At 53.1% G+C, this 71089-nt stretch overlaps 1 protein-coding gene across 1 annotated transcript; it reads left to right on the forward strand.

Moving 5' to 3' along the window:
* The first annotated feature begins 20751 nt into the window (after positions 1–20751).
* LOC132401636 (homeobox protein six1-like) lies at positions 20752–56462 on the forward strand. The gene is made up of 3 exons (XM_059983652.1): positions 20752–21238; positions 25657–25820; positions 56183–56462. Exons 1-3 carry the CDS (start codon positions 20843–20845, stop codon positions 56460–56462), a joined length of 840 nt encoding a protein of 279 aa, XP_059839635.1. The 5' UTR covers positions 20752–20842.
* The last annotated feature ends 14627 nt before the right edge of the window (positions 56463–71089 follow it).

Consider the following 71089-nt stretch of genomic DNA (forward strand, 5'->3'; position numbering starts at 1 on the left):
TGAACAGGACGCCTGGATGGTATGTTGCCTCCCAGGTGCCAGGGTCAGGGATGTCTCGGATTGTGTCCACAGCATTTTGGACAGTGAGGGGGAGCAGCCAGATGTCTTGGTACATATTGGTACCAGTGACATAGGGAGGAAAAGCAAAGAGGTCCTGAAAAGAGAACTTAGGAAGCTAGGCAGAAAGCTGAGAAACAGGGTAGTAATTTCTGGATTACTGCCTGTGCTGCGTGCCGGTGAGGGTAGAAACAGGATGATATGGCAGATAAATGCGTGGCTGAGAAGCTGGTGTAGGGGGCAGTGTTTCAGGTTCTTGGATCACTGGGATCTCTTCTGGGGGAGGTATAACTTGTTCGAAAGTGATGGGTGGCACCTGAACTTGAGGGGGACCAATATTCTCATGGACAGGTTTGTAAGAGCTGTTGGGGAGGGTTTAAACTAATTTGGCAGGGGGGTGGAAACCAGAGTGAAGGGACTCAGGATAGGACAGATGGTAAAAAAGCAAAGAAAGCGTGCAGTCAGACTGTCAGGAAGGGCAGGCAGATGATAGGACAAAATTACAGCCAGTAGGGTGAGCATCAGTGCATTAGGGATGTAGAATCAAAAAGGGTAGCAAATCCAGCACTCATAGCGTTATATCTCAATGCACGGAGTGTAAGAAATAAGGTGGATGATCTTCTTGCACTAATACAGATTGTCAGGTACGATGTTGTGGCCATCACTGAATCATGGCTGAAGGATGGTTGTAGTGGGGAGCTGAACGTCCAAGGCTACACACTGTATCGGAGGGATGGGAAGGTAGGCAGAGGGGGTGGTGTGGCTCTGCTGGTGAAGAATGGCATCAAATCAGTAGAAAGATGTGATGTAGGATCAGAAGAAAGTAAATTCTGACATAGTGGTATTTCAGTGGAGTGGAGGAAATTACAGTGGTATGAGAGAGGAGTTGGCTAAATCAAATTGGAAGGAGATGCTGGCAGGGATGACAGCAGAGCAGCAATGGTGTGAGTTTCTGGGGAAAATGAGGAAGGTGCAGGATAGATGTATTCCCAAAATGAAGAAATACTCAAATGGCAAAATAGTACAACCGTGGCTGACAAGGGACATCAAAGCTGATGTAAGAACAAAAGAGAGGGCATACAACAAAGCAAAAATTAGAACATAGAACATAGAGCAATACAGCACAGTACAGGCCCTTCGGCCCACAATGTTGTGCCGATCCTTAAACCCTGCCTCCCATATAACCCCCCACCTTCAATTCCTCCATATACCTGTCTAGTAGTCTCTTAAACTTCACTAGAGTATCTGCCTCCACCACTGACTCAGGCAGTGCATTCCACGCACCAACCACTCTCTGAGTGAAAAACCTTCCTCTAATATCCCCCTTGAACTTCCCTCCCCTTACCTTAAAGCCATGTCCTCTTGTACTGAGCAGTGGTGCCCTGGGGAAGAGGCGCTGGCTGTCCACTCTATCTATTCCTCTTAATATCTTGTACACCTCTATCCTCTCATCCTCCTGCTCTCCAAAGAGTAAAGCCCAAGCTCCCTTAGTGGGAAGACAAGGGATTGGGAAGCTTTTAAAACCTACAGACAGCAACTGAAAGAATCATTTGGAGGGCAAAGATGAAATATGAAAGGCAGCTAGCAAATAACATCAAACTGGATAGTAAAAACATTTTCAAGTTTGTAAAAAATAAAAGGGAGATGAGAGTGGATATACGAGCGCTAGAAAACGAAGCTGGAAAAAATAATAATGGGGGACAAGGAGATGGCAGATGAACTAAATGAGTATTTTGCATCAGTCTTCACTGTGGAAAACACTAGCAATGTGCCAGATGTTGAAGGTTGTGAAGGAAGAGAAGTGAGTGCAGTTACTATTACAGAGGAGAAGATGCTTAAGAAGCTGAAAGACCTAAGGGTACGTAAGTCATCCAGACCAGAGGAACCACACCCTAGAGCTCTGAGAGAAGTAGTGGTAGAGATTGTGGAGGCATTAGTAATGATCTTTCAAAAATCATTGGACTCTGGCATGGTGACGTTCCACTCTTCAAGAAAGGAGGGCTGCAGAAAGGAAATTATAGACTGACCTCAGTGGTTGGGAAGATACTGGAGTCAGTAGTTCAGGATGAGGTTATGGAGTACTTGGTGGGACAGGACAAGGTAGGACAAAGTCAGCATGGTTTCCTTAGAGGAAAATCTTGCCTGACAAACTTGTTAGAATTCTTTGAAGAGATTACAGGTCGGATAGATAAAGGGGATGCAGTGGATGTTGTATATTTGGACTTCCAGAAGGCCTTTGACAAGGTGCCACACATCAGGCTATTTACCAGGTTAAGAGCCCGTGGTTTTACAGGAAAGTTACAAACATGGTGAGAGTGTTGGCTGATTGGGAGAAGGCAGCGAGTGGAAATAAAAGAATCCTTCTCTGCTTGGCTGCCGGTGATTAGTGGTGTTCCGCAGGGGTCAGTGTTGGAACTGCTTCTTTTTATGCTGCATAGCAATGATTGAGATGATGGAATAGATGGCTTTGTTGCCAAGTTTGCAGTTGATACGGAGGTTGGTGGAGGGGCAGGTAGGGTTGAGGAACAGGTAGGATGCAGAAGGACTTAGATTAGGAGAATTTGCAAGAAAGTGGCAAATGAAATACAATGTTGGAAAATGCGTGGTCATTCACCATGGTAGTAGAAATAAATGTGCAGACTATTTTCTAAATGGGGAGAAAATCCAAAAGTCTGAGATGCAAAAGGACTTGTGCAGAATATCCTGAAGGTTAACTTGCAGGTTGAGACAGTGCTGAGGAAGGCAAATGCAATATTAGCATTCATCTCAAGAGGTCTAGAATACAAGAGCAGAAATGTGATGCTGTGGCTTTATAAGGCACTGGTGAGGCCTCACCTTGAGTATTGTGAACCGTTTGGGGGTTCTCGTCTAAGAAAAGATGTGCTGATATTGGAGAGGATTCAGGGGAGGTTCACAAGGATGATTCTGGGAATTAAAGGATTATCATACGAGGAACGCTTGATGGCTCTGGGTCTGTACTTGCTAGAATTTAGAAGGATGAGGGGGATTGAAACCTTTCGAATGTTGTAAGGCCTCGATAGAGTGGATGTGGAGAAGATGTTTCCTTTGGTTGTGGAGTCTGAGACCAGAGGACACAGCCTCAGAATAAAGAGGCATGGGCGGAGTAGCTTCTTTAGCCAGAGAGAGGTGAATCTGTGGAGGCCGAGTCATTGGGTACATTTAAAGCAGAGGTTGATAGATTCTTGATTAGTCAGGGCATGATGGGAGACGGGGAGAAGGGAGGAGATTTGGGCTGAGAGGGAAATTGGATCAGTCATGATGAAATGGTGGAGCAGACTCAATGGGCCAAATGGCCTAATTCTGCTCCTATAGCTTATGGTCTTAAGAAGTACTCAGCACGAGTACAGACTTTTCATGACAGAATGTGGCAGGCAATAATCGGCAGTCTGAGTTTTAAAGGGACTGTGGCATTGTGTTGAGTGAAGTTATCCACACTGGTTCAGGAGCCCGATGGTTGTGGGGTAATAACTGTTCCTGAACCTGGTTGTGTGGGACCTGAGGCTCATTGTGGAGAGTGAAGTTATCCACTCTGGTTCAGGAGCCTGATGGTTGTGGGGTAATAACTGTTCCCGAACCTGGTGGTGTGGGACCTGAGGCTCATTGTGGTGAGTGAAATTATCTCCTCTGGTTCAGGAGCCTGATGGTTGAGGGGTAGTAACTGTTCCTGAACCTGGTGGTGCGAGTCCTGAGTTACTTGTACCTTCTTTCTGATGGCAGCAGTGAGAAGAGAGCATGTCCTGGGTGATGGGGAGGGCTTTACCATGATGAATTGGGCCTTATCCACTAATTTTTGTAGGCTTTTCCATTCAAGAGCATTGGTGTTTCCATACCAGGTTAGGATGCAGCCAGTCAGTACCTTCTCCACTACACACCTATAAAAGTTCGTCAAAGTTTTAGATGCCATGCTGAACCTTAACAAACTGTGATCTTCAAACACAAGTGATTCTGCAGATGCTGGAAATGCAGAGCACCACTCACAAAATGCTGGAGGAACTCAGCAGTCGGGCAGCATCCATGGAAATGAATCAACAGTCAACGTTTTGGGCTGAGACCCTTCATCCGGATTCTGATTGTGATCTAAAAGCGGGGAGTTTCTCACCAGCTGCAGACTCCTCTCTCTGCCATCAGGTGGAGCTGCTGTGCCAGGGAGCAACAGCAATGGCCACCATTGCATCCTTCAGAGATGGAGCGGAAGATGGATTGAGACCTTGTGAAGATCAAAATCAAATCAAGGAGTCTGTGAGTGAAGATCACCCTTAACGGTCAGTGAGGCATCATGGGCCAAAGGGCCTGTAATATAGAAGCAGAATTCTGTACTCTGAACTGATTCCATAACCTACAGACTCACTTCCAAGGACTCGACAACTCATGTTCTTAATAATATTTATTTATTTGCACAGTTTGTCTTTTTTTGCACATTGGTTGTTTCGCAGTTTTTATTTTTTTCGATGAATTCTATTTCTTTATTTTCTTCTACGCTCGTTTTGAGGTGGAAAATGACGTGGCGGCGAGGAAGTCCACCCCTCCTCCGAATGACCAGGTGCTGTGTCTCACCGTGGCCGACGTGAGGAGAACCCTGTGCAGGGTCAACCCATGGAAGGCTGCTGGACCAGACAACATCCCTGGTAGAGAGCTCAGAGGATGTGCAGACCAGCTAGCAGATGTTCTCACTGACATCTTCAACATCTCCCTGGGCAGCACCACCGTTCCAACGTGCTTCAAGGCCGCCACCATCGTCCCCGTGCTGAAGAAGTCTTCGGTGTCCTGCCTAAATGACTACCGTCCCGTTTCCTGCTCCCCCCCTCACTGGACTCCCTGCGGTTTGCGTACCGTCCCAACCGCTCAACAGACGACACCACTGCCATCACCCTCCGCCCGGCCCTAACCCACCTGAACAAAAAAGACACATACGTTCGGATGCTGTTCATAGACTTTCAGCATTCAACACAATCATCCCTCAGAAACTGATTGGAAAGCTGAGCCTACTGGGCCTGAACACCTCCCTCTGCAACTGGATCCTAGACTTCCTGACTGGGAGACCTCAGTCAGTCCGGATCGGGAGCAGCATCTCCAACACCATCACACTGAGCACAGGGGCTCCCCAGGGCTGTGTGCTCAGTCCACTGCTGTTCACTCTGCTGACCCACGACTGTGCTGCAACACACAGCTCGAACCACATCATCAAGTTCGCCGATGACACGACCGTGGTGGGTCTCATCAGCAAGAATGACAAGTCAGCTTACAGAGAGGAGGTGCAGTGGCTAATGGACTGGTGCAGAGCCAACAACCTGTCTCTGAATGTGAACAAAAGAGATGGTTGTTGACTTCAGGAGGGCACAGAGCGACCACTCCCCAGTGAACATTGACGGCTCCTCGGTAGAGATTGTAAAGAGCACCAAATTTCTTGTTGTTCACCTGGCGGAGAATCTCACCTGGTCCCTCAACACCAGCTCCATAGCAAAGAAAGCCCAGCTGCGTGTCTACTTTCCACGAAGGCTGAGGAAAGTCCATCTCCCACCTCCTATCCTCATCACATTCTACAGGGGTTGTATTCAGAGTATCCTGAGCAGCTGCATCACTGCCTGGTTCGGAAATTTCACCATCTCGGATCGCGAGACCCTGCAGCGGATAGTGAGGTCAGCTGAGAAGATCATCGGGGTCTCTCTTCCCACCATCATGGACGTTTACACTACACACTGCATCCGCAAAGCAAACAGCATTATGAAGGACCCCACGCACCCCTCATACAATCTCTTCTCCCTCCTGCCGTCTGGGAAAAGGCACCAAAGCATTCAGGCTCTCACGAGCAGACTGTTTCTTCCCCCGAGCTATCAGACCCCTCAATATCCAAAGCCTGGACTGACACCTTACTGCCCTATTGTCCTGTTTATTATTTATTGTAATACCTGCACTGTTTTGTGCACTTTATGCAGTCCTGGGTAGGTCTGTAGTCTAGTGTAGTTTTTTTCTGTGTTTTTTTTTTACGTAGTTCAATCTAGTTTTTGTACTGTTTTATGTAACACCATGGTCCTGAAAAATGTGGTCTTGTTTTTACTGTGTACTGTACCAGCAGTTATGGTCGAAATGACAATAAAAAGCGACTTGATGACTTGAGATGCCTGCAAGAAAATTAATCTCAGGGGACTACATGGTAACATTCAAAATCAACCCAGAGATTTGCCTTTCCCACAGACAGCTATGAAATAAAGAAAACTATAAATCCTGTTCAAAGAAAACCATCAAATCCCCTGCCCCCACACAGAAAGAAAACCAAATTGTGCAAATGGCACAAAAAGGACGAGTGAAAATGGTCACCGAATTATAGGAAAGATATCAATAAATTAGAGAGAGTGCAGAGACGATTTACTAGGGTGTTACCTGGGTTTCAGCACTTAAGTTACAGAGAATGGTTGAACAAGTTAGGTCTCTATTCATTGGAGCGTAGTAGGTTGAGGGGGGATTTGATCGAGGTATTTAAAATTTCGAGAGGGATAGATAGAGTTGACGTGAATAGGCTGTTTCCATTGAGAGTAGGGGAGATTCAAACGAGAGGATATGATTTGAGAGTTAGGGGGCAAAAGTTTAAGGGAAACACGAGGGGGTATTTCTTTACTCAGAGAGTGATAGCTGTGTGGAATGAGCTTTCTGTAGAAGTAGTAGAGGCCAGTTCAGTTGTGTCATTTAAGGTAAAATTGGACAGGAAAGGAGTGGAGGGTTATGGGCTGAGTGCGGGTAGGTGGGACTAGGTGAGCTTAAGAGTTTGGCACGGACTAGGAGGGCCGAGATGGCCTGTTTCCGTGCTGTGATTGTTATATGGTTATATGGAAAACCCAGAATATAAAACACAAAATCAAAAGGCATATTTCAGTTCAGCTCAGTGTTCCTTATCTGTGGGCGGCCCTGAGTCAAAAATTGCCCAAACATAGCACCATCAAAAAGGAGCGACCAGAAATCAGAAACACATCGACTCCAACCCACAAACCACATCAACTAATCCTTGCTCCGCACCATTCTCTGATGGCATCAAGAGAGAGAGAGAGATCACCTGAACACAAGGACCTTCTTTTGGAAGCAGTGAACGAGACGGAGGGAGAAAGAGGGGGAGAGGGGGAGAGAGGAAGGGGGGGGGAGGGAGAGGAGGGAGAGAGGGGGAGAGGGGAAGAGAGGGAGAGAGGGCGAGGGGAAGAGAGGGCGAGGGGGAGAGAGGGAGAGGGGGAGAGAGGGAGAGGGGAAGAGTGGGAGAGGGGCAGAGAGAGGGGGAGAGAGAGAGGTGGGGAGAGAGAGATGGGGAGAGAGAGGGGGGGGAGGGGGGGAAGAGAGAGAGACCACTACATACAGATATCCTCATCCAGCAGCAGCGAGCGAGAGGCTGGTAAACACTGCTGAACACTAAGTCGTCCTCTGCATCTGCCCCGGTGCTTCAATCAGCGGGATTGGGGAGAGGTGGAGTCGATTGTGGGCTCATGCTTCACTCGATGCCTCGCGGAACCCTCTTGGACAGAGCCAAGTGCCAGGTCGCCCACGCTTTGCTCGACACCTTGTGAAAGCCTCTGGTGACAGCAAAGCGCCACATTGCCCATGGTTTGCTCAAAGCCTCGTGGAACCCTCTCGGAGGCGGCAGAGCACCCGATTGCTCGATCAGACTGAGAACACTCTGTCAAAATCGAGACAACAGGCTCTGACAGCTGCAGAACTACATCTGAAATGAAAAGATGTAGCGGAAGTGAAAGGAGTTGCTCCATCACCCGTCTTGAGGATGTTTCCCTAGGTAACGTTATTCGCTGCCACCATATTATTTGATAATACTAAACTTAATCTACTTTGAGAACAAACTTGCTTTGATTTTGATTACTGTTCTGCGTTTTTAAAACATGGAGTGCTTTTTACGACCCGACAGATTGGATCTCAACCCTCAATCCCAGGAAGCCGGTGACGCTTTTGAACTCTGGCTAGCATGCTTCGAATCGTACCTGGAGGAGATTCGAGTGACTGATCCTGCCACGATGTGCAGGGTTCTCCTCTCCAGGGTCAGTCCACGGGTCTACTCGCTGATCAGAGACCAGCCGAGCTACCAGGGCACGATGGATGCCCTCAAACGACAATACCTGCGGCCGGTGAACACCGTCTACGCAAGACATCACTTAGCAACACGGCAGCAGCGGGCAGGAGAGTTGAGCGCTGAGTTTGTCCGGGCCCTACAGACACTCGTGTGGGCCTGCGATTGCAGGGGGCTGATGGCGGAACAGCATGCGGAGCTCCTGGTATGAGATGCCTTCATCACGGGGATCTGGTCAGTGTACGTGCACCAGCGGCTGCTGGAACACACCAATCTTACCTTACGTTTGGCGATTGTGCTGGCCGACACGCTGGAGGCCGCTCTGCACAATGCTGACGCTCTCCAGGCACGCGATATCCCGCTGGCTTCGTGGACACTGCAGACCCTGCAACCCCCCGGCGAATCAACCTCGGGTGCTGCCACTCGCGAGTCGGCAAGTGTCACTTCTGTGGACTTGAGAAGCACCGCCGAAAATGCTGCCTGGCCCGAGAAGCTCCCTGCTCCAGCTGTGGAAAGAAGGGCCACTTCGCCAAGGCCTGTAAGTCCAAACAACGAGCGGGGTCGAGCAGCGCCACATGCGAGGCATGGAGGTCGCCGCCATCTTGCCTGCCCGCTGTGTGTGAGGCATAGGGGTGGCCATCTTGGTCGCCGCCATCTTGCCTGCCCGCTGTGTGTGAGGCATGGGGGTGGCCTTCTTGGTCGGTGCCACCTCGCACTGCCTACGACTCACAGGTGCTTTCAGGGCACTCCACCGCGCCGGACCAAGACGGTGATTCAACTCTGGCCTCCGTGATCCTCGACCAAAGTGCCCCACACCAGCTCGCAAGGTCAATGGTGGACATCCTGGTGGAGGGGCACAGGACTAGTTGCCCGTTTGACATGGGCAGCACTGAGAGTTTCATTCACCCGGACACAGTGCAACGCTGCAGACTCGTGACACGGCCGGTAAGCCAGAGGGTCACCATGACTTCTGGGTCACATTCCACAGACATCCGGTGGGGGGTTGTGTAGCGACACTGGTGGTGCAGGGCACAGAATATCGGGACTTTATCTTACAGGTCATGTCTCAACTGTGTGCCCCTGTGCTATTGGGGCTCGACTTCCAGAGCCACCTGAAAAGTGTGACAATGGAGTATGACGGGCCCCTCCCACCAATCACTGTCAGAAATCCTCAGTTCTGTGGGACTTTGTCACATACCCCGCTACTGACCACACACATACACTGACCCGCACATCCCACCCACACCATGCCAACAGCCGCACTACGGCCATCACTTGCGGCCTCTCCACCCTCAAGATCCCTCCCCCACCGCTGTTCACCAACCTGACCCCCGACTGTAAACCTGTGGCAACTAAAAGCAGGAGGTACAGCGCGGGGGACAGGACCTTCATTCAGTCAGAGGTGCAGCGGCTGCTCAGGGAGGGGATCATTGAGCCAAGCTCAAGTCCTTGGAGGGCCAAGGTGGTCGTTGTTCGGACAGGGCAGAAAAATAGGATAGTTGTGGACTGTAGCCAGACCATCAATAGGTTCACGCTGCTTGACGCGTACCCCCTACCCCGCATCGCGGATATCGTCAATCAGATAGCTCAGTACAAGGTGTACTCGACCATAGATCTGAAATCCGCTTATCATCAGCTCCCCATCAGCCCAGAGGACTGCCCCTACACCGCCTTCGAGGCGGGCGGCAGGCTCTATCACTTCCTGCGCGTCCCCTTCGGTGTCACAAATGGTGTCTCTGTCTTCCAGAGGGAAATGGACCGGATGGTGGACCAGTGCCAACTGATCCTACCTGGATAACATCACCATCTGCGGTCACGACTGGCAGGATCATGACACCAACCTCCAACGATTTTTCCAAGTGGCCAAAGCTCTTAACCTCACCTATAACAGGGACAAGTGTGGGTTCAGAACCACCTGACTTGCTATCCTTGGGTATGTCATGGAGAACAGAGTCATTGGCCCTGACCCTGACCGATTGCGCCCCCTGTTGGAACTCCCTCTTCCCACCACTCTCAAAGCCCTCAGACGGTGCCTGGGCTTCTTTCCCTATTACACCCAATGGGTCCCTCACTACGCAGAAAAAGCCCGCCCCCTGGTCAAGTCCAACACAATTCCCCTCTCAGCCGAGGCCCGTGTGGCCTTCAGCCGCATTAAAGGGGACATTGCCAAAGCAACAATGTATGCGGTGGACGAGACCATTCCCTTCCAAGTAGAGAGTGACACCTCCGACTTTGCGCTGGCTGCTACCCTCAATCAGGCAGGAAGGCCGGTAGCATTCTTCTCTCGTACCCTTCAAGGCCCTGAAATTCGACACTCCGCAGTGGAGAAAGAAGTCCAGGCCATAGTGGAAGCTATTAGGCACTGGAGGCACTATCTCGCTGGCAAAAAGTTAATCTTTCTGATTGACCAGCGCTCAGTTGCGTTCATGTTTGGCAACCAACAACGGGGCAAAATCAAAAATGATAAAATTTTGAGGTGGAGAATAGAACTCTCCACCTACAACTATGACATCCTGTACCGGCCTGGAAGGCTCAATGAGCCCCCTGATGCCCTATCCCAGGGAGCGTGTGCCAGTGCACAGCTCGACCCGCTATACGCCCTCCATGCAGATCTTTGCCACCCAGGGGTTACCCGACTTTACCATTTCGTGAAAGCCCGGAACCTGCTGTACTCCCTTGAGGACATCAGGACGATGACCAGGGACTGCCAAGTCTGCACTGAGTGCAAACCGCACTTCTACCGTCCTGAAAAGGCACAACTTATCAAGGCCACCTGCCCCTTTGAGCGACTGAGTGTCGACTTTAAGGGCCCCCTTCCCTCCACCAACTGCAATGTGTACTTTCTTATCATAATTGACAAATACTCGCGGTTCCCCTTTGCCATCCCCTGCCCCGATACCACTGCCACGTCCGTCATAAAAGCCCTGCGCCAGCTCTTCACTCTGTTTGGATATCCCTGCTACGTCCACAGTGACAGAGGGTCCTCGTTTATGAGTGACGAGCTGCGCCAGTACCTGCTGGCTAGGGGCATTGCTACTAGTAGGACCACGAGCTATAATCCCCGGGGGAATGGACAGGTGGAGAGGGAGAATGCCACGGTGTGGAAGGCCACACTCTTAGCCCTTAGGTCAAAGGGATTGCCGGTCTCTCGCTGGTAGGAGGTCCTCCCCAAGGCACTCCACTCCATCCGCTCCCTGTTATGTACGTCCACCAATGCCACCCCTCATGAGCGGCTCTTTTCTTTTCCCAGGAATTCTGCCACTGGGGCCACCCTACCAGTTTGGCTGACGTCCCCAAGGCCGGTGCTGCTCTGGAAACATGCGAGGAGCAGTAAATACTCCCCGATGGTTGAGAGGGTTCACCTACTTCATGCGAACCCACAGTATGCTTACGTGGTCTTACCTGATGGGCGGGAGGACACGGTCTCCATCCGAGACCTGGCGCCCGCAGGAGCAGCAGACCCCTACCCTGAACACTCCACGGTGACTCTGAACCCTGTACCCACCGATGTATATTCCCACGAGACACCGCTCACACCAAGCCCTACACAGACTCCTCACGACACTCCCATACCGGGCGCCATGCACACGCATGAGGGATTACTGACGCCTAATGGGCTGGCACCTCAAGTCAGGCCAGAGCCAGCACAACCACCGGCACCAGTGCAATCACCACTGGTGCTACGTAGATTGCAGCAACAGGCTCGACCACCTGATAGACTTGACCTGTAAATATACTTGTAGGAAACTTCGCCCCGTGGGGACTCTCTTTTAAAACAAAGGGGGGGGGGGGCTGAATGTGGTAAACTATGTGTATACCTGTCTGGACACGCCCCTCTGCTGACTGCTTCTGTGGCTCCTCCTACAGACCCCTGTATAAAGGTGATTGGAGGCACTGCTCCTCCCTCAGTCTCCAGGATGTCGTGGTCACGTTTGCAGCTAATAAAAGCCTATCTTTTGCCTCCCGTCTTGGAAAGTTATTGATGGTGCATCACATGGTAACATTCAAAATACATTCATTATCAACCCCAAGATAATACGGTCCCAAGGGTGCTGTATTATCAGAGTATGAACCACAGAGGCCCTTCAGCCCAACTGTCCCATGCTGAGCAATCCCTGCCACCACCTCCTGAACCAGCCCCATATTCCCATGATTGGACCATATCCATAAGACATTGAAGCAGAATTAGTCTGCTCAGCCCATCGAATCTGCTCTGCCATTCTATCACGGCTGATTTATTATCCCTATCAACCCCATTCGCTTGCCTTCTCCCCATAATCTTTGATAATTAATAACCTATCAACCTGCACTTTGAATTACCCAGTAACTTGGCCTCCACAGATTCTCCACCCTCTGGCTAAAGAAATTCCTCCTCATCTCTATTCTAAACGGATGTCCCTCTATTCTGAGGCTGAGTCCCCTGGTCCTAGACTCCTCCACCATAGGAAACGTTCACCTTCTCTAGGCCTTTCAATATTCAATAAACCCCTATCCATGTGCCTGTCCAAGAGGACCACCAACTTGTTTGGAGGTCTGCGTGCCTCATTGACCCAGAGAGCTATGTTGGCTGGAGTCAGGGCTTTGTGTTTTGGCTCTTGGTAGGGTCACCCATGCCAAACAGCTCAAAGGGCAGAGGCCAGACTGAGAGTGGTCCATCAGTCCTCCAGGGTCGAGGGTTCAGCTCAGGGCTGACAACCCCGAATGGTCAAAAAACCAGCAATGAAGAATCCTTCTTTATCGGAGTGTGACGGTATTCCTGAGTCTCCACCTGGGACCTGTATGACTGACAGTGGTGAAAACCGAGAGGAAGCTACTTCATGATGAAGGAAGACCTGAACACCGTCAGAGATGGCGAACCGTCATTGCTGCTCTGAACACCAGTGATATAGCAGGTGGTAGGTAAGTAAGTAAGTAACTTTTAAATGTTCTTAATGTACCTGCCTCAACTACTTCCTCTAGCAGCTCATTCCATACACTGACCACCCTCTGCCCGTCATGTTCCTATTAATATTTCCCCTCTGTATCCTCTGGATTCCCGAACCCTGGATAAACGCTCTGCACATTAACCGTATCTATGCTCAACATGGTTTTGATAGACCTCTATGAGATCGCCCATCATTGCAGTGAACAGTCCCAACCTGCTCAGGTCCCCTCTACAGCTCAGTCCCCAGAACCCCAGCAGCGTCCTTGTGAATCTCCTCTGCCCGCTTTCAAACAGAGTGGTAACTCTCTTACAGCAGGGCAACCAAACCTCAACACAATTCTCCACGTACAAAAGCTGGATGAACTCATCAGATCGGGCAGCATCTGTTGAAAGGAGCAGTCAACGTTTCGGGCCGAGACCCTTCGTCAGGGCTAAAGAAGGAGGGGGTAGGGTCCCTATAAAGAAGGTGGGGAGAGGGTGGAAAACCAGAGGAAAGATCAAGGGGTGGGGGAGAGGAAGCAGGGAGGGGATAGGCAGGAGAGGTGAAGAAGGAATCTATGGGAAAGCACTATGGGTAGTAGAAGAAGGCAGAGTCATGAGAGGTGATGGGCAGCTGGAAGAGGAGGCAGAGTGAAAGTGGGATGGGGGAAGGGAGAGGGAGGGAATTACCAGAAGTTGGAGAATTCAATGTTCATACCAAGGGGCTGGAGACTATCCAGACGGTATATGAGGTGTTGCTCCTCCAACCTGAGTTTGGCCTCATCATGGCAGTAAAGGAGGCCATGTATGGACATATCTGAATGGGAATGTGAAGGAGAGTGTAAATGAGTGGCAACTGGGAGATCCTGTCTGTTGTGGCGAACGGAGTGTAGGTGCTCGACGAAGTGGTCCCCCAATCTGCGTCAGGTCTCGCCGATGTAGAGGAGGCCGCACCGGGAGCACCGGATGCAATAGACGACTTCAGCAGACTCACAAGTGAAGGGTTGCCTCACCTGGAAGGACTGTTTGGGGCCCTGAATGGTGGTAAGAGAGGAGGTGTAGGGACAGGTGTAGCACTTACACTTGCAGGGATAAGTACCAGGTGGGAGATCTGTGGGGAGAGATACGTGGACAAGGGAGTCGTGGAGGGAATGATCCCTGTGAAAAGCAGAGAGGGGTAGAGAGGGAAAGATGCGTTTAGTGGTGGGGTCCTGTTGAAGGTGGCGGAAGTTGTGGAGGGTGATATGCTGGATCCGGAGGCTGGTGGGGTGGTAGGTGAGGACGAGTGGAACTCGGTCCCGTTTGGGTGACGGGAGGATGGGGTGAGGGCCGAAGTGCGGGAAATGGAGGAGATGCGGGTGAGGTTCCCTTCTGCGGTCATCAGTGATGCCCTCACCCGTATCTCCTCTTACAGCAGGGTGACCAAACCTCAACACAATACTCCAAATGTGGCCTCGTCAGCGAATCGGAGTCAGAATCACCGGCATACCTCATGAGATTTGTTAATTTGGTGGCAGCTGTACAATGCAATACATGATGATAGAAAGAAAATGTGAATTATTATATAATTAAATAAGTGGTGAAAAATTAGAAATAAAAAAGTAGTGAGGTAGTGTTCACCGGTTCACTGTCCATTCAGAAATCAGATGCAGAGAGGAAAGAAGCTGTTCCTGAATCATTGAGTGTGCGTCTTCAGGCTCCTGTACCTCCTCCCTGATGGCAGAGGGGAAGAAGCTGTTCCTGAATCACTGAGTGTGCGTCTTCAGGCTCCTGTACCTCCTCCCTGATGGCAGAGGGGAAGAAGCTGTTCCTGAATCACTGAGTGTGTGTCTTCAGGCTCCTGTACCTCCTCACTGATGGCAGAGGGGAAGAAGCTGTTCCTGAATCACTGAGTGTGTGTCTTCAGGCTCCTGTACCTCCTTCCTCTTGGCAGCTAATGAGAAGAGGGACACGTCCTGGGTGATGGGGTCCTTAATGATGGATGCTGAGCTGCTGGGGAGGCTAATGCCCATGGTGGAGCGGACTGAGTTGACAACTCTCTGCAGCGTATTTCAATCCTGTGCAGTGCCCCCACTCCCACACAGACGGTGATGCAGCCCGTCAGAATGCTCTCCACGGTACATCTGTAGAAATATGCCATTGTCTTTGGTGATATACCTAATCTTCTGACCAAATATAGCCACTGTCTTGCCTTCTTTGTAGCTTCAACATGTTGGGTCAAGGTTAGATCCTCAGAGATATTGACACCCAGGAACTTGAAATTGCTCACTCTCTCCACTTCTGATCCCTCTATGAGGACTGGTGTGTGTTCCCTTATCTTTCTGAAGTCCACGATCAGTCCTTTGTTCTTACTGTCGTTGAGTTCAAGTTTGTTGCTGCGACACCACTCAACTAGCTGGTATTGCTGGTGTTCTGTCCAAGTTTACCCTCTATAGTTCAAAGTTCAAAGTACATTGTACGTACAGTATATAATCTTGAGATTCATCTCAGAGGGGCATCATCTGCGGGTTGCTCCACGTCTCTGATTATTCATGGCGGTTCTACGAGGGCAGATGGTCTTGTGAAGTTCGTTCATTATCATGCTTTAAAGCACAACCACCTGGCTCCCAAAGACAGTGGTGATATTTCATCAGGATTTTGTCACCTAAAACACTCAAAATCTTTGCAGATGTACCGTGGAGAGCATTCTGACAGGCTGCATCACTGACTGGTATGGGGGGGGGGGGGGTAGGTGGTGCTACTGCACAGGACCGAAATGAGCTGCAGAGTTACAAACTCAGTCAGCTCCATCATAGGCACTAGTCTCCAGGACATCTTCAAGGAACGGTGCCTCAGAAAGGGAGCGTCCATCATTAAGGACCCCACCACCCAGGACATGTCCTCTTCTCATTGCTACCATCAGGGAGGAGGTACAGGAGCCTGAAGGCACACACTCAACAGTTCAGGAACAGCTTCTTCCCCTCTGCTATCAGATTTTTAAATGGACATTGAACCCTTGAACACTACCTCACTACTTTTTTATTATTTCTGTTTTTGCACTACTATTCTTGATTCAACTATTTTAGTATATTATATATATATACTTACTGTAATTCATTTATTTATTTTTTTCTTCTGTTATCACCTATTGCATTATACAGGTGCCACAAAATTAACAAATTTCATGACATATGCCGGTGATATTAAAGCTGAATTCTGATTCTAATTGAGGATTCAAAATCCAGTCTTTAAGTTCAAAGTTTAAAGTACATATAGTGTTCAACCTTGACATTTGTCGTCTTGCGGCAGCCACGGATCAGAGAAACACCACAGGACCCACTTGAAGGAATACCGACACAGTGAGACCATCAGACATGCAAAAAAGAACAAATCACGCAAACAGCAAGAAGTGACCAAACAGCACATGAAACACTAAACCTCAAACTGCAGAGTCCCCCAAAAGTGAGTCCACAGCCGCACGAGCAGCCAAGGCGAGTGAAGCCGGACCAGGAGCCGATGATCGCGGCCGCAGCTACCGCGTCAGCGCTGTGTCGATGACTGCAGGCCACAGCCGCAGATCCAGTTCCATACCGAAGCGCCATGATCAAATCACTCAAATAGTAAAGCCCGTTCTCTTCTGAGGACAGGACACCTCAATCCCCAGCCAAAAGTGAGTCCACGACCTCTTGCTGATGAGGCAATCGAACGTGGGACCCAAGATGGAGACCGGCCCAGCGCAGGCGGACGGCATCGAATGCCTGATTGTTCCCCTTCCCATCCTCGTCGATTTTAATCTTGCTCAACGCTTCTGCCGTTAGAAATTGACGCAGCCACCCCTTGGGGCATGCATAGTTGTACTCCACGCCAAATCTCCTAGAAGTGCCAGATCATTCACTCAACAAATAGATTTGTAAAAAGGAAGTTGCAGGCTGCCATCCAATGAAGTTACATACTAGAAGAAGGCATATACATTATACAGTATCCAGCTGTTTTGTAAACTGCCTGCGAGATGTTGCCATTGGTCACTGGCGCCATCTTGTGGAAGTTGCGGGTGGAGGATCGAGGACCATGGGTTTTTTTTGATGGGGGAATGACTATGAGAGTGAAAGTCAAATATCCACAGATAATGAAGGAAACTCTCAGCTGGTCAGACAGCGCCCGTGGACAGAGGATCTCAGAGGATCTAACCTGGGCCAACACACTGATAGGGCCATGACGAAGGCACACCAACGGCTCTACTTGGTTGTGAGTTTGAGGAGATTTGGTACGTCTCCAAAGAATCTAGCAAATTTCTACAAATGTAGGCCTTCCTAAATCAACGTACCGAGTACAGGAGATGGGATGTAATTTTGAAGTTGTTTAAGATGTTGGTGAGACTCAATTTGAAGAATTGTGCGAAATTTTTGTCACCTACCTACAGGAAAGATGTAAATAAGGTTGAAAAAGTGCAGAGAAAACTTACAAGGATGTTGCCGGGTCTGGGGGACCTGAGTTATAAGGAAAGATTGAATAGGTTAGGACTTTCTTCCTTGGAACATAGAAGATTGAGAGGAAATTTGAAAGAGGTGTACAAAGTTATGAGGGGTATAAACAGGGTAAATGCAAGCAGGCTTTTTCCACTGAGGTTGGATGGGACTACAACTAGAGGTCATGGGTTAAGGGTAAAAGGTGAAAAGTTTAAGAGGAACCTGAGGGGGAACTTCCTTCTCTCAGAGGGTGGTGAGAGTGTGGAACGAGTTGCCAGCACAAGTGGTGGTTGCAGGTTCAATTTCAGCATCTGGACGTTTGAAGTTTGGATAGTTGCGTGGATGGGAGAGGTACGGAGGGATATGGTCCGGGTGCAGGTTGAAGGGACTAGGCAAATTAATGGTTCAGCATGGACTGGATGGGCTGAAGGGCCTGTTTCTGTGCTGTACCTTTCTATGATTCTATGATCCACTTGGACCTTTGAATAACGGCATTACGGATTATTGGATTAACACCGTAAGACATCATATGAGCAGAATTAGGCCATTCAGCCCATTGAGTCTGCTCCACCATTCCATCATGGCCAATTTATTATCCCTTTCAAACCCATTCTCCTGCCTTCTCCCTGTAACTTTTGACTCCTTGACTAGTTTCAAACCCGTCAACCTCCACTTTGTATACATACAATAGCTTAGCCTCCACAGTGGTCTGTGGCAATGAATTCCACAGATTCACCACCCTCTGGCTAAAGATATTCCTCCTCATCTCTGTTCTAAAGGGATGTTCTTCAATTCTGAGGCTCTGCCTTCTGGTCTTAGACTTCCCCACAACAGAAAACATCTTTTCCACATCCACTCCATCTAGTTCTTTTAACATTCGATATGCTTCAATGAGATCTCCCCTCATTCTTCTAAATCTCAGTGAGTACAGGTCCAGAGCCATCAAACACTCCTCATACATTAACCCTTCCATCATCCTCATAAATCTCCTCTGTACCCTCTCCAATGCCAGCCCATCTTTTCTTAGATAAGGGGTCCAAAGCTGCCCACAAAACTTCAAGTGCAGTCTGACCAATGTCATCTATTCTGAGGCTGTACCCTCTGTTCCTGAACTTCTCCCACTGTAGGAAATGTCCTCCCCACGTTCTATGTTATAGATGTCCTCTATCTAGGCCTTTCGATATTCTATAGGTTTCAATGAGATTCCCCCCCTCATTCTTCTCAACTCTGGCGAGTACAATGCCTTATGAATCCTTTTGTGATGAGCCGGCGAGGTCGTGTGCAGGGAGCGCCAAGCGTCACCTCCAAAGTCACCATGACAACCGGCCTAATTTTGCTGCACACAGGTAATTATATCCGAACTATTTCAAGCTGCATTGTATCGGGGAAACTTGAGGAGGCTGTTTTGTATTTGGGAGCTGTTCTGTTCTGAAATGTAAGTTGATCTGGTCTCCCCTGGCAACCAGGTCTTAGCCCTAATAGTGACGGAACAATACCTGCTGGTTGCTGGACCCCTGTTCCCATGGCAACATGAGGGGGATGGGTTACCCGAGGCAAGCTTTCTTTCATAAAGGTGATACTAACATCACTAAACGTCCCATGAGACTTCACAAATTCCCACTTTGAGACACGTCAGGAGATACTGGGCTGGGAGAGGTGCGGCTTAATGGGTGGGATGGGGATGGAGGGAGACAGAAAGGGAATTCCTCTTGCTGGGAGCACAGGTGCGAAGGCATGGCCGCCGCTGGCAAAGGAACGGAAACGGGTAGAGGAGTGGGAGGAGGGCAGAGTTCTCCAAGGGTGGTGGGGCTGGAGGGACTGAGAGAGAGAGAGGGAGGGGGTCCCCAAAACTGAGTTACAACGCAGAACACTGCAGATGCTAAAAATCTGGAAGTGCAGAAAGTGCAGGTCTGGCAGCGTCTGTGGAGAGAGAAGTAGTGTTAACGTTCCAGACCGATATTCTTTCATCAGAAACACACGAGATTCTCCATCCGCTGGAAGTCCAGAGCAGAACACACACAAAATGCTGGGTGAACTCAGCAGGTCGGGCAGCATCTGTGGAGAAGAACAAACAGTCACCATTTCTTCAAGACTGGAAATGAGTGGGGGGGGGGGGGAAGTGAAGCCAGAACAAGAAGGTAGGAGGTGGGGGGTGGGGGGGGGGGGGAAGAAGTACAGGATGGCAGGTGATGGTTGAGACCAGTTGAAGGGGAGAGGGTTGAAGTAAGAAGGTGATAGGTAGAAAAGGTAAAGGGGTGAAGAAGGAGGAATCTGATACGAGAGGAGAGAGGACGATGGGAGAAAGGAGCAGGGGAACCAGAGGAAGGTGACAGGCAGGTTTGGAGAAGAGAAAAGACAATTCAGAAGTCAGGAACCTGAATCATTTACCATAAGAAATAGGAGCAGAATTAGGCCATTTGGCCCATCGAGTCTGCTCCACCATTTCATCATCCATTTTCCCTCATCTCTGTTCCGAAAGGACATCCTTCTATTCCGAGGCTGTGGCCTCCGGTCCTGGACTCTCCCACTGCAGGAAACATCCCACATCCACTCTATCTAGGCCCTTCTACATTCAATAGGTTGGAAAGAGAGCCCCCTTCATCCTTTTGAATTCCAGTGAGTACGGACCCACCCAGGGCCGTCAAACACTCATACCATAACCCTTTCATTCCTGGAATCATTCTTGTCAACCTCCTCTGAACCCTCTCCAGCGTCAGCACGTCCTTTCTCAGAGGCCGCAAAGAGAGGCCTCTCACGAGCTTTTATATTCTCATCCTCTCAAAATGAACGCTAACCACCGCATTCTCCCTCCTCACCACCAACTCAGCCTGCAAGTGAACCTTCAGGGAATCCCCCGCTGGTGGACCCCCCCAGTAGGCTTTGAATTTTCTCCCCACTTAGACAACAGTCTATGCTTTCATTCCTTCTACCTTACACATCTGGGACACTGAATTCCATCTGCCACTCTGTTGCCCATTCTAATCTGCTGCCTCCCTGCTTCCTCAGTAGTTTCTGCCCCTCCACCTGTCTTTGTCTTGTTGGCAAAGCCGCCATCTCCACGAATGCCCAGTAACCCCGGGCCAGCCTCTGTGGAACTGTGAGCGTCCGTGGGGGGCTGCTAGTCAAATGCAAGTCGCAGTTACTGCCTTGTCAGGGCGGCTCCGCTGAGGTGCCCGAGGACGCGGGACTGCGGATCGGGTTTCTCTCGCTGACACAGCCTCTCTGGTGAATTATTGAAGAACATTTGATCCCGCTTCCTCCCCGCATCGAGCGCACGGGCAGCCAATAGCAGATGAGCTTGGGCATTGCAGAGTCCAGGTGAGGGCTTCGGAGACGGCCGAGCCCCCGGCCACCTCCGCCATGTCGGTGTTCGCCTCCTTTGGCTTCACCGAGGAGCAGGTGGCTTGCGTGTGCGAGGTGCTTCAGCAGGGAGGCAGCATCGAGAGGCTGGGCCGGTTCCTGTGGTCCCTGCCGGCCTGCGACCACCTGCAGAAGAACGAGAGCGTCCTGAAGGCCAAGGCCACCGTTGCCTTCCACCGGGGCAACTTCCGAGAGCTCTACAAGATCTTGGAGAGCTGCCACTTCTCGGCGCAGAACCACCCCAAGCTGCAGCAGCTGTGGCTGAAGGCGCACTACACCGAAGCCGAGAAGCTGAGGGGGCGGCCCCTGGGGGCCGTGGGCAAGTACAGGGTCCGCAGGAAGTTCCCACTGCCCCGCACCATCTGGGACGGAGAGGAGACCAGCTACTGCTTCAAGGTGGGGCTCCGAGCGCGGTTCCCCGTGGCGAGGCAGGCCAACCCAGTGTCATTTCGAGAGGACTAGGGCAGGCAAGAAAGGGCGTCCTACTGTGGGAGCCTTATGAGGCACCGGTCAGGTCGCGCTTGGAGGGCCCCTTTGCCATGTGCTGACATTGGAGAGGAGGGGTCCCGGGAATGAAGGGGTCAATATGAGGAGCGCCTGGGGCCTCTGGGGCGTCTACAAGATCTCACTGAAACTGATGGAATATTGCAAGGGCTCGATAGAGGGGGACGGTGGGGGGGGGGGGAGTCTAGGAACGGGCGGGGCATCCTCAGAATGGAAGAGTGTCCCCTTTGGACATAAATAAGGAGGATTTGTTCTCACTGGAGGGGAGAGTTCATGGCCACCGACACTGTGGAGGCCAAGTCATTGAGCATATTTAAAGCCGAGGTTGATGAGTTCTTGATTAGTAAGGGCGTCAAAGATTACAGGAGAAGACGGGAGAATGGGGTTGAGGAGGGGAGAAAAGGATCAGCCATGATGGAATGGCAGAGCAGACTTGATGGACTGAATGGCCTAATTTTGCTCCTGTGTCTTATGGTCTTAAGATGAGGTGGCACCAGCACAGTCTGTGTTTGGGGATGAGAACTGGTCAGTGTTGGGGCCGTCAGTTTTTGTGGGGGGGGGATGGAATTAGTGCTAGGAAGTGGGGTGTTGCTTGGGTCAAGGTTCAGGAGGGGCAGCTGCTTGTGAAGATGTGTGTTGGATCAGGTATTCTGGCTGGTAGGTGTTGGGGTCAGTTTTGGCGAGGGTTGGTGACAGACGGGTGATTTGGTTGGTAGGTGTTGGGGTCAGTTTAGAGGGGCTGGATTGCTGTGGTCAAGTGGTGAGAGTTGGATAGAATTAGGGGCCAGTTTTGGAGAGGATTGGCGTTTGGGTTAGGTCTTGGGAAAGGTGGGCGTTAGAGAACAATTTTGGAGAGGGTTATAGAATATAGACTAGTATAGTACAGGAACAGGCCATCCGGCCCACAATGTTGTACTAAAAAGCAAATCAAAAATACCCAAACACTAATCCCTCCTCCCTACACCATGTCCACATCCCTCCATCTTCCTCACATCCCTGTGCCTATTCAAACGTCTCTTAAAAGCCTCTAATGTATTTGCCTCTACCACCTTATCAGGTAGTGCATTCCAGGAATCTGCCACTCTGAGTAAAAAACTTACCCCTCACATCCCCCTTGAACCTACCCCCCTCACTTTCCCTGCATGCCCTCCGGGTTTAGACATTTCACTCTGGGAAACAGATACTCCCTTTCTACTCCATCTATGCCTCTCCTAATCTTATAAATCAGATCTCTCCGCAACCTTCGGCATTCCAGAGAAAACAACCCAAAGTTTATCCGGGCTGCCGCACGCCCTCAGAACCGGACAGCGTCCTGGTAAACGGCTCCGAAGCCTCAACAGTGGTTGTTGAGGGGTTGCTTTGGGAGTCCGCGTTGGAGAGGGTTGGGAATTGGTCTTTGCTGTGCCGGTTGGCTTTCGTTGGGACGCCGCTGATTCTGGTGGGTAAGCGGGCCTGGAGTCGGTTCCAGGTGGGGTACATGCCGAGGGTCAGCAGCGGGCGGCCCTCGGCGGATACCGGGGCGTTGTGATCGGAGACCCCCCAAGCGACGGGATCTCTGGGGAGAAACGGAGATTTCGAAATAATAATGTTACAGAGGCACCTGCAAGGTTGGGCGGGGAGAGAATGTTGTCTTTGTTTAATGTTCCACGTTGAAAGTGTTTGTTTGGGGCATATTAACTGTGACGATTGTGCATCTGGGTCCGGGTACTCGCTGCTCTCCCTCTCGTCTCGGCTTCACGCCTCTCAGGCGATCTCTGCGGGTCCGGAGCCTGTCTCTTCTCTCCCGGTTCTTGCGCAGAGTCCTGCCCCCTCGCCATTCGCCCCCGTTTCGATCCTGCTCTCCCCCGCGCCTGCATGTCAGTGTCGGTCAACCGAGTGAGACACGGGGAAATCCGCAGATGCCGGCCATGCAGAGCAGCGCACAGAGAACCCCGCGGGTCAGGCAGCGTCCAGGGTCCGGGCTGTTCGCCCTTTTCCATGGACGCTGCCTGGCCCGCGGAGTTCCGCCCGCCTTCTCTGTGCGCTGCTTTCAACACGGTAATCGGGCTCACGGGGAGTAATGTGCTGGGGCGTGCCGGCAGTGCACGGAGGGGGTTCGGTCCATCTAGTCCACGATGACCTGCAGCGGGACCATGGGCTTCCACGCCCCTCCCATCCATCTACCTATCCAAACTTCACTGAAACGCTGCAATTGAACCCACATCCTCTGGCAGCTCGTCCCACGCTCTCACCACCTCTGAGTGAAGAGATTCCCCCTCGTGTTCCCCTTAAATATTTCACCTTTCACCCTTCACCTAGTCTCACCCAAACTCAGTAGGAAAAGCCTGCCAGCATTTACCCTCTCTTTAGCCCTTATCTGGTGGCCAGGAGGGGATATGTCTCTACCAAAAGGAGGTGTAAAGCACTCCTATCTTCTGCTAGCCTGCAGGTCACTCTTGGGCAGAGTGTGGCACCTGTTTAGTGCCCCAGATCAGGGTCATGTGAAGCCAGCGGAGCAGGTGGTGGACGGTCGTACGAGCAGCCAGTGCAGATCACAAGTCCTGGTTATGTGACCACTGACGCCAGGCAGACAATCTCGGAAGAGTATTGATAATGGCTGGGGTCACCCGTCTTGCAAAGACACTGCCCAGAAGAAGGCAATGGCAAGCCATTTCTGTAGAAAAATTTGCTAAGAACAATCATGGTTACTAAAGACCACGATCGCCCACATCACACGACACATCACATAACAAACGAAAGATACCTCTCATAATTTTATATACCCTCATCAAATCTCCCTTCATTCTCAGTCTCCAGGGAATGAAGTCCTGATCTATTCAACCTTTCCTTACAATTCAGGTCATCAAGTCCCAACAATACCCTTGTTAGTCTATTTATTTATCTCTCTCTCTCTCTCTCTCTCTCTCTCTCTATCTGTCTATATGTCTATCTATCTTTATCTATCTGTCTGCCTAGCTATCTATCTATCCATGTCCATCTATCTTTCTATCTATAGATCTCTCTAAGTGTCTACCTATCTTTCTGCCTGTCCATTTATCCATCTGTCTATCTATCTGTTTATTGAGATTGAACTGTGAGAGGAACCCAGAACACACGGGAGAACATGCAAACTCCCCTAGACAGCGTTCTGTGTTCGATTCCCACCACTGCCTGGGTTCCACTACACTACTGTTGCTCTGAATTTGTAGAGGTCAAGGGTTAAGGGTGAAATGTGAAAAGTTTAAGGGGAACATGAAGGGAAACGGAGGATGGTGAGAATATGGAACGAGGTACATGCCAGCTCGATTTCAATGTTGAAGAGAAGTTTGGACGGGTATGTGGATGGTGATGGGATGGAGGGCTATGGTCCCGGTACAGCTCGATGGGAGCGGGCAGTTTAGGTAATCCAGCACAGACTAGATGGGCCGAAGAGCCTGTTTTCCTGCAGTAATTTTCTATTTCTCTACTTCCAGCAGCTACGGAATCTCTTGAATTTACCAACTACTCTTTATTTATTGAGGCACAGTGTGGAGTAGGCCCGTCTCCTTCAGTAACCCCTCCCATTTAACCCCTGCCCAGTCACGGGACAATGTACAGTGACAATGTACGTCTTTGGATTGTGGGAGGAAACCAGAGTACCCGGAGGAAACCCACACGGTCACGGGGAGAACGTACAGACTCCTCACAGGCTGGCAACGGGAATTGAACCCGGGTCGCTGGTACCGTAAAGCGCTGTGCTAGCCACTACACTACTGGATTTGTAGAAGGGTGAAAGGTGTAAAGTTTAAGGGGAACATGCGCGGAAACTCTTTCACTCAGAGGCTGGTGAGGGTGTGGAACGAGCTGCTGGCAGGAATGGTGCATGCGAGCTCGATTTCAACGTTTGAGCGAGGTTTGGAGGCTGACGGGACTAGGCAGATTAAGTGGTTTGGCAAGGACTAGATGGGCCAAAGGGACTGTTTCTGTGCCCTGCTTTTCTCTGACTCTGTTTTCAGCATCTGCAGAATCTCGTTGTGTCAATATGTTATCAAATATGAGGCCCCGCAGTTCCCCTTAAATATTTTCACCTTGCACCCATCACCGACGACCCCCTAAATTCTAGTTTCATTACAGATGGATGAGAACGCAGCTTAGTGTGTAGAAATTAGAGTCATTTCCCATGAATGTGCCACTTTTCGAATAAAAAAGGTGAAAGAGTACATTGTGGTTAGCATGAACTGATGGGCCAAAGGGCCTGTACTGCTATAATTTGCAGCCAATCTTAGCATTCAGGTGATGTTGTGTTGAATCTCTGAGCTGAGGAGAAGCAAATTCTCTTTGCCGCTGTCCAGGAGAAGTCTCGGGGTGTTCTGCGGGACTGGTATCTGCACAATCCCTATCCCTCCCCTCGGGAGAAGAGGGAGCTGGCGGAGGCCACTGGACTGACCACTACCCAGGTCAGCAACTGGTTCAAGAACCGAAGGCAGAGGGACCGAGCGGCAGAGACCAAGGACAGGTAGGGAGCAGGGAGTAAGGTGCAGCGGAACAGAAGGGTGACGGGGCGGTGATCCGGGAGTGGGTAGGACAATGAGAGGGGTCTGGCGGTTGGGGACTGATCTGGGACTGAGGAAGGTGACGGGGAGTGATCTAGGAGTGATCCGGGAGTGGGGCGGGAAGAAAGTTAGGGGTAAGGAGTTGGGATAAAGGACACGGAGTGATCCTGGATTTGATGTTGGGTGGGTGGGGTTGATCCAGTAGTTCGAATAGGAGATAAAGTGAGGACAGAGCAGATGGAGAGGTAGATCTAGGAGAGAGAAAGAGAACAGGGATTAATCTGGAACTGAGGAGGGGAAAGAGTGTGCCCTGGCTGTTGGGACGGGGACGGGGAGTGAGAAGAGGTTGGGGGGGGGGGAAGGTCCGGGAGTGAGATGAGGGAGATGAATCCAGGAGAGAGAAGAGGGAGGGGAGCAATCCAGGAGTGAGATCGATCCGGGAGTAAGGGGAGCGATTCAGGAGTGAGATCGATCCGGGAGTGAGGTGAGCGATTCAGGAGTGAGATCGATCCAGGAGTGAGGGGAGTGATACAGGAGTGAGATGGATCCGGGAGTGAGGGGAGTGATTCAGGAGTGAGATCGATCCAGGAGTGAGGGGCGCGATTCAGGAGTGAGATCGATCCGGGAGTGAGGGGAGCGATTCAGGAGTGAGATCGATCCGGGAGCGAGTGGAGCGATTCAGGAGTGAGGTCGATCCGGGAGCGAGGGGAGCGATTCAGGAGTGAGATGGATCCAGGAGCGAGGGAGCGATTCAGGAGTGAGATGGATCCGGGAGCGAGGGGAGCGATTCAGGAGTGAGATCGATTCGGGAGTGAGGGGAGCGATTCAGGAGTGAGGTCGATCCGGGAGTAAGGGGAGCGTTTCAGGAGTGAGATAGATCCGAGAGTAAGGGGAGCGTTTCAGGAGTGAGATCGATCCAGGAGTGAGATCGATCCGGGGGTGAGGGGAGTGATTCAGGAGTGAGATGGATCCAGGAGCGAGGGAGCGATTCAGGAGTGAGATGGATCCGGGAGCGAGGGGAGCGATTCAGGAGTGAGATCGATCCGGGAGTGAGGGGAGCGATTCAGGAGTGAGGTCGATCCGGGAGTAAGGGGAGCGTTTCAGGAGTGAGATAGATCCGAGAGTAAGGGGAGCGTTTCAGGAGTGAGATCGATTCAGGAGTGAGATGGATCCGGGAGCGAGGGGAGCGATTCAGGAGTGAGATCGATCCAGGAGTGAGGGGCGCGATTCAGGAGTGAGATCGATCCGGGAGTGAGGGGAGCGATTCAGGAGTGAGATCGATCCGGGAGCGAGTGGAGCGATTCAGGAGTGAGGTCGATCCGGGAGCGAGGGGAGCGATTCAGGAGTGAGATGGATCCAGGAGCGAGGGAGCGATTCAGGAGTGAGATGGATCCGGGAGCGAGGGGAGCAATTCAGGAGTGAGATCGATCCGGGAGTGAGGGGAGCAATTCAGGAGTGAGGTCGATCCGGGAGTAAGGGGAGCGTTTCAGGAGTGAGATAGATCCGAGAGTAAGGGGAGCGTTTCAGGAGTGAGATCGATCCAGGAGTGAGATCGATCCGGGAGTGAGGGGAGCGATTCAGGAGTGAGATGGATCCGGGAGTGAGGGGAGCGATTCAGGAGTGAGGTTGATCCGGGAGCGAGGGGAGCGATTCAGGAGTGAGATGGATCCAGGAGCGAGGGAGCGATTCAGGAGTGAGATCGATCCGGGAGTAAGGGGAGCGATTCAGGAGTGTGATCGATCCGGGAGTAAGGGGGGGCAATTCAGGAGTGAGATCGATCCAGGAGTGTGATCGATCCGGGAGTAAAGGGAGCGATTCAGGAGTGAGATGGATCTGGGAGTAAGGGGAGCATTTCAGGAGTGAGGTCGATCCGGGAGTGAGGGGAGCGATTCAGGAGTGAGATCGATCCGGGAGTAAGGGGAGCGATTCAGGAGTGAGATCGATCCGGGAGGAAGGGGAGCGATTCAGGAGTGAGATTGATCCGGGAGTAAGGGGAGCGATTAAGGAGTGAGATTGATCCGGGAGCAAGGGAAGCGATTCAGGAGTTAGATCGATCCGGGAGTGAGGGGAGCGATTCAGGAGTTAGATCGATCCGGGAGTGAGGGGAGCAATTCAGGAGTGAGATCGATCCAGGAGTGAGGGAAGCGATTCAGGAGTCAGATCGATCCGGGAGTGAGGGGAGCGATTCAGGAGTGAGGTCGATCCGGGAATGAGGGGAGCGATTCAGGAGTGAGATCGATCCGGGAATGAGGGGAGCGATTCAGGAGTGAGATCGATCCGGGAGTAAGGGCAGCGATTCAGGAGTGAGGTCGATCCGGGAATGAGGGGAGCGATTCAGGAGTGAGATCGATCCGGGAGTGAGAGGAGCGATTCAGGAGTGACATCGATCCGGGAGCGAGGGGAGCGATTCAGGAGTGAGATGGATCCGGGAGCGAGGGGAGCGATTCAGGACTGAGATCGATCCGGGAGTGGGGAGCGATTCAGGAGTGAGATCGATCCGGGAGTAAAGGGAGCGATCCAGGAGTGAGATGGATCCGGGAGTAAGGGGAGCGATTCAGGAGTGAGATCGATCTGGGAGTGAGAGGAGCGATTCAGGAGTGACGTCGATCCGGGAGCGAGGGGAGCGATTCAGGAGTGAGATGGATCCGGGAGCGAGGGGAGCGATTCAGGACTGAGATCGATCCGGGAGTGAGGGGAGCGATTCAGGAGTGAGATCGATCCAGGAGTAAAGGGAGCGATCCAGGAGTGAGATGGATCCGGGAGTAAGGGGAGCGATCCAGGAGTGAGATCGATCCGGGAGTAAAGGGAGCGATCCAGGAGTGAGATGGATCCGGGAGTAAGGGGAGCGATCCAGGAGTGAGATCGATCCGGGAGCGAAGAGCGATTCAGGAGTACGATCGATCCGGGAGTGAGGGGAGCGATTCAGGAGTGAGATCGATCCGGGAGTAAGGGGAGCGATTCAGGAGTGAGATCGATCCGGGAGTAAGGGGAGCGATTCAGGAGTGAGATCGATCCGGGAGCAAGGGGAGCGATTCAGGAGTGAGATCGATCCGGGAGCAAGGGGAGCGATTCAGGAGTTAGATCGATCCGGGAGTGAGGGGAGCGATTCAGGAGTTAGATCGATCCGGGAGTGAGGGGAGCGATTCAGAAGTGAGATCGATCCGGGAGTGAGGGGAGCGATTCAGGAGTGACGTCGATCCGGGAGTAAGGGGAGCGATTCAGGAGTGAGATCGATCCGGGAATGAGGGGAGCGATTCATGAGTGAGATCGATCCGGGAGTGAGTGGAGCGATTCAGGAGTACGATCGATCCGGGAGTAAGGGGAGCGATTCAGGAGTGAGATCGATCCGGGAGCGGGGGGAGCGATTCAGGAGTGAGATCGATTCGGGAGCGAGGGGAGCGATTCAGTAGTGAGATCGATCCGGGAGTGAGGGGAACGATTCAGGAGTGAGATCGATCCGGGAGCGATTCAGGAGTGTGATCGATCCGGGAGTAAGGGGAGCGATTCAGGAGTGAGATCGATCCGGGAGTGGGGGGAGCGATTCAGGAGTGAGATCGATTCGGGAGCAAGGGGAGCGATTCAGGAGTGAGGTCGATCTGGGAGTAAGGGGAGGGATTTAGGAGTGAGATCGATCCGGGAGCAAGGGGAGCGATTCAGGAGTGAGGTCGATCCGGGAATGAGGGGAGCGATTCAGGAGTGAGGTCGATCTGCGAATGAGGGGAGCGATTCAGGAGTGAGATCGATCCGGGAGTGAGGGGAGCGATTCAGGAGTGAGATCGATCCGGGAGTGAGGGGAGCGATTCAGGAGTGATGACGATCCGGGAGCGAGGGGAGCGATTCAGGAGTGAGATCGATCCGGGAGTGAGGGGAGCGATTCAGGAGTGACGACGATCCGGGAGCGAGGGGAGCGATTCAGGAGTGAGATGGATCCGGGAGCGAGGGGAGCGATTCAGGACTGAGAACGATCCGGGAGTGAGGGGAGCGATTCAGGAGTGAGATCGATCCGGGAGTAAGTGGAGCGATCCAGGAGTGAGATCGATCCGGGAGTAAAGGGAGCGATCCAGGAGTGAGATCGATCCGGGAGTAAAGGGAGCGATCCAGGAGTGAGATGGATCCGGGAGTAAGGGGAGCGATCCAGGAGTGAGATCGATCCGGGAGTGAGGGGAGCGATTCAGGAGTGAGGTCGTTATCTGGGAGTGAGGGGAGCGATTCAGGAGTGAGGTCGATCCGGGAGTAAGGGGAGCGTTTCAGGAGTGAGATAGATCCGAGAGTAAGGGGAGCGTTTCAGGAGTGAGATCGATCCAGGAGTGAGATCGATCCGGGGGGTGAGGGGAGTGATTCTGGAGTGAGATGGATCCGGGAGCGAGGGGAGCGATTCAGGAGTGAGATCGATCCAGGAGTGAGGGGCGCGATTCAGGAGTGAGATCGATCCGGGAGTGAGGGGAGCGATTCAGGAGTGAGATCGATCCGGGAGCGAGTGGAGCGATTCAGGAGTGAGGTCGATCCGGGAGCGAGGGGAGCGATTCAGGAGTGAGATGGATCCAGGAGTGAGGGAGCGATTCAGGAGTGAGATGGATCCGGGAGCGAGGGGAGCGATTCAGGAGTGAGATCGATCCGGGAGTGAGGGGAGCGATTCAGGAGTGAGGTCGATCCAGGAGTAAGGGGAGCGTTTCAGGAGTGAGATAGATCCGAGAGTAAGGGGAGCGTTTCAGGAGTGAGATCGATCCAGGAGTGAGATCGATCCGGGAGTGAGGGGAGCGATTCAGGAGTGAGATGGATCCGGGAGTGAGGGGAGCGATTCAGGAGTGAGGTCGATCCGGGAGCGAGGGGAGCGATTCAGGAGTGAGATGGATCCAGGAGCGAGGGAGCGATTCAGGAGTGAGATCGATCCGGGATTAAGGGGAGCGATCCAGGAGTGAGATCGATCCGGGAGTGAGGGGAGCGATTCAGGAGTGAGATCGATCCGGGAGTGAGGGGAGCGATTCAGGAGTGACGACGATCCGGGAGCGAGGGGAGCGATTCAGGAGTGAGATCGATCCGGGAGTGAGGGGAGCGATTCAGGAGTGACGACGATCCGGGAGCGAGGGGAGCGATTCAGGAGTGAGATGGATCCGGGAGCGAGGGGAGCGATTCAGGACTGAGAACGATCCGGGAGTGAGGGGAGCGATTCAGGAGTGAGATCGATCCGGGAGTAAGTGGAGCGATCCAGGAGTGAGATCGATCCGGGAGTAAAGGGAGCGATCCAGGAGTGAGATCGATCCGGGAGTAAAGGGAGCGATCCAGGAGTGAGATGGATCCGGGAGTAAGGGGAGCGATCCAGGAGTGAGATCGATCCGGGAGTGAGGGGAGCGATTCAGGAGTGAGGTCGTTATCTGGGAGTGAGGGGAGCGATTCAGGAGTGAGGTCGATCCGGGAGTAAGGGGAGCGTTTCAGGAGTGAGATAGATCCGAGAGTAAGGGGAGCGTTTCAGGAGTGAGATCGATCCAGGAGTGAGATCGATCCGGGGGGTGAGGGGAGTGATTCTGGAGTGAGATGGATCCGGGAGCGAGGGGAGCGATTCAGGAGTGAGATCGATCCAGGAGTGAGGGGCGCGATTCAGGAGTGAGATCGATCCGGGAGTGAGGGGAGCGATTCAGGAGTGAGATCGATCCGGGAGCGAGTGGAGCGATTCAGGAGTGAGGTCGATCCGGGAGCGAGGGGAGCGATTCAGGAGTGAGATGGATCCAGGAGTGAGGGAGCGATTCAGGAGTGAGATGGATCCGGGAGCGAGGGGAGCGATTCAGGAGTGAGATCGATCCGGGAGTGAGGGGAGCGATTCAGGAGTGAGGTCGATCCAGGAGTAAGGGGAGCGTTTCAGGAGTGAGATAGATCCGAGAGTAAGGGGAGCGTTTCAGGAGTGAGATCGATCCAGGAGTGAGATCGATCCGGGAGTGAGGGGAGCGATTCAGGAGTGAGATGGATCCGGGAGTGAGGGGAGCGATTCAGGAGTGAGGTCGATCCGGGAGCGAGGGGAGCGATTCAGGAGTGAGATGGATCCAGGAGCGAGGGAGCGATTCAGGAGTGAGATCGATCCGGGATTAAGGGGAGCGATTCAGGAGTGTGATCGATCCGGGAGTAAGGGGGGGCGATTCAGGAGTGAGATCGATCCAGGAGTGTGATCGATCCGGGAGTAAAGGGAGCGATTCAGGAGTGAGATGGATCTGGGAGTAAGGGGAGCGTTTCAGGAGTGAGGTCGATCCGGGAGTGAGGGGAGCGATTCAGGAGTGAGATCGATCCGGGAGTAAGGGGAGCGATTCAGGAGTGAGATCGATCCGGGAGGAAGGGGAGCGATTCAGGAGTGAGATTGATCCGGGAGTAAGGGGAGCGATTAAGGAGTGAGATTGATCCGGGAGTGAGGGAAGCGATTCAGGAGTCAGATCGATCCGGGAGTGAGGGGAGCGATTCAGGAGTGAGGTCGATCCGGGAATGAGGGGAGCGATTCAGGAGTGAGATCGATCCGGGAATGAGGGGAGCGATTCAGGAGTGAGATCGATCCGGGAGTAAGGGCAGCGATTCAGGAGTGAGGTCGATCCGGGAATGAGGGGAGCGATTCAGGAGTGAGATCGATCCGGGAGTGAGAGGAGCGATTCAGGAGTGACATCGATCCGGGAGCGAGGGGAGCGATTCAGGAGTGAGATGGATCCGGGAGCGAGGGGAGCGATTCAGGACTGAGATCGATCCGGGAGTGGGGAGCGATTCAGGAGTGAGATCGATCCGGGAGTAAAGGGAGCGATCCAGGAGTGAGATGGATCCGGGAGTAAGGGGAGCGATCCAGGAGTGAGATCGATCCGGGAGTAAAGGGAGCGATCCAGGAGTGAGATGGATCCGGGAGTAAGGGGAGCGATTCAGGAGTGAGATCGATCCGGGAGTGAGAGGAGCGATTCAGGAGTGACGTCGATCCGGGAGCGAGGGGAGCGATTCAGGAGTGAGATGGATCCGGGAGCGAGGGGAGCGATTCAGGACTGAGATCGATCCGGGAGTGAGGGGAGCGATTCAGGAGTGAGATCGATCCGGGAGTAAAGGGAGCGATCCAGGAGTGAGATGGATCCGGGAGTAAGGGGAGCGATCCAGGAGTGAGATCGATCCGGGAGTAAAGGGAGCGATCCAGGAGTGAGATGGATCCGGGAGTAAGGGGAGCGATCCAGGAGTGAGATCGATCCGGGAGCGAAGGGAGCGATTCAGGAGTACGATCGATCCGGGAGTGAGGGGAGCGATTCAGGAGTGAGATCGATCCGGGAGTAAGGGGAGCGATTCAGGAGTGAGATCGATCCGGGAGTAAGGGGAGCGATTCAGGAGTGAGATCGATCCGGGAGCAAGGGGAGCGATTCAGGAGTGAGATCGATCCGGGAGCAAGGGGAGCGATTCAGGAGTTAGATCGATCCGGGAGTGAGGGGAGCGATTCAGGAGTTAGATCGATCCGGGAGTGAGGGGAGCGATTCAGGAGTGAGATCGATCCGGGAGTGAGGGGAGCGATTCAGGAGTGACGTCGATCCGGGAGTAAGCGGAGCGATTCAGGAGTGAGATCAATCCGGGAATGAGGGGAGCGATTCAGGAGTGAGATCGATCCGGGAGTGAGTGGAGCGATTCAGGAGTACGATCGATCCGGGAGTGAGTGGAGCGATTCAGGAGTACGATCGATCCGGGAGTAAGGGGAGCGATTCAGGAGTGAGATCGATCCGGGAGCGGGGGGAGCGATTCAGGAGTGAGATCGATTCGGGAGCGAGGGGAGCGATTCAGTAGTGAGATCGATCCGGGAGTGAGGGGAACGATTCAGGAGTGAGATCGATCCGGGAGCGATTCAGGAGTGTGATCGATCCGGGAGTAAGGGGAGCGATTCAGGAGTGAGATCGATCCGGGAGTGGGGGGAGCGATTCAGGAGTGAGATCGATTCAGGAGCAAGGGGAGCGATTCAGGAGTGAGGTCGATCTGGGAGTAAGGGGAGGGATTTAGGAGTGAGATCGATCCGGGAGCAAGGGGAGCGATTCAGGAGTGAGGTCGATCCGGGAATGAGGGGAGCGATTCAGGAGTGAGGTCGATCTGGGAATGAGGGGAGCGATTCAGGAGTGAGATCGATCCAGGAGTGAGGGGAGTGATACAGGAGTGAGATGGATCCGGGAGTGAGGGGAGTGATTCAGGAGTGAGATCGATCCAGGAGTGAGGGGCGCGATTCAGGAGTGAGATCGATCCGGGAGTGAGGGGAGCGATTCAGGAGTGAGATCGATCCGGGAGCGAGTGGAGCGATTCAGGAGTGAGGTCGATCCGGGAGCGAGGGGAGCGATTCAGGAGTGAGATGGATCCAGGAGCGAGGGAGCGATTCAGGAGTGAGATGGATCCGGGAGCGAGGGGAGCGATTCAGGAGTGAGATCGATTCGGGAGTGAGGGGAGCGATTCAGGAGTGAGGTCGATCCGGGAGTAAGGGGAGCGTTTCAGGAGTGAGATAGATCCGAGAGTAAGGGGAGCGTTTCAGGAGTGAGATCGATCCAGGAGTGAGATCGATCCGGGGGTGAGGGGAGTGATTCAGGAGTGAGATGGATCCAGGAGCGAGGGAGCGATTCAGGAGTGAGATGGATCCGGGAGCGAGGGGAGCGATTCAGGAGTGAGATCGATCCGGGAGTGAGGGGAGCGATTCAGGAGTGAGGTCGATCCGGGAGTAAGGGGAGCGTTTCAGGAGTGAGATAGATCCGAGAGTAAGGGGAGCGTTTCAGGAGTGAGATCGATTCAGGAGTGAGATGGATCCGGGAGCGAGGGGAGCGATTCAGGAGTGAGATCGATTCAGGAGTGAGGGGCGCGATTCAGGAGTGAGATCGATCCGGGAGTGAGGGGAGCGATTCAGGAGTGAGATCGATCCGGGAGCGAGTGGAGCGATTCAGGAGTGAGGTCGATCCGGGAGCGAGGGGAGCGATTCAGGAGTGAGATGGATCCAGGAGCGAGGGAGCGATTCAGGAGTGAGATGGATCCGGGAGCGAGGGGAGCAATTCAGGAGTGAGATCGATCCGGGAGTGAGGGGAGCAATTCAGGAGTGAGGTCGATCCGGGAGTAAGGGGAGCGTTTCAGGAGTGAGATAGATCCGAGAGTAAGGGGAGCGTTTCAGGAGTGAGATCGATCCAGGAGTGAGATCGATCCGGGAGTGAGGGGAGCGATTCAGGAGTGAGATGGATCCGGGAGTGAGGGGAGCGATTCAGGAGTGAGGTTGATCCGGGAGCGAGGGGAGCGATTCAGGAGTGAGATGGATCCAGGAGCGAGGGAGCGATTCAGGAGTGAGATCGATCCGGGAGTAAGGGGAACGATTCAGGAGTGTGATCGATCCGGGAGTAAGGGGGGGCAATTCAGGAGTGAGATCGATCCAGGAGTGTGATCGATCCGGGAGTAAAGGGAGCGATTCAGGAGTGAGATGGATCTGGGAGTAAGGGGAGCATTTCAGGAGTGAGGTCGATCCGGGAGTGAGGGGAGCGATTCAGGAGTGAGATCGATCCGGGAGTAAGGGGAGCGATTCAGGAGTGAGATCGATCCGGGAGGAAGGGGAGCGATTCAGGAGTGAGATTGATCCGGGAGTAAGGGGAGCGATTAAGGAGTGAGATTGATCCGGGAGCAAGGGAAGCGATTCAGGAGTTAGATCGATCCGGGAGTGAGGGGAGCGATTCAGGAGTTAGATCGATCCGGGAGTGAGGGGAGCAATTCAGGAGTGAGATCGATCCAGGAGTGAGGGAAGCGATTCAGGAGTCAGATCGATCCGGGAGTGAGGGGAGCGATTCAGGAGTGAGGTCGATCCGGGAATGAGGGGAGCGATTCAGGAGTGAGATCGATCCGGGAATGAGGGGAGCGATTCAGGAGTGAGATCGATCCGGGAGTAAGGGCAGCGATTCAGGAGTGAGGTCGATCCGGGAATGAGGGGAGCGATTCAGGAGTGAGATCGATCCGGGAGTGAGAGGAGCGATTCAGGAGTGACATCGATCCGGGAGCGAGGGGAGCGATTCAGGAGTGAGATGGATCCGGGAGCGAGGGGAGCGATTCAGGACTGAGATCGATCCGGGAGTGGGGAGCGATTCAGGAGTGAGATCGATCCGGGAGTAAAGGGAGCGATCCAGGAGTGAGATGGATCCGGGAGTAAGGGGAGCGATTCAGGAGTGAGATCGATCTGGGAGTGAGAGGAGCGATTCAGGAGTGACGTCGATCCGGGAGCGAGGGGAGCGATTCAGGAGTGAGATGGATCCGGGAGCGAGGGGAGCGATTCAGGACTGAGATCGATCCGGGAGTGAGGGGAGCGATTCAGGAGTGAGATCGATCCAGGAGTAAAGGGAGCGATCCAGGAGTGAGATGGATCCGGGAGTAAGGGGAGCGATCCAGGAGTGAGATCGATCCGGGAGTAAAGGGAGCGATCCAGGAGTGAGATGGATCCGGGAGTAAGGGGAGCGATCCAGGAGTGAGATCGATCCGGGAGCGAAGAGCGATTCAGGAGTACGATCGATCCGGGAGTGAGGGGAGCGATTCAGGAGTGAGATCGATCCGGGAGTAAGGGGAGCGATTCAGGAGTGAGATCGATCCGGGAGTAAGGGGAGCGATTCAGGAGTGAGATCGATCCGGGAGCAAGGGGAGCGATTCAGGAGTGAGATCGATCCGGGAGCAAGGGGAGCGATTCAGGAGTTAGATCGATCCGGGAGTGAGGGGAGCGATTCAGGAGTTAGATCGATCCGGGAGTGAGGGGAGCGATTCAGAAGTGAGATCGATCCGGGAGTGAGGGGAGCGATTCAGGAGTGACGTCGATCCGGGAGTAAGGGGAGCGATTCAGGAGTGAGATCGATCCGGGAATGAGGGGAGCGATTCATGAGTGAGATCGATCCGGGAGTGAGTGGAGCGATTCAGGAGTACGATCGATCCGGGAGTAAGGGGAGCGATTCAGGAGTGAGATCGATCCGGGAGCGGGGGGAGCGATTCAGGAGTGAGATCGATTCGGGAGCGAGGGGAGCGATTCAGTAGTGAGATCGATCCGGGAGTGAGGGGAACGATTCAGGAGTGAGATCGATCCGGGAGCGATTCAGGAGTGTGATCGATCCGGGAGTAAGGGGAGCGATTCAGGAGTGAGATCGATCCGGGAGTGGGGGGAGCGATTCAGGAGTGAGATCGATTCGGGAGCAAGGGGAGCGATTCAGGAGTGAGGTCGATCTGGGAGTAAGGGGAGGGATTTAGGAGTGAGATCGATCCGGGAGCAAGGGGAGCGATTCAGGAGTGAGGTCGATCCGGGAATGAGGGGAGCGATTCAGGAGTGAGGTCGATCTGCGAATGAGGGGAGCGATTCAGGAGTGAGATCGATCCGGGAGTGAGGGGAGCGATTCAGGAGTGAGATCGATCCGGGAGTGAGGGGAGCGATTCAGGAGTGACGACGATCCGGGAGCGAGGGGAGCGATTCAGGAGTGAGATCGATCCGGGAGTGAGGGGAGCGATTCAGGAGTGACGACGATCCGGGAGCGAGGGGAGCGATTCAGGAGTGAGATGGATCCGGGAGCGAGGGGAGCGATTCAGGACTGAGAACGATCCGGGAGTGAGGGGAGCGATTCAGGAGTGAGATCGATCCGGGAGTAAGTGGAGCGATCCAGGAGTGAGATCGATCCGGGAGTAAAGGGAGCGATCCAGGAGTGAGATCGATCCGGGAGTAAAGGGAGCGATCCAGGAGTGAGATGGATCCGGGAGTAAGGGGAGCGATCCAGGAGTGAGATCGATCCGGGAGTGAGGGGAGCGATTCAGGAGTGAGGTCGTTATCTGGGAGTGAGGGGAGCGATTCAGGAGTGAGGTCGATCCGGGAGTAAGGGGAGCGTTTCAGGAGTGAGATAGATCCGAGAGTAAGGGGAGCGTTTCAGGAGTGAGATCGATCCAGGAGTGAGATCGATCCGGGGGGTGAGGGGAGTGATTCTGGAGTGAGATGGATCCGGGAGCGAGGGGAGCGATTCAGGAGTGAGATCGATCCAGGAGTGAGGGGCGCGATTCAGGAGTGAGATCGATCCGGGAGTGAGGGGAGCGATTCAGGAGTGAGATCGATCCGGGAGCGAGTGGAGCGATTCAGGAGTGAGGTCGATCCGGGAGCGAGGGGAGCGATTCAGGAGTGAGATGGATCCAGGAGTGAGGGAGCGATTCAGGAGTGAGATGGATCCGGGAGCGAGGGGAGCGATTCAGGAGTGAGATCGATCCGGGAGTGAGGGGAGCGATTCAGGAGTGAGGTCGATCCAGGAGTAAGGGGAGCGTTTCAGGAGTGAGATAGATCCGAGAGTAAGGGGAGCGTTTCAGGAGTGAGATCGATCCAGGAGTGAGATCGATCCGGGAGTGAGGGGAGCGATTCAGGAGTGAGATGGATCCGGGAGTGAGGGGAGCGATTCAGGAGTGAGGTCGATCCGGGAGCGAGGGGAGCGATTCAGGAGTGAGATGGATCCAGGAGCGAGGGAGCGATTCAGGAGTGAGATCGATCCGGGATTAAGGGGAGCGATCCAGGAGTGAGATCGATCCGGGAGTGAGGGGAGCGATTCAGGAGTGAGATCGATCCGGGAGTGAGGGGAGCGATTCAGGAGTGACGACGATCCGGGAGCGAGGGGAGCGATTCAGGAGTGAGATCGATCCGGGAGTGAGGGGAGCGATTCAGGAGTGACGACGATCCGGGAGCGAGGGGAGCGATTCAGGAGTGAGATGGATCCGGGAGCGAGGGGAGCGATTCAGGACTGAGAACGATCCGGGAGTGAGGGGAGCGATTCAGGAGTGAGATCGATCCGGGAGTAAGTGGAGCGATCCAGGAGTGAGATCGATCCGGGAGTAAAGGGAGCGATCCAGGAGTGAGATCGATCCGGGAGTAAAGGGAGCGATCCAGGAGTGAGATGGATCCGGGAGTAAGGGGAGCGATCCAGGAGTGAGATCGATCCGGGAGTGAGGGGAGCGATTCAGGAGTGAGGTCGTTATCTGGGAGTGAGGGGAGCGATTCAGGAGTGAGGTCGATCCGGGAGTAAGGGGAGCGTTTCAGGAGTGAGATAGATCCGAGAGTAAGGGGAGCGTTTCAGGAGTGAGATCGATCCAGGAGTGAGATCGATCCGGGGGGTGAGGGGAGTGATTCTGGAGTGAGATGGATCCGGGAGCGAGGGGAGCGATTCAGGAGTGAGATCGATCCAGGAGTGAGGGGCGCGATTCAGGAGTGAGATCGATCCGGGAGTGAGGGGAGCGATTCAGGAGTGAGATCGATCCGGGAGCGAGTGGAGCGATTCAGGAGTGAGGTCGATCCGGGAGCGAGGGGAGCGATTCAGGAGTGAGATGGATCCAGGAGTGAGGGAGCGATTCAGGAGTGAGATGGATCCGGGAGCGAGGGGAGCGATTCAGGAGTGAGATCGATCCGGGAGTGAGGGGAGCGATTCAGGAGTGAGGTCGATCCAGGAGTAAGGGGAGCGTTTCAGGAGTGAGATAGATCCGAGAGTAAGGGGAGCGTTTCAGGAGTGAGATCGATCCAGGAGTGAGATCGATCCGGGAGTGAGGGGAGCGATTCAGGAGTGAGATGGATCCGGGAGTGAGGGGAGCGATTCAGGAGTGAGGTCGATCCGGGAGCGAGGGGAGCGATTCAGGAGTGAGATGGATCCAGGAGCGAGGGAGCGATTCAGGAGTGAGATCGATCCGGGATTAAGGGGAGCGATTCAGGAGTGTGATCGATCCGGGAGTAAGGGGGGGCGATTCAGGAGTGAGATCGATCCAGGAGTGTGATCGATCCGGGAGTAAAGGGAGCGATTCAGGAGTGAGATGGATCTGGGAGTAAGGGGAGCGTTTCAGGAGTGAGGTCGATCCGGGAGTGAGGGGAGCGATTCAGGAGTGAGATCGATCCGGGAGTAAGGGGAGCGATTCAGGAGTGAGATCGATCCGGGAGGAAGGGGAGCGATTCAGGAGTGAGATTGATCCGGGAGTAAGGGGAGCGATTAAGGAGTGAGATTGATCCGGGAGTGAGGGAAGCGATTCAGGAGTCAGATCGATCCGGGAGTGAGGGGAGCGATTCAGGAGTGAGGTCGATCCGGGAATGAGGGGAGCGATTCAGGAGTGAGATCGATCCGGGAATGAGGGGAGCGATTCAGGAGTGAGATCGATCCGGGAGTAAGGGCAGCGATTCAGGAGTGAGGTCGATCCGGGAATGAGGGGAGCGATTCAGGAGTGAGATCGATCCGGGAGTGAGAGGAGCGATTCAGGAGTGTCATCGATCCGGGAGCGAGGGGAGCGATTCAGGAGTGAGATGGATCCGGGAGCGAGGGGAGCGATTCAGGACTGAGATCGATCCGGGAGTGGGGAGCGATTCAGGAGTGAGATCGATCCGGGAGTAAAGGGAGCGATCCAGGAGTGAGATGGATCCGGGAGTAAGGGGAGCGATCCAGGAGTGAGATAGATCCGAGAGTAAGGGGAGCGTTTCAGGAGTGAGATCGATCCAGGAGTGAGATCGATCCGGGAGTGAGGGGAGCGATTCAGGAGTGAGATGGATCCGGGAGTGAGGGGAGCGATTCAGGAGTGAGGTCGATCCGGGAGCGAGGGGAGCGATTCAGGAGTGAGATGGATCCAGGAGCGAGGGAGCGATTCAGGAGTGAGATCGATCCGGGATTAAGGGGAGCGATTCAGGAGTGTGATCGATCCGGGAGTAAGGGGGGGCGATTCAGGAGTGAGATCGATCCAGGAGTGTGATCGATCCGGGAGTAAAGGGAGCGATTCAGGAGTGAGATGGATCTGGGAGTAAGGGGAGCGTTTCAGGAGTGAGGTCGATCCGGGAGTGAGGGGAGCGATTCAGGAGTGAGATCGATCCGGGAGTAAGGGGAGCGATTCAGGAGTGAGATCGATCCGGGAGGAAGGGGAGCGATTCAGGAGTGAGATTGATCCGGGAGTAAGGGGAGCGATTAAGGAGTGAGATTGATCCGGGAGTGAGGGAAGCGATTCAGGAGTCAGATCGATCCGGGAGTGAGGGGAGCGATTCAGGAGTGAGGTCGATCCGGGAATGAGGGGAGCGATTCAGGAGTGAGATCGATCCGGGAATGAGGGGAGCGATTCAGGAGTGAGATCGATCCGGGAGTAAGGGCAGCGATTCAGGAGTGAGGTCGATCCGGGAATGAGGGGAGCGATTCAGGAGTGAGATCGATCCGGGAGTGAGAGGAGCGATTCAGGAGTGTCATCGATCCGGGAGCGAGGGGAGCGATTCAGGAGTGAGATGGATCCGGGAGCGAGGGGAGCGATTCAGGACTGAGATCGATCCGGGAGTGGGGAGCGATTCAGGAGTGAGATCGATCCGGGAGTAAAGGGAGCGATCCAGGAGTGAGATGGATCCGGGAGTAAGGGGAGCGATCCAGGAGTGAGATCGATCCGGGAGTAAAGGGAGCGATCCAGGAGTGAGATGGATCCGGGAGTAAGGGGAGCGATTCAGGAGTGAGATCGATCCGGGAGTGAGAGGAGCGATTCAGGAGTGACGTCGATCCGGGAGCGAGGGGAGCGATTCAGGAGTGAGATGGATCCGGGAGCGAGGGGAGCGATTCAGGACTGAGATCGATCCGGGAGTGAGGGGAGCGATTCAGGAGTGAGATCGATCCGGGAGTAAAGGGAGCGATCCAGGAGTGAGATGGATCCGGGAGTAAGGGGAGCGATCCAGGAGTGAGATCGATCCGGGAGTAAAGGGAGCGATCCAGGAGTGAGATGGATCCGGGAGTAAGGGGAGCGATCCAGGAGTGAGATCGATCCGGGAGCGAAGGGAGCGATTCAGGAGTACGATCGATCCGGGAGTGAGGGGAGCGATTCAGGAGTGAGATCGATCCGGGAGTAAGGGGAGCGATTCAGGAGTGAGATCGATCCGGGAGTAAGGGGAGCGATTCAGGAGTGAGATCGATCCGGGAGCAAGGGGAGCGATTCAGGAGTGAGATCGATCCGGGAGCAAGGGGAGCGATTCAGGAGTTAGATCGATCCGGGAGTGAGGGGAGCGATTCAGGAGTTAGATCGATCCGGGAGTGAGGGGAGCGATTCAGGAGTGAGATCGATCCGGGAGTGAGGGGAGCGATTCAGGAGTGACGTCGATCCGGGAGTAAGCGGAGCGATTCAGGAGTGAGATCAATCCGGGAATGAGGGGAGCGATTCAGGAGTGAGATCGATCCGGGAGTGAGTGGAGCGATTCAGGAGTACGATCGATCCGGGAGTGAGTGGAGCGATTCAGGAGTACGATCGATCCGGGAGTAAGGGGAGCGATTCAGGAGTGAGATCGATCCGGGAGCGGGGGGAGCGATTCAGGAGTGAGATCGATTCGGGAGCGAGGGGAGCGATTCAGTAGTGAGATCGATCCGGGAGTGAGGGGAACGATTCAGGAGTGAGATCGATCCGGGAGCGATTCAGGAGTGTGATCGATCCGGGAGTAAGGGGAGCGATTCAGGAGTGAGATCGATCCGGGAGTGGGGGGAGCGATTCAGGAGTGAGATCGATTCGGGAGCAAGGGGAGCGATTCAGGAGTGAGGTCGATCTGGGAGTAAGGGGAGGGATTTAGGAGTGAGATCGATCCGGGAGCAAGGGGAGCGATTCAGGAGTGAGGTCGATCCGGGAATGAGGGGAGCGATTCAGGAGTGAGGTCGATCTGGGAATGAGGGGAGCGATTCAGGAGTGAGATCGATCCGGGAGTGAGGGGAGCGATTCAGGAGTGAGATCGATCCGGGAGTGAGGGGAGCGATTCAGGAGTGACGACGATCCGGGAGCGAGGGGAGCGATTCAGGAGTGAGATCGATCCGGGAGTGAGGGGAGCGATTCAGGAGTGACGACGATCCGGGAGCGAGGGGAGCGATTCAGGAGTGAGATGGATCCGGGAGCGAGGGGAGCGATTCAGGACTGAGAACGATCCGGGAGTGAGGGGAGCGATTCAGGAGTGAGATCGATCCGGGAGTAAGTGGAGCGATCCAGGAGTGAGATCGATCCGGGAGTAAAGGGAGCGATCCAGGAGTGAGATCGATCCGGGAGTAAAGGGAGCGATCCGGGAGTGAGATGGATCCGGGAGTAAGGGGAGCGATCCAGGAGTGAGATCGATCCGGGAGTGAGGGGAGCGATTCAGGAGTGAGGTCGTTATCTGGGAGTGAGGGGAGCGATTCAGGAGTGAGGTCGATCCGGGAGTAAGGGGAGCGTTTCAGGAGTGAGATAGATCCGAGAGTAAGGGGAGCGTTTCAGGAGTGAGATCGATCCAGGAGTGAGATCGATCCGGGGGGTGAGGGGAGTGATTCTGGAGTGAGATGGATCCGGGAGCGAGGGGAGCGATTCAGGAGTGAGATCGATCCAGGAGTGAGGGGCGCGATTCAGGAGTGAGATCGATCCGGGAGTGAGGGGAGCGATTCAGGAGTGAGATCGATCCGGGAGCGAGTGGAGCGATTCAGGAGTGAGGTCGATCCGGGAGCGAGGGGAGCGATTCAGGAATGAGATGGATCCAGGAGCGAGGGAGCGATTCAGGAGTGAGATGGATCCGGGAGCGAGGGGAGCGATTCAGGAGTGAGATCGATCCGGGAGTGAGGGGAGCGATTCAGGAGTGAGGTCGATCCAGGAGTAAGGGGAGCGTTTCAGGAGTGAGATAGATCCGAGAGTAAGGGGAGCGTTTCAGGAGTGAGATCGATCCAGGAGTGAGATCGATCCGGGAGTGAGGGGAGCGATTCAGGAGTGAGATGGATCCGGGAGTGAGGGGAGCGATTCAGGAGTGAGGTCGATCCGGGAGCGAGGGGAGCGATTCAGGAGTGAGATGGATCCAGGAGCGAGGGAGCGATTCAGGAGTGAGATCGATCCGGGATTAAGGGGAGCGATTCAGGAGTGTGATCGATCCGGGAGTAAGGGGGGGCGATTCAGGAGTGAGATCGATCCAGGAGTGTGATCGATCCGGGAGTAAAGGGAGCGATTCAGGAGTGAGATGGATCTGGGAGTAAGGGGAGCGTTTCAGGAGTGAGGTCGATCCGGGAGTGAGGGGAGCGATTCAGGAGTGAGATCGATCCGGGAGTAAGGGGAGCGATTCAGGAGTGAGATCGATCCGGGAGGAAGGGGAGCGATTCAGGAGTGAGATTGATCCGGGAGTAAGGGGAGCGATTAAGGAGTGAGATTGATCCGGGAGTGAGGGAAGCGATTCAGGAGTCAGATCGATCCGGGAGTGAGGGGAGCGATTCAGGAGTGAGGTCGATCCGGGAATGAGGGGAGCGATTCAGGAGTGAGATCGATCCGGGAATGAGGGGAGCGATTCAGGAGTGAGATCGATCCGGGAGTAAGGGCAGCGATTCAGGAGTGAGGTCGATCCGGGAATGAGGGGAGCGATTCAGGAGTGAGATCGATCCGGGAGTGAGAGGAGCGATTCAGGAGTGACATCGATCCGGGAGCGAGGGGAGCGATTCAGGAGTGAGATGGATTCGGGAGCGAGGGGAGCGATTCAGGACTGAGATCGATCCGGGAGTGGGGAGCGATTCAGGAGTGAGATCGATCCGGGAGTAAAGGGAGCGATCCAGGAGTGAGATGGATCCGGGAGTAAGGGGAGCGATCCAGGAGTGAGATCGATCCGGGAGTAAAGGGAGCGATCCAGGAGTGAGATGGATCCGGGAGTAAGGGGAGCGATTCAGGAGTGAGATCGATCCGGGAGTGAGAGGAGCGATTCAGGAGTGACGTCGATCCGGGAGCGAGGGGAGCGATTCAGGAGTGAGATGGATCCGGGAGCGAGGGGAGCGATTCAGGACTGAGATCGATCCGGGAGTGAGGGGAGCGATTCAGGAGTGAGATCGATCCGGGAGTAAAGGGAGCGATCCAGGAGTGAGATCGATCCGGGAGTAAGGGGAGCGATCCAGGAGTGAGATCGATCCGGGAGTAAAGGGAGCGATCCAGGAGTGAGATGGATCCGGGAGTAAGGGGAGCGATCCAGGAGTGAGATCGATCCGGGAGCGAAGGGAGCGATTCAGGAGTACGATCGATCCGGGAGTGAGGGGAGCGATTCAGGAGTGAGATCGATCCGGGAGTAAGGGGAGCGATTCAGGAGTGAGATCGATCCGGGAGTACGGGGAGCGATTCAGGAGTGAGATCGATCCGGGAGCAAGGGGAGCGATTCAGGAGTGAGATCGATCCGGGAGCAAGGGGAGCGATTCAGGAGTTAGATCGATCCGGGAGTGAGGGGAGCGATTCAGGAGTTAGATCGATCCGGGAGTGAGGGGAGCGATTCAGGAGTGAGATCGATCCGGGAGTGAGGGGAGCGATTCAGGAGTGACGTCGATCCGGGAGTAAGCGGAGCGATTCAGGAGTGAGATCAATCCGGGAATGAGGGGAGCGATTCAGGAGTGAGATCGATCCGGGAGTGAGTGGAGCGATTCAGGAGTACGATCGATCCGGGAGTAAGGGGAGCGATTCAGGAGTGAGATCGATCCGGGAGCGATTCAGGAGTGAGATCGATCCGGGAGCGGGGGGAGCGATTCAGGAGTGAGATCAATTCGGGAGCGAGGGGAGCGATTCAGTAGTGAGATCGATCCGGGAGTGAGGGGAGCGATTCAGGAGTGAGATCGATCCGGGAGCGATTCAGGAGTGTGATCGATCCGGGAGTAAGGGGAGCGATTCAGGAGTGAGATCGATCCGGGAGCGGGGGGAGCGATTCAGGAGTGAGATCGATTCGGGAGCAAGGGGAGCGATTCAGGAGTGAGGTCGATCTGGGAGTAAGGGGAGGGATTTAGGAGTGAGATCGATCCGGGAGCAAGGGGAGCGATTCAGGAGTGAGGTCGATCCGGGAATGAGGGGAGCGATTCAGGAGTGAGGTCGATCTGGGAATGAGGGGAGCGATTCAGGAGTGAGATCGATCCGGGAGTGAGGGGAGCGATTCAGGAGTGAGATCGATCCGGGAGTGAGGGGAGCGATTCAGGAGTGACGACGATCCGGGAGCGAGGGGAGCGATTCAGGAGTGAGATCGATCCGGGAGTGAGGGGAGCGATTCAGGAGTGACGACGATCCGGGAGTGAGGGGAGCGATTCAGGAGTGAGATGGATCCGGGAGCGAGGGGAGCGATTCAGGACTGAGATCGATCCGGGAGTGAGGGGAGCGATTCAGGAGTGAGATCGATCCGGGAGTAAGTGGAGCAATCCAGGAGTGAGATCGATCCGGGAGTAAAGGGAGCGATCCAGGAGTGAGATCGATCCGGGAGTAAAGGGAGCGATCCAGGAGTGAGATGGATCCGGGAGTAAGGGGAGCGATCCAGGAGTGAGATCGATCCGGGAGTGAGGGGAGCGATTCAGGAGTGAGGTCGTTATCTGGGAGTGAGGGGAGCGATTCAGGAGTGAGATCGATCCGGGAGCAAGGGGAGCGATTCAGGAGGGAGATCGATCCGGGAGTGAGGGGAGTGATTCAGGAGTGAGATCGATCAGGGAGTAAGGGGAGCGATTCAGGAGTGAGATCGATCCGGGAGTGAGGGGAGCGATTCAGGAGTGAGGTCGAACCGGGAGTGAGGGGAGCAATTCAGGAGTGAGGGGAGCGATTCAGGAGTGAGATCGATCCGGGAGAAAGGGGAGCGATTCAGGAGTGAGGTTGATCCGGGAGCGAGGGGAGCAATTCAGGAGTGAGATCGATCCTGGAGCGAGGGGAGCGATTCAGGAGTACGATCGATCCGGGAGTAAGGGGAGCGATTCAGGAGTGAGATCGATCCGGGAGCGATTCAGGAGTATGATCGATCCGGGAGTAAGGGGAGCGATTCAGGAGTGAGATCGATCCGGGAGCGGGGGGAGTGATTCAGGAGTGAGATCGATTCGGGAGCGAGGGGAGCGATTCAGGAGTGAGATCGATCCGGGAGTGAGGGGAGAGATTCAGGAGTGAGATGGATCTGGGAGTGAGGGGAGCGATTCAGGAGTGAGGTCGATCCGGGAATGAGGGGAGCGATTCAGGAGTGAGGTCGATCCGGGAATGAGGGGAGCGATTCAGGAGTGAGGTCGATCCGGGAGTAAGGGGAGCGATTCAGGAGTGACGTCGATCCGGGAGTGAGGGGAGCGATTCAGGAGTGAGATGGATCCGGGAGCGAGGGGAGCGATTCAGGAGTGAGATCGATCCGGGAGTAAGGGGAGCGATTCAGGAGTGAGATCGATCCGGGAGTAAGGGGAGCGATCCAGGAGTGAGATCGATCCGGGAGTAAAGTGAGCGATCCAGGAGTGAGATGGATCTGGGAGTAAGGGGAGCGTTTCAGGAGTCAGATGGCTCTGGGAGTGAGGGGAGCGATTCAGGAGTGAGGTCGATCTGGGAGTGAGGGGAGCGATTCAGGAGTGAGGTCGATCCGGGAGTGAGGGGAGCGATTCAGGAGTGAGGTCGATCCGGGAGTGAGGGGAGCGATTCAGGAGTGAGGTCGATCTGGGAGTGAGGGGAGTGATTCAGGAGTGAGATTGATCCGGGAGTCAGGGGAGCGATTCAGGAGTGAGATTGATCCGGGAGCAAGGGGAGCGATTCAGGAGTGAGATCGATCCGGGAGCAAGGGGAGCGATTCAGGAGTTAGATCGATCCGGGAGTGAGGGGAGCGATTCAGGAGTTAGATCGATCCGGGAGTGAGGGGAGCGATTCAGGAGTCAGATCGATCCGGGAGTGAGGGGAGCGATTCAGGAGTCAGATCGATCCGGGAGTGAGGGAAGCGATTCAGGAGTCAGATCGATCCGGGAGTGAGGGGAGCGATTCAGGAGTGAGGTCGATCCGGGAGCGAGGGGAGCGATTCAGGAGTGACGTCGATCAGGGAGCGAGGGGAGCGATTCAGGAGTGAGATCGATCCAGCAGTAAGGGGAGCGATTCAGGAGTGAGATGTATCCGGGAGCGAGGGGAGCGATTCAGGAGTGAGATCGATCCGGGAGCGAGGGGAGCGATTCAGGAGTGAGATCGATCCGGGAGCAAGGGGAGCGATTCAGGAGTGAGGTCGATCCAGCAGTAAGGGGAGCGATTCAGGAGTGAGATCGATCCGGGAGTAAGGGGAGCGATTCAGGAGTGAGATCGATCCGGGAGCAAGGGGAGCGATTCAGGAGTGAGATCGATCCGGGAGCAAGGGGAGCGATTCAGGAGTTAGATCGATCCGGGAGTGAGGGGAGCGATTCAGGAGTTAGATCGATCCGGGAGTGAGGGGAGCGATTCAGGAGTGAGATCGATCCGGGAGTGAGGGGAGCGATTCAGGAGTGACGTCGATCCGGGAGTAAGCGGAGCGATTCAGGAGTGAGATCGATCCGGGAATGAGGGGAGCGATTCAGGAGTGAGATCGATCCGGGAGTGAGTGGAGCGATTCAGGAGTACGATCGATCCGGGAGTAAGGGGAGCGATTCAGGAGTGAGATCGATCCGGGAGCGATTCAGGAGTGAGATCGATCCGGGAGCGGGGGGAGCGATTCAGGAGTGAGATCAATTCGGGAGCGAGGGGAGCGATTCAGTAGTGAGATCGATCCGGGAGTGAGGGGAGCGATTCAGGAGTGAGATCGATCCGGGAGCGATTCAGGAGTGTGATCGATCCGGGAGTAAGGGGAGCGATTCAGGAGTGAGATCGATCCGGGAGCGGGGGGAGCGATTCAGGAGTGAGATCGATTCGGGAGCAAGGGGAGCGATTCAGGAGTGAGGTCGATCTGGGAGTAAGGGGAGGGATTTAGGAGTGAGATCGATCCGGGAGCAAGGGGAGCGATTCAGGAGTGAGGTCGATCCGGGAATGAGGGGAGCGATTCAGGAGTGAGGTCGATCTGGGAATGAGGGGAGCGATTCTGGAGTGAGATCGATCCGGGAGTGAGGGGAGCGATTCAGGAGTGAGATCGATCCGGGAGTGAGGGGAGCGATTCAGGAGTGACGACGATCCGGGAGCGAGGGGAGCGATTCAGGAGTGAGATCGATCCGGGAGTGAGGGGAGCGATTCAGGAGTGACGACGATCCGGGAGCGAGGGGAGCGATTCAGGAGTGAGATGGATCCGAGAGCGAGGGGAGCGATTCAGGACTGAGATCGATCCGGGAGTGAGGGGAGCGATTCAGGAGTGAGATCGATCCGGGAGTAAGTGGAGCAATCCAGGAGTGAGATCGATCCGGGAGTAAAGGGAGCGATCCAGGAGTGAGATCGATCCGGGAGTAAAGGGAGCGATCCAGGAGTGAGATGGATCCGGGAGTAAGGGGAGCGATCCAGGAGTGAGATCGATCCGGGAGTGAGGGGAGCGATTCAGGAGTGAGGTCGTTATCTGGGAGTGAGGGGAGCGATTCAGGAGTGAGATCGATCCGGGAGTAAGGGGAGCGATTCAGGAGGGAGATCGATCCGGGAGTGAGGGGAGTGATTCAGGAGTGAGATCGATCAGGGAGTAAGGGGAGCGATTCAGGAGTGAGATCGATCCGGGAGTGAGGGGAGCGATTCAGGAGTGAGGTCGAACCGGGAGTGAGGGGAGCAATTCAGGAGTGAGGGGAGCGATTCAGGAGTGAGATCGATCCGGGAGAAAGGGGAGCGATTCAGGAGTCAGATCGATCCGGGAGTGAGGGGAGCGATTCAGGAGTGAGATCGATCCAGGAGTAAGTGGAGCAATCCAGGAGTGAGATCGATCCGGGAGTAAAGGGAGCGATCCAGGAGTGAGATCGATCCGGGAGTAAAGGGAGCGATCCAGGAGTGAGATGGATCCGGGAGTAAGGGGAGCGATCCAGGAGTGAGATCGATCCGGGAGTGAGGGGAGCGATTCAGGAGTGAGGTCGTTATCTGGGAGTGAGGGGAGCGATTCAGGAGTGAGATCGATCCGGGAGTAAGGGGAGCGATTCAGGAGGGAGATCGATCCGGGAGTGAGGGGAGTGATTCAGGAGTGAGATCGATCAGGGAGTAAGGGGAGCGATTCAGGAGTGAGATCGATCCGGGAGTGAGGGGAGCGATTCAGGAGTGAGGTCGAACCGGGAGTGAGGGGAGCAATTCAGGAGTGAGGGGAGCGATTCAGGAGTGAGATCGATCCGGGAGAAAGGGGAGCGATTCAGGAGTGAGATCGATCCGGGAGTGAGGGGAGCGATTCAGGAGTGAGGTCGATCCGGGAGCGAGGGGAGCGATTCAGGAGTGACGTCGATCAGGGAGCGAGGGGAGCGATTCAGGAGTGAGATCGATCCAGCAGTAAGGGGAGCGATTCAGGAGTGAGATGGATCCGGGAGCGAGGGGAGCGATTCAGGAGTGAGATCGATCCGGGAGCGAGGGGAGCGATTCAGGAGTGAGATCGATCCGGGAGCGAGGGGAGCGATTCAGGAGTGAGGTCGATCCAGCAGTAAGGGGAGCGATTCAGGAGTGAGATCGATCCGGGAGTAAGGGGAGCGATTCAGGAGTGAGATCGATCCGGGAGCAAGGGGAGCGATTCAGGAGTGAGATCGATCCGGGAGCAAGGGGAGCGATTCAGGAGTTAGATCGATCCGGGAGTGAGGGGAGCGATTCAGGAGTTAGATCGATCCGGGAGTGAGGGGAGCTATTCAGGAGTGAGATCGATCCGGGAGTGAGGGGAGCGATTCAGGAGTGACGTTGATCCGGGAGTAAGCGGAGCGATTCAGGAGTGAGATCGATCCGGGAATGAGGGGAGCGATTCAGGAGTGAGATCGATCCGGGAGTGAGTGGAGCGATTCAGGAGTACGATCGATCCGGGAGTAAGGGGAGCGATTCAGGAGTGAGATCGATCCGGGAGCGATTCAGGAGTGAGATCGATCCGGGAGCGGGGGGAGCGATTCAGGAGTGAGATCAATTCGGGAGCGAGGGGAGCGATTCAGTAGTGAGATCGATCCGGGAGTGAGGGGAGCGATTCAGGAGTGAGATCGATCCGGGAGCGATTCAGGAGTGTGATCGATCCGGGAGTAAGGGGAGCGATTCAGGAGTGAGATCGATCCGGGAGCGGGGGGAGCGATTCAGGAGTGAGATCGATTCGGGAGCAAGGGGAGCGATTCAGGAGTGAGGTCGATCTGGGAGTAAGGGGAGGGATTTAGGAGTGAGATCGATCCGGGAGCAAGGGGAGCGATTCAGGAGTGAGGTCGATCCGGGAATGAGGGGAGCGATTCAGGAGTGAGGTCGATCTGGGAATGAGGGGAGCGATTCAGGAGTGAGATCGATCCGGGAGTGAGGGGAGCGATTCAGGAGTGAGATCGATCCGGGAGTGAGGGGAGCGATTCAGGAGTGACGACGATCCGGGAGCGAGGGGAGCGATTCAGGAGTGAGATTGATCCGGGAGTGAGGGGAGCGATTCAGGAGTGACGACGATCCGGGAGCGAGGGGAGCGATTCAGGAGTGAGATGGATCAGGGAGCGAGGGGAGCGATTCAGGACTGAGATCGATCCGGGAGTGAGGGGAGCGATTCAGGAGTGAGATCGATCCGGGAGTAAGTGGAGCAATCCAGGAGTGAGATCGATCCGGGAGTAAAGGGAGCGATCCAGGAGTGAGATCGATCCGGGAGTAAAGGGAGCGATCCAGGAGTGAGATGGATCCGGGAGTAAGGGGAGCGATCCAGGAGTGAGATCGATCCGGGAGTGAGGGGAGCGATTCAGGAGTGAGGTCGTTATCTGGGAGTGAGGGGAGCGATTCAGGAGTGAGATCGATCCGGGAGTAAGGGGAGCGATTCAGGAGGGAGATCGATCCGGGAGTGAGGTGAGTGATTCAGGAGTGAGATCGATCAGGGAGTAAGGGGAGCGATTCAGGAGTGAGATCGATCCGGGAGTGAGGGGAGCGATTCAGGAGTGAGGTCGAACCGGGAGTGAGGGGAGCAATTCAGGAGTGAGGGGAGCGATTCAGGTGTGAGATCGATCCGGGAGAAAGGGGAGCGATTCAGGAGTGAGGTTGATCCGGGAGCGAGGGGAGCAATTCAGGAGTGAGATCGATCCTGGAGCGAGGGGAGCGATTCAGGAGTACGATCGATCCGGGAGTAAGGGGAGCGATTCAGGAGTGAGATCGATCCGGGAGCGATTCAGGAGTATGATCGATCCGGGAGTAAGGGGAGCGATTCAGGAGTGAGATCGATCCGGGAGCGGGGGGAGTGATTCAGGAGTGAGATCGATTCGGGAGCGAGGGGAGCGATTCAGGAGTGAGATCGATCCGGGAGTGAGGGGAGAGATTCAGGAGTGAGATGGATCTGGGAGTGAGGGGAGCGATTCAGGAGTGAGGTCGATCCGGGAATGAGGGGAGCGATTCAGGAGTGAGGTCGATCCGGGAATGAGGGGAGCGATTCAGGAGTGAGGTCGATCCGGGAGTAAGGGGAGCGATTCAGGAGTGACGTCGATCCGGGAGTGAGGGGAGCGATTCAGGAGTGAGATGGATCCGGGAGCGAGGGGAGCGATTCAGGAGTGAGATCGATCCGGGAGTAAGGGGAGCGATTCAGGAGTGAGATCGATCCGGGAGTAAGGGGAGCGATCCAGGAGTGAGATCGATCCGGGAGTAAAGTGAGCGATCCAGGAGTGAGATGGATCTGGGAGTAAGGGGAGCGTTTCAGGAGTCAGATGGCTCTGGGAGTGAGGGGAGCGATTCAGGAGTGAGGTCGATCTGGGAGTGAGGGGAGCGATTCAGGAGTGAGGTCGATCCGGGATTGAGGGGAGCGATTCAGGAGTGAGGTCGATCCGGGAGTGAGGGGAGCGATTCAGGAGTGAGGTCGATCTGGGAGTGAGGGGAGTGATTCAGGAGTGAGATTGATCCGGGAGTCAGGGGAGCGATTCAGGAGTGAGATTGATCCGGGAGCAAGGGGAGCGATTCAGGAGTGAGATCGATCCGGGAGCGAGGGGAGCGATTCAGGAGTGAGGTCGAACCGGGAGTGAGGGGAGCAATTCAGGAGTGAGGGGAGCGATTCAGGAGTGAGATCGATCCGGGAGAAAGGGGAGCGATTCAGGAGTGAGGTTGATCCGGGAGCGAGGGGAGCAATTCAGGAGTGAGATCGATCCTGGAGCGAGGGGAGCGATTCAGGAGTACGATCGATCCGGGAGTAAGGGGAGCGATTCAGGAGTGAGATCGATCCGGGAGCGATTCAGGAGTATGATCGATCCGGGAGTAAGGGGAGCGATTCAGGAGTGAGATCGATCCGGGAGCGGGGGGAGTGATTCAGGAGTGAGATCGATTCGGGAGCGAGGGGAGCGATTCAGGAGTGAGATCGATCCGGGAGTGAGGGGAGAGATTCAGGAGTGAGATGGATCCGGGAGTGAGGGGAGCGATTCAGGAGTGAGGTCGATCCGCTAATGAGGGGAGCGATTCAGGAGTGAGGTCGATCCGGGAATGAGGGGAGCGATTCAGGAGTGAGGTCGATCCGGGAGTAAGGGGAGCGATTCAGGAGTGACGTCGATCCGGGAGTGAGGGGAGCGATTCAGGAGTGAGATGGATCCGGGAGCGAGGGGAGCGATTCAGGAGTGAGATCGATCCGGGAGTAAGGGGAGCGATTCAGGAGTGAGATCGATCCGGGAGTAAGGGGAGCGATCCAGGAGTGAGATCGATCCGGGAGTAAAGTGAGCGATCCAGGAGTGAGATGGATCTGGGAGTAAGGGGAGCGTTTCAGGAGTCAGATGGCTCTGGGAGTGAGGGGAGCGATTCAGGAGTGAGGTCGATCTGGGAGTGAGGGGAGCGATTCAGGAGTGAGGTCGATCCGGGATTGAGGGGAGCGATTCAGGAGTGAGGTCGATCCGGGAGTGAGGGGAGCGATTCAGGAGTGAGGTCGATCTGGGAGTGAGGGGAGTGATTCAGGAGTGAGATTGATCCGGGAGTCAGGGGAGCGATTCAGGAGTGAGATTGATCCGGGAGCAAGGGGAGCGATTCAGGAGTGAGATCGATCCGGGAGCAAGGGGAGCGATTCAGGAGTTAGATCGATCCGGGAGTGAGGGGAGCGATTCAGGAGTTAGATCGATCCGGGAGTGAGGGGAGCGATTCAGGAGTCAGATCGATCCGGGAGTGAGGGGAGCGATTCAGGAGTCAGATCGATCCGGGAGTGAGGGAAGCGATTCAGGAGTCAGATCGATCCGGGAGTGAGGGGAGCGATTCAGGAGTGAGGTCGATCCGGGAGCGAGGGGAGCGATTCAGGAGTGACGTCGATCAGGGAGCGAGGGGAGCGATTCAGGAGTGAGATCGATCCAGCAGTAAGGGGAGCGATTCAGGAGTGAGATGTATCCGGGAGCGAGGGGAGCGATTCAGGAGTGAGATCGATCCGGGAGCGAGGGGAGCGATTCAGGAGTGAGATCGATCCGGGAGCGAGGGGAGCGATTCAGGAGTGTGGTCGATCCAGCAGTAAGGGGAGCGATTCAGGAGTGAGATGGATCCGGGAGCGAGGGGAGCGATTCAGGAGTGAGGTCGATCTGGGAATGAGGGGAGCGATTCAGGAGTGAGGTCGATCCGGGAGTGAGGGGAGCGATTCAGGAGTGACGTCGATCCGGGAGTGAGATCGATCCGGGAGTGAGGGGAGCGATTCAGGAGTGAGATGGATCCGGGAGCGAGGGGAGCGATTCAGGAGTGAGATCGATCCGGGAGTAAGGGGAGCGATTCAGGAGTGAGATCGATCCGGGAGTAAGGGGAGCGATCCAGGAGTGAGATCGATCCGGGAGTAAAGTGAGCGATCCAGGAGTGAGATGGATCTGGGAGTAAGGGGAGCGTTTCAGGAGTGAGGTCGATCTGGGAGTGAGGGGAGCGATTCAGGAGTGAGGTCGATCCGGGAGTGAGGGGAGCGATTCAGGAGTGAGATTGATCCGGGAGTCAGGGGAGCGATTCAGGAGTGAGATTGATCCGGGAGCAAGGGGAGCGATTCAGGAGTGAGATCGATCCGGGAGCAAGGGGAGCGATTCAGGAGTTAGATCGATCCGGGAGTGAGGGGAGCGATTCAGGAGTTAGATCGATCCGGGAGTGAGGGGAGCGATTCAGGAGTCAGATCGATCCGGGAGTGAGGGGAGCGATTCAGGAGTCAGATCGATCCGGGAGTGAGGGAAGCGATTCAGGAGTCAGATTGATCCGGGAGTGAGGGGAGCGATTCAGGAGTGAGGTCGATCCGGGAGCGAGGGGAGCGATTCAGGAGTGACGTCGATCAGGGAGCGAGGGGAGCGATTCAGGAGTGAGATCGATCCAGCAGTAAGGGGAGCGATTCAGGAGTGAGATGGATCCGGGAGCGAGGGGAGCGATTCAGGAGTGAGATCAATCCGGGAGCGAGGGGAGCGATTCAGGAGTGAGATCGATCCGGGAGCGAGGGGAGCGATTCAGGAGTGAGATCGATCCGGGAGCGAGGGGAGCGATTCAGGAGTGAGATCGATCCGGGAGCGAGGGGAGCGATTCAGGAGTGAGATCGATCCGGGAGCGAGGGGAGCGATTCAGGAGTGAGATCAATCCGGGAGTGAGCGGAGCGATTTAGGAGTGAGATCGATCCAGGAGTAGGGGGTGCGATTCAGGAGTGAGATCGATCCGGGAGTGAGGGGAGCGATTCAGGAGTGAGGTCGATCCAGGAGTAAGGGGAGCAATTCAGGAGTGAGGTCGATCCAGGAGTAAGGGGAGCAATTCAGGAGTGAGGTCGATCCAGGAGTGAGATGGATCCAGGAGTGAGGGGAGCGATTCAGGAGTGAGATGGATCCAGGAGTGAGGGGAGCGATTCAGGAGTGAGGTCGATCCGGGAGAGAGGGGAGCGATTTAGGAGTGAGGTCGATCCGGGAGTGAGATCGATCCGGGAGTAAGGGCAGCGATTCAGGAGTGAGGTCGATCCGGGAGTGAGGGGAGCTATTCAGGAGTGAGAGCGATCCGGGAGTAAGGGGAGCCATTCAGGAGTGAGATCGATCCAGGAGTGAGGGGAGTGATTCAGGAGTGAGATCGATCCGGGAGCGAAGGGAGCGATTCAGGAGTACGATCGATCCGGGAGCGAGGGGAGCGATTCAGGAGTGAGATCGATCCGGGAGTAAGGGGAGCGATTCAGGAGTGAGATGGATCCGGGAGTAAGGGGAGCGATTCAGGAGTGAGGTCGATCCGGGAATGAAGGGAGCGATTCAGGAGTGAGATCGATCCGGGAATGAGGGGAGCGATTCAGGAGTGAGGTCGATCCGGGAGTAAGGGGAGCGATTCAGGAGTGAGATCGATCCGGGAGTAAGGGGAGCGATTCAGGAGTGAGGTCGATCCGGGAGCGAAGGGAGCAATTCAGGAGTACGATCGATCAGGGAGTAAGGGGAATGATTCAGGAGTGAGATCGATCCGGGAGCGAAGGGAGCGATTCAGGAGTACGATCGATCAGGGAGTAAGGGGAACGATTCAGGAGTGAGGGGGAGGGTGGAGAGAGGGATGCTTGTGGATGCGAGACAATCCGACCAGTAGCAAGTCGACAGGGCCACCTCACTGACGGCTCCTCCTGTCTCCACAGGGAGAACGGCGAGAACTCCAACCCTCAGGGCCGGCAGCCGCACCGCCAGGCGCATGGCGCTGGCCTCAGCCTGAGCAGCTCGGACGAAGAGGATGTGTCGCCAGAGCTGAGCCCCGACCCTCGGGCTGGCACCCCCGGAATCTTGTACCCCGGCGGCCTCCACGCCCAGCCCTTGGACTCGGTCCTGCCGCTGGGCAGCCCTGTTCTCCAGCTGCCCCAGCATCTGCAGGCCTCCATCCTGGGGCCCCTCACCTCCAGCCTGGTTGACCTTGGCTCGTGATGGGGGGCAGGCAGGGGGTGGTCCGGGGTTCGGGGGAGGGTGTCGCAATGGGAGGGTGCAGGTGTCTGAGGGTTTAGAAATGCAAGAGCATTCAACCTTATGAACAGCAACATTTAAAATGTTGTTTATTCCACAATCAATTTATTAACGAGGGATGTTTAAAACTTCAGTAAATTCGTCCCGAATGCTCTGCATCATTTTGGCCTTTCCCACTGACTGGCCCGGCGGGTTGGGTCACACCTGTGGAGGGAAGGGGCAGAAATGAGTCCGGGTGCAGGGTTGGACTGCCCCTCCAGGTGCTGCACGTCCCATTGTGTTTTAGATTCCGGCATCTGCAGACCCTCGTGTGTCCTCCAGAGGGCAGAGTTGGGTTCAATCACAGGGAGGGGAGATCCCTTACACAGAAATAAACACTCAGAGACACACACACACGGTGGAGGGGTGGGCTAGCAACCTACCCAGAGATCCCCGAGGCCGAGGCATGGTCACATCTGCCTCAGGACGGTTCGGGGTGACCAGACTTGCACCACCCAGCCCCGTGGAGATGTGTGGTAACTGCGGGGGACCCAGACTGAATGACGTCTTTCCAAATCAAGTCCCAGACACACTGAGGTGATGGGCTGTGTTTGGGGGCTGGGGGGTAATGTTAAGAGAGGGGAGAGTTGGAGGTGAGACAGGGAGTGGATCGTGTGAGTGGTTGGGGGTGTGGGGCAGTGAGGGGTTGGGTCGGTGGTCGGGACGGGGAGAAGATTAGTTTATTTCCGAGGAAATAAGAGATTAAGTTATTTTGGAAAAAGCTGCGCAATGGTCAGGAGAGGGGTTTAGAGATCGCCACAGCTCTCTAGGCAATTGACATAGTTTGGCATGGACTAGATGGGCCAAAGGGCCTCTTTCTGTGCTGTAGTTTCTATGATTCTGTGACTTGGCTGCCTCAGCTCTCTATGGTTTCCTCATTATAGGATGGGGAGGCTTTAGAGAGGGTGCAGAGAGATTCACCAGGTCCCTGCCTGGATTAGAGAGGGTGCAGAGGAGATTCACCAGGTCCCTGCCTGGATTAGCGAGGGTGCAGAGGAGATTCACCAGGTCCCTGCCTGGATTAGAGAGGGTGCAGAGGAGATTTACCAGGATGCTGTGTGGATTAGAGAGGGTGCAGAGGAGATTTACCAGGATGCTGCCTGGATTAGAGAGGGTGCAGAGGAGATTCACCAGGTCCCTGCCTGGATTAGAGAGGGTGCAGAGGAGATTCACCAGGACGCTGCCTGGATTAGAGAGGGTGCAGAGGAGATTTACCAGGATGCTGCCTGGATTAGAGAGGGTGCAGAGGAGATTTACCAGGATGCTGTGTGGATTAGAGAGGGTGCAGAGGAGATTTACCAGGATGCTGCCTGGATTAGAGAGGGTGCAGAGGAGATTCACCAGGTCCCTGCCTGGATTAGAGAGGGTGCAGAGGAGATTCACCAGGACGCTGCCTGGATTAGAGAGGGTGCAGAGGAGATTTACCAGGATGCTGCCTGGATTAGAGAGGGTGCAGAGGATATTTACCAGGATGCTATCCGGATTAGAGAGGGTGCAGAGGAGATTTACCAGGACGCTGCCTGGATTAGAGAGGGTGCAGTGGAGATTCACCAGGACGCTGCCTGAATTAGAGAGGGTGCAGAGGAGATTCACCAGGACGCTGCCTGAATTAGAGAGGGTGCAGAGGAGATTCACCAGGACACTGCCTGGATTAGAGTGTGTGTCTTATGAGGGTAGGTTGAGCTAGCTAGGGCTTTTCTCTTTGGAGTGAAGGAGGATGAGGGGTAATTTAATGGAGGTGTACAAGATGATAAGAGGCATAGATTGAGTGGACAGGTAGAGACTTTTTCCCAAGGTGGAGATGGCCAATACCAGTGGGGCATAACTTTAAGGTGATTGGAGAAAGTACGGGGGTGGGGGGGTGTCAGAGGTTCCTTACACAGAGAGGGATGGGTGCGTGGAATGTGCTGCCTGGTGTGGTGGTAAAAGCAGGCACAGTACAGGCCCTTCAGCCCATGACGTCATGCTGACCCTTTAACCAACTCTAAGATCAATCTAACCCTTCCCTCCCACATAGTCGTCTATTTTTCTCTCATCTCTGAGCCTGTCTACCAGTCTTTTAAATACCTTCAGTGTATCTGCCTTTCTGGGGAGGGGTTGCCCAATCAGACACGGATTCAACTGTTTGAGCAGCACCAGTTGTTGCAATTTCCACCGGACGCTGGGATGGGAGGGTGATCGACTCAATTATGGATCAGCAACTCCTCGTATTTCGTCTGGATGGCCCTTCTGTTGTGACCCATGGAGCACAGTGATGCTGGAGAGGGGCAGGTTCAAAGAGGATGTGAGGGGTAAGTTTTTTACTCAGAGAGTGGTGGGTGCCTGGTACGGTGATAGAGGCAAATGCATTAGAGGCTTTTAAAAGACATTTGGATAGGCACATGGATGTGAGGAAGATGGAGAGATACAGACATGGTGTAGGGAGGAGGGATTAGTGTTTGGGTGTTTTTGATTTGCTTTTTAGCTGGTACAGCACAACATTGTGGGCTGAATGGCCTGTTCCTGTGCTGTACTCTTCTATGATCTATGATGTACATTGCTCCAAAACAGGAAAATTGTCTGTACAGGAATCCACTGACAATCCAGGTTAACACTAACATCTTCGCACAAGTTCCTGACTTACACAGAACTACCATGTTGAAATATAAACACAAGATTCTGCAGATGCTGGAAATCCAGAGCAATACGCACACACAAAATGCTGGAGGAACTCCGCAGTTCAGGCAACGTCTATGGAGAGGAATAAAGTGTTGACCTTTTGGGCTGAGACCCTTCAATCAGGACTGAGTAATTGTCTCTGCTTTCAGAACGTTAGACCATTAACTGTGCAGACAGCACTCCCCAGTGACAGCTTCCGGAAATCACTTGATAGAGGTGTACTCGACAATAAGAGTTTCTCCCAGGGTGGAAATAACTACCACAAGGGGGCATAATTTTAACATGTGATTGGAGGAAAGTTTAGGGGGATGTCAGAGGTAGTTCTTTTACACAGGGTGTCCAATGCCCTGCTGGGCAAAGGCAGATACATAGAAACATAGAAAAACTGCAGCATAATACAGGCCCTTTGGCCCACAATGCTGTACCGAACATGTTCTTACATAAGAAATTACCTGGGCTTTACCCAGAGCCCTCAATTTTTCTAAGCTCCATGTACCAATCCAGGAGTCACTTAAAGGACCCTACAGTATCTGCGTCCACCACCGTCACCGGCAGCCCATTCCACGCACTCACCACTCTCTGAGTAAAAAAAAACTTACCCCTGACATCTCCTCTGTACCTACTTCCAAGCACCTTAAAACTGTGCCCTCTCTTGCTAGCCATTTCAGCTCTGGGAAAAAGCCTCTTGACTATCCACACGATCAATGCCTCTCATCATCGTATACACCTCTATCAGGTCACCTCTCACCCTCCGTCGCTCCAAGGAGAGAAGGCCGAGTTCACTCAACCTATTCTCATAAGGCATGCTCCCCAATCCAGGTAACATCTTTGTAAATCTCCTCTGCACCCTTTCTATGGCTTCCACATCCTTCCTGTAGTGAGGCGACCAGAACTGAGCACAGTACTCCAAGTGGGGCCTGACCGGGGTCCTATATAGTTGTAACATTACACAAAAATACAACTGCAGATGCTGTGGATCAAAGAGTACGTACACAATGCCGGAAGAACTCAGCAGGTCAGGCAGCATCCATGAGAAAAGAGTAGCCAACGTTTTGGGCCAAGACCCTTCATCAGGAATGGCGGGGGGAAAGAGAGGGCCGAAGTTGTAACATTATCTCTTGGCTCTTAAACTCAATCCCACGATTGATGAAGGCCAATGCACCGTATGCCTTCATAACCATAGAGATAACCTGTGCAGCAGCTTTGAGTGTCCTGTGGACTCGGACCCCAAGATCCCTCTGATCCTCCACACAGCCAAGAGTCTTACCATTAATACTATATTCTACCATCATATTTGATCAACCAAAACGAACCACTTCACACTTATCTGGGTTGAACTCCATTTGCCACTTCTCAGCCCAGTTTTGCATGTCCCGCTGTAACCCCTAACAGCCCTCCACACTATCCACAACACCCCTAACCTTTGTATCATCAGCAAACTTACTAACCCATCCCTCTACTTTCTCATCCAGGTCATTTATAAAAATCACGAAGAGTAAGGGTCCCAGAACAGATCCCTGAGGCACACCACTGGTCACCGACCTCCATGCAGATATGACCCGTCTACAACCACTCTTTGCCTTCTGTGGGCAAGCCAGTTCTGGATCCACAAAGCAATGTCCCCTTGGATCCCATTCCTCCTTACTTTCTCAATAAGCCTTGCATGGGGTACCTTATCAAATGCCTCGCTGAAATCCATATACACTACGTCTACTGCTCTTCCTTCATCAATGTGTTTAGTCACATCCTCAAAAAATTCAGTCAGGCTTGTAAGGCACGACCTGCCCTTGACAAAGTCATGCTGACTATTCCTAATCATATTATGCCTCTCCAAATGTTCATAAATCCTACCTCTCAGGACCTTTTCCATCAACTTTTCAACCACTGAAGTAAGACTCACTGGTCTATAATTTTCTGAGCTATCTCTACTCCCTTTCTTGAATAAAGGAACAACATTCACAACCCTCCAGTCCTCCAGAACCTCTCCCGTCCCAATTGATGACGCAAAGATCATCTCCGGAGGCTCAGCAATCTCCTCCCTTGCCTCCCACAGTAGCCTGGGGTACACCTTGTCTAGTCCCGGAAACTTATCCAATTTGATGCTTTCCAAAAACTTCAGCACATCCTCTTTCTTAATGTCTATATGCTCACCCATAACAGTGAGAGGTTGAAAATGTCTTTGAATACTCCCACTTGTTGGTTGGCACAGAAACATGGACATAGAAACATAGAAAATAGGTGCAGGAGTAGGCCATTCGGCCCTTTGAGCTTGCACCGCCATTCAGTATGATCATGGCTGATCATCCAACTCAGAACCCTGTACCTGCTTTCTCTCCATACCCCTGATCCCTTTAGACACAAGGGCCATATCTAACTTCCTCTTAAATATAGCCAATGAACAGGCCTCAACTGTTTCCTGTGGCAGAGAATTCCACAGATTCACCACTCTCTGTGTGAACAAGTTTTTCCTCATCTCAGTCCTAAAAGGCTTCCCCTTTATCCTTAAACTGAGACCCCTCGTCATGGACTTCCCCAACATCGGAAACAATCTTCCTGCATCTAGCCTGTCCAATCCCTTTAGAATTTATACGTTTCAATAAGATCCCCCCTCAATCTTCTAAATTCTAGTATAAGCCTAGTCGATCCAGTCTTTCTTCATATGAAAGTCCTGCCATCCCAGGAATCAATCTGGTGAACCTTCTTTATACTCCCTCTATGGCAAGAATGTCTTTCCTCTGATTAGGGGACCAAAACTGCACACAATACTCTAGATGCGGTCTCACCAAGGCCTTGTACAACTGTACTAGAACCTCCCTGCTCCGGTACTCAAATCCTTTTGCTATGAATACCAACATACCATTTGCCTCTTTCACCGCCTGCTGTACCTGCATGCCCACCTTCAATGACTGGTGTACAATGACACCCAGGTCTCGTTGCACCTCCCCTTTTCCTAATCGGCCACCGTTCAGATAATAATCTGTTTTCCTGTTCTGCAACCAAAGTGGATAACCTCACATTTATCCACATTAAATTGCATCTGCCATGAATTTGCCCACTCACCCAACCTATCCAAGTCACCCTGCATCCTCTTAGCATCCTCCTCACAGCTAACACCACCGCCCAGCTTCGTGTCATCCACAAACTTGGAGATGCTGCATTTAATTCCCTCGTCTAAATCATTAATATATATTGTAAACAACTGGGGTCCCAGCACTGAGCCTTGCGGTACCCCACTAGTCACTGCCTGCCATTCTGAAAAGGTCCCATTTACTCCCACTCTTTGCTTCCTGTCTGGCAACTAATTCTCTATCCACATCAATACTATACCCCCAATACCATGTGCTTTAAGTTTGCACACTAATCTCCTATGTGGGACCTTGTCAAAAGCCTTTTGAAAATCTAAATATACCACATCCACTGGCTCTCCCCTATCTGCTCTACTAGTTACATCTTCAAAAAATTCTATAAGGTTCATCAGACATGATTTTCCTTTCACAAATCCATGCTGACTTTGATAGGGGATTTCACCTCTTTCCAAATGTGCTGTTATTACATCTTTGATAACCGACTCTAGCATTTTCCCCACCACCGATGTCAGACTAACCGGTCTATAATTCCCCTGTTTCTCTCTCCCTCCTTTTTTAAAAAGTGGGGTTACATTAGCCACCCTCCAAGCCTCAGGAACTAATCCAGAATCTAAGGAGTTTTGAAAAATTATCACAAATGCATCCACTATTTCTTGGGCTACTTCCTTAAGCACTTTGGGATGCAGACCATCTGACCCTGGGCATTTATCTGCTTTTAATCCCTTCAATTTACCTAACACCACTTCCCTACTAACATGTATTTCCCTCAGTTCCTTCATCTCACTAGACCCTCGGTCCCCTACTATTTCCAGAAGATTATTTATGCCCTCCTTAGTGAAGACAGAACCAAAGTAGTTATTCAATTGGTCTGCCATGTCTTTGTTCCCTATGATCAATTCACCTGTTTCTGACTGTAAAGGACCTACATTTGTCTTGACCAATCTTCTTCTTTTCACGTATCTATAAAAGCTTTTACAGTCAGTTTTTATGTTCCCTGCCAGCTTTCTCTCAATCTTTTTTCCCTTTCCTAATTAAGCCCTTTGTCCTCCTCTGCTGGTCTCTGAATTTCTCCCAGTCCTCAGGTGTGCCGCTTTTTTTTGCTAATTTAAATGTTTCTTCTTTGGACTTGATACTATCCCTAATTTTCCTTGTCAGCCACGGGTGCACTACCTTCCCTGGTTTATTCTTTTGCCAAACTGGGATGAACAATTGTTGTAGTTCATCCATGCAATCTTTAAATGCTTGCCATTGCATATCCACCGTCAACCCTTTAAGTATAATTTGCCAGTCTATCTTAGCTAATTCACGTCTCATACCTTCACAGGTTTTCAGAGCCTTACCAGGTACTCCGTCGGGACCTTCTGTCTTGTGAAGGTTCACTCTCTTTAAAGACAGTCTAACACTGGTCTCTGAGATGGAGATCACAGGGTCATCAGGAGCAGCAGGGATCTTCACAGCTGTAGTTGTGTTCTCCCTTTCAAAGCGTGCATAGAAGGCGTTGTGTTCATCTGGTAGTGAAGCATCACTGCCATTCATACTATTGGGTTTTGCTTTGTAGGAAGTAATGTCTAGCAAACCCTGCCAGAGTTGCCGTGCATCTGATGTCGCCTCCAACTTCGTTTGAAAATGTCTCTTCACCCTTGAAATAGCCCTCTACAAATCATACCTGGCTTTCTGGTACAGGCCTGGGTTGCCAGATCTAAATGCCACAGATCTGGCCTTCAGCAGACGGCATACCTCCTGGTTCATCCACGGGTTTTGGTTTGGGAATGTACATCAAGTCTTTGTAGGCACACACTCATCCACACGGGTTTTAATGAAGTCGGTAACAACTGCAGCATACTCATCCAAGTTCGAAGATGAATAGATAGTTAGAAAGATAGACAGATAGATGGATTGATAGATAAACAGACAGATAGGTAGATAGAGAGATAGAGATAGACAGACAGATAGACAGACATGTAGATAGATGGACAGATAGATTGAGAGACAGATAGACAGTTGGATGGATAGATTGACAGATCGATAGATAGACACCAATAGATAAATAGATAAGTAGACAGGTCGATAGATAAAGATAGATGGATAGATAGATAGATGGAGACAGATAGACAGACTGAGAGATAGAAAGATAGACAGACAGATAGACAGATGGACCAATAATAGATATAGAGAGATGGGCAGGTAGAGAGGTAGACAGATAGAGAGATAGACAGACAGATCTGGAGCAAAGGAGGAGGAGAGGTGACCTGATAGAGTGTACAAGCTCACTCCATCAAACAAAGGAGCTGGTTGTGGACTATAGGAGGAATGGAGACAGGCTAACTCCTATGGACATCACTGGATCTGGGGTTGAAAGGGTGGACAGCTTAAAGTGCCTCTTTCACCTCAGACAGTTGAAGAAGTTTGGTATGGGCCCCCATATCCTAAGAACTTTCTCCAGGAGCACAATTGAGAGCATCCTGACTGGCTGCATCACTGCCTGATATGGGAGCTGTACTTCACTCAATCGCAGGACTCTGCAGAGAGTGGTGCCGACAGCCCAGTGCATCTGTCATTGTGAACTTCCCATGATTCAGGACTTTTACAGAGACAGGTGTGAAAAAAGGGCCCGAAGGATCATTGGGAACCCAAGTCACCCCAACCACAAACTGTTCCAGCTGCTACCATCAGGGAAATGGTACTGCAGCATAAAAGCCAGGACCAACAGGCTCCAGGACAGCTCCTTCCACCAGGCCATCAGACTGATCAACTGTTGCTGACACAACCGTATTTCTATGTTATATTGACTATCGTTTTGTACATACAATTTATTGTAAGTTACTAGAAATTGCACATTGCATGCTTAGATGGATTTTAACTCCTCGTGTATATGAAGGATGTAAGTAATAAAGTCAATTCAATTCAAGATGACAAGAGGCATAGAGAGAGTAGAGGGGACAGCCAAAGACTTTTTCCCAGAGAGGAAATGACTTGTACAAGAGAGCATAATGTTAAGGTGATTGGAAGAAAAGTATAGGGGGATGTCAGAGGTAAGTTCTGTACACAGAGAGTGGTGGGTGCGTGGGACGCCCTGTAACTGGTGGTGGTAGGGGCAGATACGACAGAGACATCTGAGAAATTCTTCGATAGGCATGTGGATGATGGAAAATGGAGGAGCAAAGGGAAGGGTTAGATCTTAGAGTAGGTTAAAGGATCAGCACAACATTGTAGGCCGAAAAGCCTGTATTCTACGTTCCAGACCAGAAAGAGTGCAGAAAATATTTACCAGGATGTTACCTGGGCTTGGGGCCTGAGTTATAAGGAGAGACTCAGGCTTCATTCCCTGGAACTAGGAGGCTGTGGGTGACCTGATAGAGGTGTACAAGATCACGAGGGTCACAGAGAGGGCCAAAGCTCTCCGTCTTTTTCACAGGGAGGAGGCTACTTACAAATAAAAAGAGGCTGGTTTAAGATCAGAGGAGAAAGATGATAAAGGGAGATCAGGCAAAGTTTCTTCACACAAAGGAACGAGCTGCCAGAAATAATGGTTGAGGAGCAGCTACTACCCGCATCCATCAGGCTCCTGAACCAAAGGGAATAACTTCACTCGCCCCCATCCCTGAAATGGATTCACCTAAGAACTCTCCATCTCCTGTTCTCAATATTTATTGCTTATTTATTTATTATTATTATTATTATTTGCATTTGCGGTTTTTTGTCTTTTGCACATTGGTTGTTTGTCCATCCTGTTGTGTAGTCTTTCATCGATTCTATCGTTTTCTTGTAGTTACTGCAAATGCCCACAAGAAAATGACTCTTGGGGTTGAATATGTACTCTTATAATAAAATTTACTTTGAACTTCCAACATTAGCAACGTTTAAAGGATTACTAGATAACTACATCCCTCACCCTCCCAATCTGTTCCCCACTCTGACCTCCTGCCACTGTCCTCTGGGGCCCCGCCTCCTTCCCTTTCTCCCATGGTCCACTCTCCTGTCCTATCAGATCCCTTCCTCTCCAGCCCATGACCTTTCCCACCCTCCTGGCTTCACCTATTACCATTTTTCTTCCACTACTTCTCCTGTCTTTTTATTCTGGCATCTTCCCCCTTCCTTTTCAATCCTGAAGAAGGGTCTCAGCCCGAATCATTGACAGTTTATTCACTTCCATTGTTGCTGCCTGCCTGGAGTTCCTCCAGCATTCAGTGTGAGCTGCTCTGGAATTCCAGCTTCTCGAAGTTCAAGGTACATTTATTATCAAAGCATGTATACATTATGTAACCTTGAGATTTGTCTGCCTTACAGGCAGCCACAAAACAAGAAACACAAAAGAACCCATAAAAAAAAGACTGACAAACATTGAGCAGAGAGGGAAATAAATCAAATTGTGCAAACAATAAAATTAAGCAAATAGCATTCAGAACGAGTCTGGGTCCACAGACACGGAGGCTGGAGCAGTAGAGCAGGCCACAGCCACAGCCTCAGTTCAGCACGGAGCAGAGTAAACATCAGGGAATCCAGCAGTAAACACGTGCAGAATCTCTTGTTTTCATCGCTAGCTGTATGGGTTGCCAAACGCGGGCAGCAGGGACTAGATCAACGGGCTGAAGGCTCTGTCCCTGTGACACGTGACTCTATCGTTGATCTCAGCAGTCGGCCGCAAAGACCTGCCGGGCTCCCTGATGCCCTTCAGGGAAAGCTCTGCTGTAGCCGGGTTGTGACCACCGACCCAGATAGAGTGCAGGAGGAGGCAGCTCGCTATTCAACAACTCAGCAACTGCTTCTTCCGCTCTGCTCTGTCACCAGCTTCCTTAATGGTCAGCAAATCCATGAACACTAACTCTTTTTTGCACTATGGGATTTACAGTAATTTTATATCTTTGCACACGCACACACACACACATGCACGCGCGTGCACACACACACACGCGCACACGCACACGCACACACGCGCGCGCACACACACACACACACACACACACACACGCGCGTGCACACACACACACACACACACACACACACACACACACACACACACACACCTCTGCAATTCAGGCAGCACCTAAGGGCGAGCTTTCAATCTGAGATCCTTCAGCAGGAATGGAGAAGAAGGGGGTAGAGGCCAGAATATGTAGGTGGAGTAGGGGGTGGTGGTGCGCAGAGGGTTAGGAGTACAAACTGGCAGGTGATCGGTGAGACCAGGTGAGGGGGAAGGTGGGTGCCTTATCTATCACCTGTCAGCTTGTATTTCTTCGCCTTCTCCTGTTATGAGTGATGAACAGACCTGATGGTCAACGGGGTGCAGAGTTAACCATTCCCAACCCCCTCCTGAGAACTACGAGCTATTGCTGTTGTTATGTGGCTCATGAGAGAGAGATAAAACCCAGGCAAGAACATTTGCTACAGATAAGAGGGGGAGAGAGACTGTTGATCTACTGTATTTTGACTCTTCCTGGATTATTTACCTTCCACTACAAGGACTTTACTTTGCTTGTTAACATTCCTCAGGAGATAGCAGGAGTGGCCTGATTTGATGGACACGATCATTCAGAGTTGCTGGATAGCTGAGACCCTGTGAGTGGGGATAAAGGACAGGTCTGGAGAGACACCCTTCAGACACACCAGTGGACACTGACTGAGTGTTGGGAACCCACAGAAAGGTGGGGGCTTTGGAGACCGAACCAGGAAATCGGTCAGTAAAGCTCACAGTGTTACAGCAGGGCCGATGGGGACGTGTGTGTGTCCACTCATGCCAGAGTGACGAGTCCACCACAGGAGAATGGTCTAGCTGAAGGACAGAGGGGTCATAACTGAATGACCACAACGATATTAAGAAAACAAAGGAAGGTTTGGCTGCTGTAGCTGTTACCTCTCGCTCGCTCTCTGTCTCTCCCTCCCCAACGATTTCAACACAACAACCATAACTACTTCAGCATTTATGAACTGAACTTTATACTTTTCTACGACAATTCATTTACCCCTAGACATCGATAGAGCTTGTTTATTATTGCTTATTATTATTCCTACACTTTTATGTTTATTACTCCTAACTTGTGTTATATGTATTGTTTTGCTTACTTTACTAATAAACACTTTTGAATATAGTACCACCAGACTCCAATGGATACTTCCGTATTTGCTGGTTAGACACCCAGTTACGGGTTACGTAACAAATTGGGGACTCATCCGGGATTTGATTACCAAATTGGGGGGCCAGTGAATCAGGATAAAAGTCCCTTATCTGATCTGGTTGTGTGGATAACCAGAAGGGAAACCAGCAGAGATGGAAATTGACAAATTTTTAAAAGACCCAACTTTGGGGGCATTAGAGGATGCCAGGAAGGTGGAATTGGTGAGCGTTGCAAAACGATTAGATCTCTTGGCAGTGAAATTGTCAATGAGCAAATTGGAAATACAGAGAGCAATAGCTGAGTATTATGTATCCGAGGGTGCGTTTCCGTCGGGGGCATTGGACCTGTTCCCTGAGAGGAAACCAGTCGAGGGTGAGGTTCAGTTACAGATGGAAAGATTAAGGTTAGCTGCGGAGAAGGAGAAAAGGGAGCATGAGTTCCAGATAAAGGAGTTGGAGGCTGCAAGGCAGAGAGAAGAAGCTGAAAGGCAGAGGGAGGAAAGAGAGAAAGAGAGACAGCATGAGCTGGAAACGGAGAAGTTAAAGGCATCGCAGGGAAGAGACCGGGTTGCAAACACAAATGAGGGGTTCAAGATTGGTCAGGAGATCCCGTTGGTACCTCCATTCGAGGAGATGGATGTCGATAAGTTCTTCCTCCATTTTGAGAAAGTGGCTGTGAATCAGAACTGGCCTTAGGGGAAATGGGCTGTTCTGGTACAGAGCGTACTTAGGGGGGAGGCTCAACAAGCGTATTCGGCATTGTCTATAGATGAGTCTAAGGATTATGAGGAAGTAAAAAGGGCTGTACTGAGGAGTTACGAGTTGGTGCCAGAGGCATACCGGCAGAAGTTCCGGAACTTGAGAAAGCCGTGGAACCACATGTATTTAGAGTTTGCCCGTGAGATGCAAATATATTGTGAGCATTGGTGCGCCTCAAAAGGGGTCATTGGAGATTATGATAAACTATTACAGTTAATACTGATGGAGCAGTTCAAAGGTTGTATCCCTGAGAGTATGAAGACATACTTGGATGAGAAGGAGACAGTGACTCCGTCTGCGACTGCCAAGTTAACAGACGAGTATGCCTTAACCCACAAGACCAAGTTTTCCTCAAATAAGAGCTACCAGAGAGGCAGTAGGGATGGCAGAGAAAGCCCACCGGCTAAGGCAGAGAATAAGCCGGGAGCTAGTGGAAAAGGTAAGGAGGAGGAAAAACAAGCTGGCAGAAAGGTTCCCAACTTTACATGTTATAATTGTGGGAAAGCTGGTCATATAGCATCTAAATGTTTTGCTCTGAAGGAGGAGACGGGAAGAAGGAAAACGGCAGTCCCGATTTGTTGCATTGAGTCGGTCAACAGATCGATGAGGAAGGCAAAGTTAGATAGAGCCCAAGAGGGGCGTGAGAAGTTTGTCTCAGAAGGGACGGTGTCTGTGAAGGAGGGTGAAACCCCAGTTCCAGTGCGGATCTGGAGAGATACTGGGGCTGATCAGTCATTGATTTTAAGGAAGATGTTAGACTTTGGTCCTGAGACTGAGACGGGGGAGGTTGTGTTAAGAGGTATCGGAAACGGGACTGAGGCTGTACCTTTGCACAGGATGTTTCTGAAATGTGACCTGGTATCTGGACCAGTCGAAACAGGGGTGCGGTTGAAACTACCGATGGACAGCGTGGACGTCCTACCTGGTAACGACCTGGCAGGTGGTGACGTGTATGCAGCAGTGAAATTAACAAGTAAGCCTGTAAGTGCTGAGGACACGCCCATAGATTCTAAGATTTATCCCGCATGCGCAATCACTCGCAGCATGTCTAGAAAGGCGGCTGAGAAAGGAGACAGTTTAAATGAGTCCAGGGTTGATTTAGCGGAGACATTTTTGCCAACCTTGTATGAAAAGGGGTTACCGGAGGAGAAGGAAAAGGATAGTGGGGTTAAGGAGAGTAAAGGAGAGGAGGTAGATCTACCATTAGCAAGGAGGGACTTTATAAAGGAACAGAGTCGTGATGAGGAGCTTGTGGCATTGAAAGAATCAGCCCTTTCTGAGGTAGAGATTGATAAAGATCCAGAGGGCTACTACCTGAAGGAGGGAGTATTAATGAGGAAGTGGAGGCCAACCATGGTGCCAGTCGATGAGGACAGGGCGGTGGTACATCAGGTGGTGGTTCCGAAGGTTTATCAGGATGAAATTTTGAACCTGGCTCACAAGGGACCTCTAGGTGGACACTTGGGAGTAAGGAAGACAGTAGATAGGGTTATGAAAGATTTTTATTGGCCAAATATGAGGAAGGATATTGTTGACTATTGTAAAAGGTGCCATACTTGTCAGGTGGTAGGAAAGCCAAATCAGGTTATCCCTAAGGCACCTCTCAGACCGATACCCGCGTTTGAGGAGCCTTTTTCCCGAATCATCGTGGATTTTGTGGGTCCTTTGCCTAGAACTGCGAGCGGGCGGCCGTATGTCATGACCATGATGTGTGCTGCTACTCGATTCCCAGAGGCTGTACCCTTGGGAAACATTAGGACTCCTGCGGTGGTAAAGGCACTCATTAAATTTTTCACCACGGTAGGGTTACCTAGAGAGATACAGTCAGATCAGGGGAGTACCTTCACATCCCATGCATTTCAGCAAATGTTGACACGGATTGGAGTTAAACAAATTCTAGCCTCTGCATACCATCCGGAATCTCAAGGAGCATTGGA

Source organism: Hypanus sabinus, chromosome 11 (assembly GCF_030144855.1).
Source record: "Hypanus sabinus isolate sHypSab1 chromosome 11, sHypSab1.hap1, whole genome shotgun sequence".
NCBI classification, from domain to species: domain Eukaryota; kingdom Metazoa; phylum Chordata; class Chondrichthyes; order Myliobatiformes; family Dasyatidae; genus Hypanus; species Hypanus sabinus.

Excerpts from the sequence above, each read along its gene's own strand:
- LOC132401636 (XM_059983652.1), top strand. The coding sequence starts at position 20,843 with ATGTCGGTGTTCGCCTCCTTTGGCTTCACCGAGGAGCAGGTGGCTTGC. Across the intron at positions 21,239-25,656 it reads AGACCAGCTACTGCTTCAAG|GAGAAGTCTCGGGGTGTTCT; the intron begins GTGGGGCTCCGA and ends GCCGCTGTCCAG. Across the intron at positions 25,821-56,182 it reads GCGGCAGAGACCAAGGACAG|GGAGAACGGCGAGAACTCCA; the intron begins GTAGGGAGCAGG and ends CTGTCTCCACAG.